Here is a 71888-nt window from a genome sequence, read left to right on the forward strand (position 1 = left end):
CAACAAAAATTATTAGGGGACTGGAACACATGACTTATGAGGAGAGGCTGAGGGAACTGGGATTGTTTAGTCTGCAGAAGAGAAGAATGAGGTGGGAATTGATAGCTGCTCTCAACTACCTGAAAGGGGGTTCCAAAGAGGATGGCTCTAGACTGTTCTCAGTGGTAGCTGATGACAGAACAAGGAGTAATGGTTTCAAGTTGCAGTGGGGGAGGTTTAGGTTGGATATTAGGAAAAACTTTTTCACTAGGAGGGTGGAGAAGCACTGGAATGCGTTACCTAGGGAGGTGGTGGAATCTCCTTCCTTAGAAGTTTTTAAGGTCAGGCTTGACAAAGCCCTGGCTGGGATGATTTAGTTGGGGATTGGTCCTGCTTTGAGCAGGGTTTTGGACTAGATGACCTCCTGAGGTCCCTTCCAACCCTGATATTCTATGATTCTATGAAATCTTGCATCTTGGCAGGAGGTTAGACTAACTGGTCATTGCAGCTCCCTTCTAACCCTGTCACTCTTTGATTCCATGATATAAAATCCTGGTGTCAACCAGGTCTTACTCAAACTCAAGTTATGGAGCTCAATACTGGGGTAATTGGGTGAAATTTAAATCCCTGTGTAATACAGGATGTCAGGCTGGATGATCTGATGGTCCCTTCTGATTTTGAATCCTATGAATTTATTGCTATTGAAAGTAGTTGAGGCTATGGCCAATGGACAATCCATTTGTGAATCCCATTCAGCTAAGCTTTTTCCTTCAGTAATATCTGTGGCAAGGAGTTCCAAAGGCCAAATATGGATTCTATATTCAGTTTTCTTTTATCAATTGTATACGTTCAGACTTTCAATGTAATTGAATGTTTCCTTGTTCCTGTGTTATCCAACAGAATAAATATAAATGCCTGAACTACTTTCTATATCAATAGATTCATAGGCTTCGAAATCAGAAGGGACTATCAGATCATGTGGTCTTTTATATTATGGAAGAGCCTCAAGCACTGCATGTAGTGTCTCATATTCACATTGTCTCTTCATCCAGGTATTTGTACTGCAACCATCACCTTAGACCCTTGGCACATACAGGAAGTCAGGGGAACATATGCTCCAAGCAAGAGATACCTTCTCCCCTACTCCATGTCAGATACCAACACAACCCACTTCACCAACCCCTCCACCTTTATCCTGCTGGGCATTCCTGGCCTGGAGGTGGCCCATGTCTGGATCTCCATCCCCTTCTGCACCATGTACGTCATAGCCATCTTGGGGAACTTTTACATCCTGTTCGTTGTGAAGATGGAGCCTAGCCTTCATGAGCCAATGTACTATTTTCTCTGCATGCTGGCCTTCACCGACCTAGTCCTGTATACTTCCACCATGCCCAAAATCCTGGCAATCTTCTGGTTCAATTCCAGGGAGATCAATTTCAGTGCCTGCCTCACCCAGATGTACTTCATCCTCATCTCATCTCTGTTGGAGTCTGGGATCCTCGTAGCCATGGCTTTGGATCGCTACGTGGCCATCTGCCATCCCCTGAGACATTCCACCATCCTGACAAACCCCCTGGTGGCCAAGATTGGCCTGGCCGCGGTGCTGCGTGGTTGCATAGTTCTACTTCCCTATCCCTTACTGGAAAGACAGTGGTCTTATTGCAGAACAAACGTCATCTCCGAGCCGTACTGCTCACACATAGCTGTGCTGAAGCTGGCCTGTGCTGACACCAGTGTTAGTAGTTACTACGGCCTCTTTGTGTTATTCTTTGTGATGGGTCTGGATGGCATTTTTATTGCCGTGTCCTATATCCAGATCCTCAGGGCCATCTTCAGCCTCCCCACAAAAGATGCGCGGGTCAAGACTTTGGGGACCTGCGGCTCCCACCTTTTTGTCATTTTAGCCTTTTACATCCCAGGTCTCATCATGTCCCTCATGCACAGATTTGCCCAAAATGTGCCCCTGCCTTTCTATGTTCTCATTGGCAATATGTACCTCTTGCTGCCCCCCATGTTAAACCCCGTCATCTATGGGGTGAGGACGAAACAGATCCGGGACAGGCTGCTCCGGCTCTTTACCTATAAAGGGGCTTAAAGTTTTCTCCTGGTGCTCTAGCTAACACCCCGAGCTCTGTGAAGAGGTGGCTGGTGACATGGTTCTGGGGTCCCTTCCCTGAATCCCTGACTGGACAGTCAAAGTGACATTAAATCCTTTCCTGGCCTTAACCGTGCTGTGTCAGTGTGACAAACTGAGTAATCTTTTTCCCATAGGATCGCCACCTTTCTAATTGCTTTTAACTGGATCTCTGAGGCCCCACGCCCAGCCCTGCCGATTCCCCAAGGCCCTGTCCCCTGTCCCAACTATTTCCACAAGGCCCCTTCCCCTGTCCCACCTATTCCCCAAGGCCCCACTCCATTCTCAACATCTTCCCCCAAATCCCAAACCCTGTTACTCGCTCCCCTCCTCTCCAACCCCATCCACTTGCTGGATCATCTCCACCTTCCTCCTCCCCAGCCAGGGCTCCCTCTGCCCCGGGGCTGGGACAGGACCTGCTGCAGCCTGGCAGGAACCCTGCTGGGAGGATGCAGCAGGCAGGCCAGTCCGGAGCAGAGCGGGAAGCCAGGAAACCGTATAAAATCACTGTGGATTGGGAGCAGGGCTGAGAGGCAGGCAGCTGAGGTTGTGCATCGTAGAGCATTTGGGCCCGAAAGCTCAGCTGCAAAGTCCTGACGGCAGAGACCATCATGTGGCTCATTTCCTCAGTTTTCAGTGATAGTGTCAAGTTGCAATGGGGGAGGTCTAGGTTGGATATTAGGAAACACTATTTCACTAGGAGAGTGGTGAAGCACTGGAATGGGTTCCCTAGGCAGGTCGTGGAATCTCCATCCTTAGAAGTATTTAAGGCCTGGCTTGATAAAGCCCTGACTGGGATGATTTAGTTGGGGATAGGTCCTGCTTTGAGCAGGTGGTTTTACTAGGTGACCTCCTGAGGTCTCTTCCAACCCTAATCCTGTATGATTCTATGATTTGTTCCTTCTGGCGGGGGGCCTGTAGCTGTCAGGGTCCCAGCAATAGGGATGGGCTGGGAGCCCTTTGCCCAGAGCCAGGCTTTGGGGGCAGGGCACGGGATCAGCTCTGAAGCTCGGAGGACAACAGCTGAGAGAGGTGGAGGGATCAGCCCCTGAGTTAGCTGGGAAGGTGGGATGCTGAGCAGAGGCCGGGGTGGCTGCAGGAGCGCACACGGAGGGAGATAAATCACACAGCTACCACTAGCCGGCAATTTACACGGCACCTTATCTGGAATGACAGAGCACCCACTGCGCCGGGGCTGAAGCTGAATGGTGAAGCTGAGTCTAACATACATGTCTGAGTCTGTATGACGCTTTTGATCACTGCGTCTGGATGTTCTTTAGCTCGGCTGCTCGGCAGCGTTCTCCCCGTGTCATGGATGGGCCGAACCACACAGAGGTCAAGTGATTTACTCAAGGCCACACAATGAGTCACAGACAGCTGCAGCGGCCCAGGAGCTAGCAAACAGAGCTGTAAACAGGGGAGTTTGTCTTGTGGTGCTTGTTTGGTGTTTTTTTTTTTTTTGCTGTGGGGGATGGGGTTTGGGTGTGGTTTGTGTTTCCCAGATTAGAAGGATTTAGCGGGAAGGCGATGACAGACACAGAGGCAGCAGTGGGAGTGACCCGTGTAGTGGAAGACACAATGAGGATGACTGGATGTGGAAGCTGCCGTATGTACATGATCCTGGAGGGGGCATCTGCTAAGAGTTTTGTCTGTATGAAATGCCGTCTGATAGAGCTGATGAAGGAAAAGATCCGAGGTTTGGAGATGCAGGTGGAAAGTCTGGTAGAGTTTAGGAACGGGTTTGAGCAGATTATGGAGGTATCTGAAGGGAAAAGCTCAGACTTGCAGGTGGAATTAGGGCTGGGGAATTCTGAGGGGAGACTGGGTGAGGAAAGTGGTCAGTGGAAGCATGTGACTAAAAGAACCAGGCAGAGGAAAAGACGGGCTAGTGAAGGAGAAATAGAGCTCAAGAATAGGTTTGCAGAGTTGGAAAATGAAGAAGGGGTTCAGCAGGTAGTCACTGAAGGTGGAAGGGCAAGGAAGAAGAGAAGAGCAGCTAGTCCTATAGGAAAAGGTGAAGAGTTAATGGAGATATGAGCCAAATATCCAAAATATCCAAAATTCCAAAATATCCAAAACCAAATATGAGCCCCAGGAGGATACAGGATGGGTTAAAGAGGATTACAAGGGAGAATAGGAATGGAAAGAACTTGCAGCCAGAGGGAACAAGGGATAGACTGGAGAATAGCACCGTCACTAGGAAAAGGCAGGTCTATGTGATTAGGGACTCTTTACTGAGAAGAATAGATAGGCCTCTAACCAGAGCTGATCCAGAGAATAGAAGGGTGTGCTGTCTTCCAGGTGCTAAGATACAGGATGTAGCCCTGAGGTTGAAAAGGATTCTAAAGGGAGCAGGAAAGAATCCCCTAATTATCCTTCATGTGGGAACAAATGATACAGCTAGATTCTCGCTGGAAAGTATTAAGGGAGACTATGCTAGGCTGGGGAAGAAGCTTAAGGAAATCGAGGCTCAGGTGATCTTTAGTGGGATTCTGCCTGTTCCTAGAGAAGGGCAACAAAGGTGTGTCAAGATTATAACTATCAACAGATGGCTTAGACAGTGGTGCTATAAGGAGGGCTTTGGGATGTATGGCCACTGGGAGGCATTCATGGACAGAGGACAGTTCTCTCAGGAGGGACTTCACCTGAGTAGGGAGGGAAATAGACTTCTAGGATGGAGGCTGGCACAGCTGATTAAGAGAGCTTTAAACTAGGAATTTTGGGGAGATGGTTGTGAGATGTCCAGGTAATCTCCATGCCAGATTTTAGCATTGAGAGGAAAGAAAATGAAGTAAGAAAGGATACAGCTGTGGGTAGGAGGAAAGGCAGTGTGGATACCAGTCCAATAGGTTATACTGGCTGTAGAATGACCGTACCTAATAGGGTACAGAATGTGAAAGAGGCCAAACAGCAAAAATGAAGATGTTTGTACACCAATGCGAGGAGCCTAGGTAACAAAATGGAGGATCTAGAGCTACTGGTGCAGGAAGTGAAACCAGATATTATAGGGATAACAGAAACAGGGTGGAATAGTAGTCATGACTTGACTACAGGTATTGAAGGGTATGTGCTGTTTAGGAAAGACCGAAATAAAGGCAAAGGTGGTGGAGTAGCATTGTATATCAATGATGAGGTAGTATGTAAAGAAATAAGAAGCGATGAAATGGATATGACTGAGTCCGTCTGGGCAAAAATTACATTGGGGAAGAAAACTATTAGAGCCTCCCCTGGGTAGTGCTTGGGGTGTGCTATAGACCGCCGGGATCTAATCTGGATATGGATAGAGCCCTTTTTAATGTTTTTAATCAAGTAAATACTAATGGAAACTGTGTGATCATGGGAGACTTCAACTTCCCAGATATAGACTGGAGGACAAGTGCTAGTAACAATAATAGGGTGTTAGGGGGCTTATTCCTTCACCCACTTACTTCCCTGGTCCTTCTCGCATGAACAGAGAGCAACAATACCTGAAGTCCAAAGGTGCAAACAATTCAATGTTTATTGGGGTGAACTTCCAGCAAGCATGATTCCAGTTTCCTACCTTAGTATCCTCCTTCCCAGCTCTGACACCACAGAGCCTTACACCTGTGTCCCTGTTCCCATTCCTGCCCTTAGCCAAACATGATTCCAACTTCCTTACTCCCATTCCCTGTTCCCATTTCCCCCTTTAGCAAAACATGATTCCAATTTCCTCACTCCCATTCCCTGTTCCCGTCTCCCACACCCACCCCCACGCCCACCCACACCCACTCACTTCCTCATTGACTACACATTATATAGTAAAACTTGAGTTCTGCTTAGCTATACCTTAAACAATCATGTTCCTGAAATTAACTAACCAATCCTGAAGCACTTACATGAGAGGAAAGTGATCAGGAACAGTCAGCATGGATTCACCAAGGGAAGGTCATGCCTGACTAATCTAATCGCCTTTTATGATGAGATTACTGGTTCTGTGGATGAAGGGAAAGCAGTGGATGTATTGTATCTTGACTTTAGCAAAGCTTTTGACACGGTCTCCCACAGTATTCTTGTCAGCAAGTTAAAGAACTACGGGCTGGATGAATGCACTATAATGTGGGTAGAAAGTTGGCTAGATTGTCGGGCTCAACGGGTAGTGATCAATGGCTCCATGTCTAGTTGGCAGCCGGTGTCAAGTGGAGTGCCCCAGGGGTCGGTCCTGGGGCCGGTTTTGTCCAATATCTTCATAAATGATCTGGAGGATGGTGTGGATTGCACTCTCAGCAAATTTGCAGATGATACTAAACTGGGAGGAGTGGTAGATACGCTGGAGGGCAGGGATAGGATTCAGAGGGACCTAGACAAATTGGAGGATTCGGCCAAAAGAAATCTGATGAGGTTCAATAAGGATAAGTGCAGGGTCCTGCACTTAGGACGGAAGAACCCAATGCACAGCTACAGACTAGAGACCAAATGGCTAGGCAGCAGTTCTGTGGAAAAGGACCTAGGTGTTACAATGGACGAGAAGCTGGATATGAGCCAGCAGTGTGCCCTTGTTGCCAAGGCGGCCAATGGCATTTTGGGATGTATAAGTAGGGGCATAGCGAGCAGATCGAGGGACGTGATCGTCCCCCTCTATTCGACATTGCTGAGGCCTCATCTGGAGTACTGTATCCACTTTTGGGCCCCCACTACAAGAAGGATGTGGATAAATTGGAGATAGTCCAGCAAAGGGCAACAAAAATGATTAGGGGTCTGGAACACATGACTTATGAGGAGAGGCTGAGGGAACTGGGATTGTTTAGTCTGTGGAAGAGAAGAATGAGGGGGGATTTGATAGCTGCTTTCAACTACCTGAGAGGTAGTTCCAGAGAGGATGGTTCTAGACTATTCTCAGTGGTGGAAGAGGACAGGACAAGGAGTAATGGTCTCAAGTTGCAGTGGGGGAGGTTTAGGTTGGATATTAGGCAAAACGTTTTCACTAGGAGGGTGGTGAAACACTGGAATGTGTTACCTAGGGAGGTGGTGGAATCTCCTTCCTTGGAAGTTTCTAAGGTCAGGCTTGACAAAGCCCTGGCTGGGATGATTTAATTGGGTATGGGTCCTGCTTTTGAGCAGGGGGTTGGACTAGATGACCTCCTGAGGTCCCTTCCAACCCTGATATTCTATGGTTCTATGATTCTATGAATCCTAACATATTGTAACATGATTATGTAACCAATTATATCCCGTCACCTTCATTAGTTTACACCCAGCAAAATTAATTATACAGCAGACAGAAACAATCACAGAACCAGACAGAGATTGTACAGACAAACAATAGCAAAGTGGGAACTATAATGACAAGACAATACAGAAGTGAGGATTTCACATCCCAGCTACTGATAAGTGAGTTCTTGCCAGACAGGATGCTATCAAACTGTTTCCTTTTACATTTTCTAGGCACTTCCCTTTCTCTGGAGGTGACAGGAATACAATTCTGTCCTGACAGTGCCTAACAGCCCAATAGTCCCTTATTTCTATGTGACTAGTTTGGAATGTGAGGAGGTGTCCGGTCGCTTCCCAGCTTATGGCTGCCTCTGCTGCTTAGCCAAAGGCCTTAGCCTAAGAACAGGGCCTCAGACTGTCACAGTAAGAGAAGGCCCTTACACCAGCAGACAGTGATTTTGATTCTTTCTTTTATACCTCTAGAACTAGCCAAGTGATAAGAATACACCTAAATTCTTAAAGTACAGGCCTTTGCAGACAGGCCTGAATATCTATATCCTAACATAGGGCTCAGATTTTCCTAGATGCAATTGCTGATGGATTCCTTCAGCAAGTAGTTGCTGAACCGACTAGAGGGAATGCCATTTTAGATTTGGTTTTGGTGAGTAGTGAGGACCTCATAGAAGAAATGGTTGTAGGGGATAGTCTTGGCTCAAGTGATCATGAGCTCATTCAGTTCAAACTGAATGGAAGGATTAACAAAAATAAATCTGCAACTAGAGTTTTTGATTTCAAAAGGGCTGACTTTCAAAAATTAAGGAAATTAGTTAGGGAAGTGGATTGGACTGAAGAATTTATAGATCTAAAGTTAGAGGAGGCCTGGGATTATTTTAAATCAAAGCTGCAGAAGCTATCGGAAGCCTGCATCCCGAGAAAGGAGAAAAAATTCATAGGCAGGAGTTGTAGACCAAGCTGGATGAGCAAGCATCTCACAGAGATGATTAAGAAAAAGCAGAAAGCATACAGGGAGTGGAAGAAGGGAGGGATCAGCAAGGAAAGCTACCTTATTGAGGTCAGAACATGTAGGGATAAAGTGAGACAGGCTGAAAGTCAAGTAGAGTTGGACCTTGCAAAGGGAATTAAAAGCAATAGTAAAAGATTCTATAGCCATATAAATAAGAAGAAAACAAAGAAAGAAGAAGTGGGACCGCTAAACACTGAGGATGCAGTGGAGGTCAAGGATAATCTAGGCATGGCCCAATATCTAAACAAATACTTTGCCTCAGTCTTTAATAAAGCTAATGAGGATCTTAGGGATAATGGTAGCGTGACAAATGGGATTGAGGATATGGAGGTAGACATTATCATATTTGAGGTAGAAGCGAAACTCAAACAGCTTAATGGGACTAAATCGGGGGTCTGAGATAAACTTCATCCAAGAATATTAAAGGAATTGGCACATGAAATTGCAAGCCCATTAGCAAGAATTTTTAATGAATCTGTAAAATCAGGGGTTGTACCGTATGATTGGAGAATTGCTAACATAGTTCCTATTTTTAAGAAAGGGAAAAAAAGTGATACGGGTAATTATAGGCCTGTTTAGTTTGACATCTGTAGTATGCAAGGTCTTGGAAAAAAATTTGAAGGAGAAGGTAGTTAAGGACATTGAAGTCAATGGTAAATGGGACAAAATACAACATGGTTTTACAAAAGGTAGATCGTGCCAAACCAACCTGATCTCCTTCTTTGAGAAAGTAACAGATTCTTTAGACAAAGGAAACGCAGTGGATCTAATTTACCTAGATTTTAGTAAGGCATTTGATACTGTGCCACATGGCGAATTATTAGTTAAATTGGATAAGATGGGGATCAATAGGAAAATTGAAAGGTGGATAAGGAATTGGTTAAAGGGGAGACGACAACGGGTCCTACTGAAAGGTGAACTGTCAGGCTGGAGGGAGGTTACAAGTGGAGTTCCTCAAGGATTGGTTTTGGGACCAATCTTATTTAATCTTTCTATTACTGACTTTGGCACAAAAAGTGGGAGTGTGCCAATAAAGTTTGCGGATGGTTCAAAGCTGGGAGGTACTGCCAATTTAGAGAAGGACAGGGATATCCTACAGGAGGATCTGGATGACCTTGTAAACTGGGGTAATAATAATAGGATGAAATTTAATAGTGAGAAGTGTAAGGTCATGCATTTAGGGATTAATAACAAGAATTTTAGTTATAAGCTGGGGACACATCAATTAGAAGTAACGGAGGAGGAAAAGGACCTTGGAGTATTGGTTGATCATAGGATGACTATGAGCTGCCAATGTGATATGGCTGTGAAAAAAGCTAATGTGGTCTTTGTTATACAAGGCACTGGTGAGATCTCACCCGGAATACTGTGTGCAGTTCTGGTCTCCCATGTTGAAGAAGGATGACTTCAAACTGGAACAGGTACAGAGAAGGGCTACTAGGATGATCCGAGGAATGGAAAACTTGTCTTATGAAAGGAGACTCAAGGAGCTTGGCTTGTTTAGCCTAACTAAAAGAAGGTTGAGGGGAGATATGATTGCTCTCTATAAATATATCAGAGGGATAAATACTGGAGAGGGAGAGGAATTATTTAAGCTCAGTACCAATGTGGACACAAGAACAAATGGATATAAACTGGCCACCAAGAAATTTAGACTAGAAATAAGACGAAGGTTTCTAACCATCAGAGGAGTGAAGTTTTGGAATAGCCTTCTGAGGGAAGCAGTGGGGGCAAAAGATCTATCTGGCTTTAAGATTAAACTCAATAAGTTTATGGAGGAGATGGTATGATGGGATAACATGTTTTTGGTAATTAAATATTCACGGTAAATAGGTCCAATGGCCTGTGATGGAATATTAGATGGGGTGGGATCCAAGTTACTCAGGAAACAATTTTCTGTAGTATCTGGCTGATGAATCTTGCCCATATGCTAAGGGTTTAGCTGATCGCCATATTTGGGGTCAGGAAGGAATTTTCTTCCAGGGCAGATTGGAAGAGGCCCTGGAGGTTTTTCACCTTCCTCTGTAGCATGGGGCATGGGTCACTTGCTGGAGCATTCTCTGCTCCTTGAAGTCTTCAAACTATGATTTGAGGACTTCAATAGCACAGATATAGGTGTGAGGTTTTTTGCAGGAGTGGTGGGTGAAATTCTGTGGCCTGCATTGTGCAGGAGGTCAGACTAGATGATCATAATGGTCCCTTCTGACCTAAATATCTATGAATCTATGAGTCGGTGGCAGAGCTGAGAATAGAAACCAGGAGTCCTGACTCACCCCACGCCCCAGCACCACTGCTATGGCCATGAACAGGCATTGCTCCTCTTCATTGTGTTAGACACAGTGAGGTTATTTGTGTGTTGTGATCAATGGAGTTGCCATCCTTCTTAAAGAGGAGGAATTTATTTAAAAAAGTTAAAATCTACAGATGCAAAAAGAGGTTTCCACACAGTTCAGGGTTCAGCCTTGTATTGCTTATTTACCAGGGACCACACACTGCTGGAATTCTACAGAGCGCATAGAGGCCAACAGTGTGCTGAAAAGAGCCACATCAGTGCACTGTTTGACTCTACAGCCCTGAGTAGGGCCTTTTGTTAGCACCACACAAGACACAACAAATAATCATCTCCATTTAATGCAGGGAGAATGTGCCCACGGTCACCCAGCACATCTCGGGAAGAGCTGGGACTCTTCACTCCCAGTTCCCTGGTCTCTGCTGATGCTTTATCTCTACCTGGTGTAAGTGGGAGCCGCCCCACTGAAATAAGGGGAGGTCCCCACACTAGAGAACCCAACGGAGGGACAGCACCATGAATCTGTACTGCTGCAAGGACCACATGAGCCAGGTCTGAGACGCTAACGAAGGGATTGGCAGCTGGGGACTCTGGGCTCGTTTCCTGGCTCCAGACATTTTCCTTCCTGCTGCCCCAGTTTCCCCATCTGTAAAAGGGGGATACCTCCTGGGAGTAGTGAGCAATACTGTGTGTAGAACCCATCAACAGTAAATTCTGTCCATGTGTGACCGTGCTTCAGAGGGACATAGGATACAGAGGGACCTAGACAAATTGGAGGATTGGGCCAAAAGAAATCTGATGAGGTTCAACAAGGCTAAGTGCAGAGTCCTGCACTTAGGAAGGAAGAATCCCATGCACCGCTACAGACTAGGGACCAAATGGCTTGGCAGCAGTTTTGCAGAAAAGGACCTAGGGATTACAGTGGACGAGAAGCTGGATATGAGTCAACAGTGTGCCCTTGTTGCCAAGGCGGCCAATGGCATTTTGGGATGTATAAGTAGGGGCATTGCCAGGAGATCGAGGGACGTGATCGTTCCCCTCTATTCGACACTGTTGAGGCCTCATCTGGAGTAATGTGTCCAGTTTTGGGCTCCACCCTACAAGAAGGATGTGGAAAAATTGCAAAACATCCAGCGGAGGGCAACAAAAATGATTAGGGGACTGGAACACATGACTTATGAGGAGAGGCTGAGAGAACTGTGGATGTTTAGTCTACGGCAGAGAAGAATGAGGGGGGATTTGATAGCTGCTTTCAACTACCTGAAAGGGGGTTCCAAAGAGGATGGTTCTAGACTATTCTCAGTGGTAGCAGATGACAGAACAAGGAGTAATGGTCTCAAGTTGCAGTGGGGGAGATTTAGGTTGGATATTAGGAAAACCTTTTTCACTAGGAGGGTGGTGAAACACTGGAATGCATTACCTAGGGAGGTGGTGGAATCTCCTTCCTCAGAACTTTTTAAGGTCAGGCTTGACAAAGCCCTGGCTGGGATGATTTAGTCAGGGATCGATCCTGCTTTGAGCAGGGGGTTGGACTAGATGACCTCCTGAGGTCCCTTCCAACCCTGATATTCTAAGACTCTATGACATGGCTGAGGATGTCAAACTCGAGGACAAACTGCTGAGAAAGAGGCTGGTGGTTATTCTATGATTACGTTAAACCAAGTGTCATAAATATAAAGGGAAGCATAAACACCTTTGAAGTCCCTCCTGGCCAGAGGAAAAATCCTTTCACCTGTAAAGGGTTAAAAAGCTAGGATAACCTCACTGACACCTGACCAAAATGACCAGTGAGGAGGCAAGATACTTTCAAAAGTGGGGGAGAGGGAAAAACAAAGCTCTCTCTCTCTCTCTCTCTCTCTCTCTGTGTGATGCTTTTGCCAGGGACAGAACAGGAATGGAGTCTTAGAATTTAGTAAGTAATTTAGCTAGATATGCGTTAGATTATAATTCCTTTAAATGGATGAGAAAATAAGCTGTGCTGAATGGAATGGTGTCAAGGTTCCTTCCCCACTCTGAACTCTAGGGTACAGATGTGGGGACCTGCATGAAAACCTCCTAAGCTTACTTTTACCAGCTTAGGTTAAAACTTCCCCAAGGTACAAATTATTTTCCCTTTGCCCTTGGATTTCCACTGCCACCGCCAAACTTTATCTGGGTTCCTGAAAAAAACATAGTTTGGAAACGTCTTTCCCCCCGAAGTCCTCCCAACCCTTGCATCCCACTTCCTGGGGAAGGTTTGGTAAAAATCCTCACCAATTTGCATAGGTGACCACAGACCCAAACCCTTGGATCTTTGAACAATGAAAAAGCATTCAGTTTCCTTACAAGAAGACTTTTAATAGAAGTAAAAAGAAAAGAATCACTTCTGTAAAATCAGGATGGTGAATACTTTACAGGGTAATTAGATTCAAAATCTAGAGAATCCCTCTAGGCAAAACCTTAAGTTACAAAAAAGACACAAAGACAGGAATATTCATTCTATTCAGCACAGTTCTTTTCTCAGCCATTTAAAGAAATCATAATCTAACACAAACCTAGCTAGATTACTTGCTAAATTCTAAGACTCCATTCCTGTTCTGTCTCTGGCAAAAGCATCACACAGACAGACACAGACCCTTTGCTTTTTTCCCTCCTTCCAGCTTTTGAAAGTATCTTGTCTCCTCATTGGTCATTTTGGCCAGGTGCCAGCGAGGTTACCTTTAGCTTCTTAACCCTTTAGAGGTGATAGGATTTTTCCTCTGGCCAGGAGGGATTTTAAAGTGGTTTACCCTTCCCTTTATATTTATGACACGCCCCCCCCAAATCTCAGTTTTGATGATACGCTGGCTGGGATTTGTTCCTGGAGGTCTAGGAAAAACAGAGTTAATAAGACACATGCACCTCTAAATATACTACGAAGTACATAAAGACTAAAAATATTTTCCACATCTCAAGGACGATTTTAACCAGTTGATTCTGGGAAACTTTCATGGGAGAGTGCATCAGCCACTTTGTTAGAAGCTCCTGAGATGTGTTGGATGTTGAAATCAAAATCTTGGAGAGCCGAACTCCACTGAAGAAGTTTTTTGTTATTTCCCATGGTGGTATGAAGCCACAGTAGTGCAGCATGGTCGGTTTGCAGGTGGAAACGCCGTCCCCAAACATATGGGTGTAGCTTTTCCAGGGCATAGACAATGGCATAACATTCTTTTTCAGTGACTGACCAGTTGCTTTCCCTCTCAGACAGTTTTTTGCTGAGAAACATGACAGGGTAGAATTCTTGATCCGGTCCTTTCTGCATTAAAACTGCTCCCACACCACACTCGGACGCATCTGTGGTTACTAGGAGCGGTTTGTCAAAGTCTGGGGCCCTTAGTACAGGGTCAGACATGAGTGTCGCTTGAAGCTGGTTAAAGGCCTTCTGATACTCTTCGGTCCACTGAATGGCATTTGGCTGTTTCTTTTTGGTTAGGTCTGTCAGTGGGGCGGCGATTTGGCTGTATTGTGGTACAAATCGTCTGTAATAACCGGCCAAGCCTAAGAAGGATTTAACCTGTTTCTTTGACTTTGGGACAGGCCACTTTTGGATAGCATCCACTTTGGCCTGTAGGGGGCTGATAGTTCCTTGACCCACCTGGTGTCCAAGGTAAGTCACTCTGTTTAGGACTATTTGACACTTCTTAGCCTTAACAGTTAGACCTGCCTCCCTTATGCGCTCAAAGACTTTTTGTAGATGTTCCAGGTGGTCTGCCGAGGAAAAAAGATGGCCACATCAACAAGGTAGGCAACTGCATATTCTCCTAATCCCACTAGGAGACCATCTACAAATCTTTGGAAGATGGCGGGTGCATTTTGCAGCCCGAAAGGGAGTACATAAGATTCATAGAGCCCGAGATGGGTGGTGAAGGCTGACCTTTCCTTGGAGGATTCATCTAGCGGTACTTGCCAGAACCCCTTGGTTAAGTGCAAGGTAGAGATGAACTGGGCCCATCCCAGTTTCTCTAATAGTTCATCTGTGCATGGCATTGGATAGTTGTCTGGGTGAGTTACAGCATTTAGCTTACGGTAGTCTACGCAAAAACGTATCTCCCCATCTGGTTTGGGAACTAGAACCACGGGAGATGCCCAAGCACTTCCAGAGGGGCAGATTACACCCATCTGTAACATATCCTGGATCTCCCGGTCTATAGCAGTTTTAGCTTGAGGAGACACCCGGTAAGGTTGGGCTCTAATTGGGTGAGCATTACCTGTGTGAATGGAGTGGTATGCCCGTTCAGTCAGTCCTGGGGTGGCTGAGAACGTCGGCGCATAGCTAGTGCACAGCTCCTTGATCTGCTGTCGCTGCATACACCCAAGGGTCATGGAGAGGTTCACCTCTTCCACACCACCAGCACTTTTCCCTTCATAATAGACACCTTCAGGCCACTCAGCGTCGTCTCCTCCCTGGGCTGTAAATTGACAAACCTTTAATTCTCTGGAGTAAAAGGGCTTTAGAGAATTAATATGGTATACCTTAGGCTTTCGGTTGGAGGTGGGGAATGCTATGAGATAATTAACAGCTCCCAGGCGCTCCTGGACTGTGAATGGCCCTTCCCACGATGCTTCCATTTTGTGGGCCTGGAGCGCCTTTAAGACCATGACCTGGTCTCCTAATTTGAAGTAAAGCTCTCTGGCATGTTTATCATACCAGACTTTTTGCTCTTTTTGAGCATCCTGTAAGTTTCCTTTAGCAAGGCCTAAAGAGGTTCAGAGGATGTTTTGTAGGTTGGTTATAAACTCCAGAATTTTAGTTCCTGGAGAAGGTGTAAATCCCTCCCATTGCTGCTTCACCAACTGCAATGGCCCCTTAACCTCACGGCCATATACAAGTTCAAATGGGGAAAATCCTAAACTGGGATGTGGTACAGCTCTGTAGGCAAAGAGCAACTGCTGCAACACTAGGTCCCAATCATTGGAGTGCTCGTTTATGCATTTACGTATTATGGCCCCCAAAGTTCCATTAAACTTCTCCACCTTGCCATTTGTTTGATGGAAGTAAGGAGTGGCAACCAAGTGATTTACCCCATGACCTTCCAGAGGTTTTCCATAGTTCCTGCCATGAAATTAGTTCCTGCATCTGTGAGGATGTGGGAGGGCCAACCTACCCTGGCAAAAATGTCTGCTAGTGCCTGGCACACACTTTTAGCCCTGGGGTTGCTTCGAGCTACTGCTTCCGGCCATCGAGTGGCAAAATCCATGGAAGTCAGTATGTACTGCTTTCCTCTGGGTGTCTTTTTTGGAAAAGGACCCAGAATATCCACAGCTACTCGCTGAAATGGAACTTCAATGATGGGGAGTGTCTGGAGAGGGGCTTTGACCTGGTCTTGGGGTTTTCCTATTCTTTGGCATACTTCACAAGACCGGACATAGGTAGAAACATCCTTGCCCTTTCCCTCCCAGTGGAATGACCCCCCCCCAAACAGTCTTTGGTCCTGTTCACCCCAGCGTGGTCACTAGGGTGATGGTGGGCTAAGCTTTTTCTCTCTTTCTACAACAAATCTCTTTCTACAACAAGTCCTCTTTCTACAAAAGTCCTCTTTCTTCACAAATCTGGATCGATTAGAAGAGCTGAGAGGCGGTGGGTTGCTCCGTGCCATCATCCAAGCTCTTTGGAAGCTTCCATCCGCTTCCTGTTCGGTCTGGAACTGTTCCCTTGCTGCCGGAGACATGAGTTCCTCATTGGATTGTGGACCTATGCTTGGTCCCTCTGGAAGGGATGAAGGGGATGGGGCTGTTTCTGTTGACTGTGAACCGCTCTCCGCTGGGACACTATGTTGGGGTTTAGTCTCTGGCTGAGCCTCTTGTGTAGGGTTCTGGGCTGCTGCCGGTTCAGGTTCGGTGGGGCCCTCTGGTGTTGAGGTTGCAAGTACTGGATTTAGTGCTGGCAATGGGTCTGGTGCTGGTTGATCCGCTGGTTCCGGTTCTGGGACTGGTTCCATCTGGGTCTCTGGGACTGGGTCCACTACTGCTGTTGCAAACATTGGCCTGGGGTCCGGGTCCACCACCTCTGACCGGGTCCTGATAGAAGTTTCCGGAACAGAGCTAGGCCTTACGGCTTGTTTAGCCTGGCTGCGGGTGACCATTCCCACCCTCTTGGCCCGCTTCACATGATTGGCCAAGTCTTCCCCCAACAGCATGGGGATGGGATAATCATCATAGACGGCAAAAGTCCACCTTCCTGACCAGCCCTGGTACTGGACAGGCAACTTGGCTGTAGGCAAATCGAAAGAGTTGGACTTGAAGGGTTGAATTGTCACTTGGATCTCTGGATTGATTAAATTGGGGTCCAGTAAGGAAGCATGGATAGCTGACACTTGTGCTCCGGTGTCCCTCCACGCAGTGACCTTCTTCCCACCCACACTCACAGTTTCCCTCCGCTCCAAGGGATCTGGGAGGTATCTGGGCCTGCGGACCTGTGTTGTGATTTCGGTGCAGTGAACTTTAATCTGTTGGGGTTCTTGGGGCAGTTGGCCTTTACATGCCCCAGCTCGTTACATTTAAAACATCGTCCAGCTGACAGGTCACTGGGGCGAGGCGGGTTGCTGGAGAACGGGGTGGTGGGACGATAAGGGGTCTGGAGGGTTCTTTGGTACGTAGGTGGGGCTTTGGGAGGCCCCCAGTAATAGGGTGTGGTCTGGGGTGGTCCCTTCTGGTCTCCGCTCCAACTGCGACCAGCTTTCTTCTTCTCTGCCACCTCTACCCATCTGGCTCCAATCTCTCCTGCCTCGAGTACAGTTTTGGGCTTCCCATCTAGGATATATCTTTCTATTTCCTCAGGAACACCCTCTAAGAATTGTTCCATTTGCATTAGGAAGGGCAAATTTACTGGAGATTCAACACTTGCTCCTGATATCCAGGCATCCCAATGTTTCACAATGTGGTAGGCATGTCGGGTAAATGACACGTCTGGTTTCCACCTTACCTCTGACGAGAGTGCTCTGCTTTTATCCCCATTCTGACTCTCGCCTTGGATTTAAACAGTTCATACTTGTTCATGTGTTCTTTAGGCATTTCAGCTGCCACCTCAGCTAAGGGTCCACTGACCTGTGGCCTCAGCTCTACCATGTATTGGTCGGTAGAGATGATGTATCCAAGGCAGGCCCTTTTGAAGTTTTCTAAGAAGGCCTCCGTATCATCTCCTGCCTTGTAGGTGGGGAACTTTCTGGGATGGGAAGTGGTACTTGGAGAAGGATTGCTGGGGTTTGTTGGTATATTCTGCTGAGCCTTTACCTTCTCCATCTCCAGTTCATGATTCCTCTCTTTTTCCTTCTCCTCCTCCATGTGCTTCCTTTCCTCCATTTCCCTCCTGTGGGCAGCCTCCTGTACATCCTTCTCCATCCACATGAGTTCTATCTGTCTTTCATGTTCCTTTTGTTTTTCAGCAACCTGAAATCTGGCTAATTCCAGCTTTTCTTGAGCCGTGGAGTCTGTGATCCTAACTTCTCTGTTTTTAACTAACTTTACACCCGAGGTTTAGAAATAAAACAAACAAAACTTGGCTTGTAAAATTTTGTTGTGCTGGAATATTATATCTATTCTCTGATAGTGATTGTCAGCCTACAGAAAAATAAAATTAAAAAAAAAAACACACTTTTTTGTCTTCAGGCAAGTAGGTGGAAATCCCCTCTAGTTGCTTTTAGGTCTTTGAAGACTTGTGAATTTTCCTGCAGGAGGTTAACTACTCTGCCTTCAGGAAGAGAAACTGCAGCTCCCAAAGACAATTCCCTTTTGTCTCTGCTCTGGCCCCAAAGCAAAGCAAAAAAAAAAAAACCTTCCAACTATTGCCAGTTGGAGACCTGCTTTCTAGCAGCACAAAGGATTTAAAAAAAATCCTTTTAAAATCTGTTTTTCTGGTTCAAAAAATCTCAAATTGATCTCAAAATGATTTCAAGTTAATCCCACCACTCTGCCACCATGTCAAGGTTCCTTCCCCACTCTGAACTCTAGGGTACAGATGTGGGGACCTACATGAAAACCTCCTAAGCTTACTTTTACCAGCTTAGGTTAAAACTTCCTTAAGGTGCAAATTATTTTACCCTTTGCCCTTGGATTTCCACTGCCACCACCAAACTTTATCTAAAACTTTATCCTAAAAACCCAAGCTTGGTCTGTGCTCTTCTTGTTTATTCTCAAGCCACCCCAGGAAAGGGGGGGTAGGGCTTGGGGGGATATTAGCAGGGAGATAGGGTTCCAAGTGGCCCTCCCAAAATGTTTGTTTGAATCACTTGGTGGTGGCAGCGTTTACCTAATCCAAAGTACAAGGGGGAATTTGTGCCTTGGGGAGTTTTTAACTTAAGCTGGTAAAAATAAGCTTTCATTTGGGTCCCCACATCTGTACCCTATAGTTCAGAGTGGGGAGTAAAACCTGATATGTGCTGACATAGCACTGGGGAGATAAGGCAGAAGCAGGAAGTATTCCTTTGTTTGATAGATAAGTTGCCATATTTTCCCCTCCCTGTTGCTTGTAAGAATTGATAAGCACTGCAGTTGCATGAGAAATGTAGTCATCTAATGAATACCCTTTGTGTAAAAGAAGTCTTCTCTCCCCCCTTCCTTTCCCAGCTCCACAAGCGAGCCCTGGATCATGGCCCCTTCCTCCCTCCCCTGACAACCACCGATTAGGGAAATTTGGAGCAACAGATTGTTGTAAAGAAATGTATTTTCAAGGTAAAAATGCCTGTGTAACATACATGCATGGGCTTGTAACCAGCTCATGTGACACTGGACTCCATCTTGTGCCTGGACTTTCCCACTATCTATGCTGGTATCTCTGGTTTCCCTCCACATGGAAGAAGCTATTGTACAATTATTGTACCAAATTACTAATCCTAAGAGGGGTGCTGGTATGAGTATTGTGGAATATGTAAATAAAATGAAGGATTTGATGGGGAAGTGGGCAAGGAGTAAAGGTATTATAAGCTTTGAAGGAATGGTTGATGTTTCTGTACAGGAACATTTCTTAAGTGAATGTTAAGATGATGTAAAACAGTGTCTGTGGGACAAAAGGGTGAAAACTGTGGATGAGATGGCTGTTAGGGGGCTTATTCTTTCACCCACTTACTTTCCTGTTCCTTCTCAAATGAACAGAGAGCAATAATACCCGAAGTCCAAAGGTGCAAACAATTTGATGTTTATTGGGGTGAACTTCCAGCAAGCATGATTCCAGTTTCCTTCTTTAGTGTCCCCCTTCCCAGCTCTGACACCACAGAGCCTTACACCTGTGTCCTTGTTCCCATTCCTGCTCTTAGGCAAACATGATTCCAATTTCCCCACCCCCATTCCCTGTTCCCATTTCCCACACACCCACCCACCCACTTCCTGATTGACTGCAGACTACATAGGTAAACTTGAGTTCTGCTTAGGTATACCTTAACCAATCAATTTACTGAAATTTAACTATCCAATCCTAACATATTGTAACATGATTATTTAACCAGTTATATCCCACCACCTTAATTAGTTTACACCCAGCAAAATTAATTATACAGCAGCCAGAAACAATCACAGAACCAGACAGAGATTATACAGACAAACAATAGGGAAAAGAATTTATTTGAGCATAAGCTTTCGTGAGTGACAGCTCACTTCATCGGATGCATACGATGGAGTGAGCTGTCGCTCATGAAAGCTTCTGCTCAAATAAATTTGTTAGGCTCTAAGGTGGCACAAGTCCTCCTTTTCTTTTTGCGGATACAGATTAACACGGCTGCTACTCTGAAATAGGGAAATGGGGACTACAGTGATAGAACAACACAGAAATGAGGATTTCACATCCTAGCTATTGATAAGTGAGTTCTTGCCAGACAGGATGCTATTAAACTAAGTTTCCTTTCACATCTTCTAGGCACTTCCCTTTCTCTGGAGGTGATAGGCACTGTCAGGACAGGATTGTATCCTAACAGTCCCATAGCACCTTCTTTCAATGTGACTAGTTTGCAATGTGAGGAGGTGACCGGTCGCTTCCCAGCTTATGGCTGCCTCTGCTGCTTAGCCAGGGATCTTAGCCTAAGCACAGGGCCTCAGACTGTCACAGTAAGAGAAGGACCCTGAAGACAGTGATTTTGATTCTTTTATACCTCTAAAACTTGCCAAGTGATAAGAATACACCTAAATTCTTAGAGTCTATGCCTTTACAGACAGGCCTAAATATCTATATCCTAACATGCACCAGTATTTCAAATGTGTTTTCTCCTTGGTAACAGCCACAGTGTAGTTTACATCTGATCTAGCCAGGACATTATGAATGAACCATTCAAGGTAATGGTGCATTAAGAAATACTATAGGCCTTGGAAGAAGGACTTCCTATAAATGTTCGGCTTCCTGCGAATCAGCTGTTCGTGCGGGAAGCCGGGGAGGGCTGAGAAGCAGGCGGCGGCTTTGCACTCAGGCTGACGGTGGCAGAGGTGAGCTGGGGTGGGGAGCGGTTCCCCTGCATGCCCCCCGGGTTACCTGTTGTGGCATGAGTGGCCCTCCTCATGCTCTCCCTCCCCTGCTCACCTCCGCCTCCCTGCGCCTGAGTGGGAAGCTGCCACCTGCTTCTCAGCCCCCCGCCCTCCCCCACAGCTTCCCGTGCGAACAGCTGATTCACGGGAATCCAAGGTGCGGGGGCGGGAAAGCAGAGCGGGGCGGCGCGTTCAGGGGAGGAGGTGGAGGCGGAGAGGAGGTGAGCTGGGGCCGGGCAGGGAGCTGCCGGTGGGTGCTCCAGCCCCAGAGTTCACGCCACTTTTGGCCGGCTGTTAAATTTAGAAACCCTTTTACAACCACGAGGGACAACCCCCGCGAGGGACAACCGGTTCTAAAAGGGCTTCTAAATTTAACAACCAGTTGCAGTGAACTGGTGCTAACTGGCTCCAGCTCACCATTGGTTCTGCCTGCCATTCTCTCTTTGACTTTGACCAAGTCATGTCTCCCTCTATCTCAGTTTACCTATGGATATAATGGGGATACGTTCATAGTGACTTCCCTTTGCTACGTCTTTGCATGGTATGATCATAGTTCCTGATGAGAATTATGATCTCTGATCCCGTAGTGAAAATCCCTTGTGCCTCCAGAAAGTATTCGTGTTTCCCTTCAGTCATCTTTCTCCAGATCTGTCTGTCTATTATCTACCCATCCATCCTGGGTACTTAGCATCAGACCCTAAGAGACCTAGGCACTATCCCTAGCTTCCTTAGTAATCAACTATAATTTTTAAATATACACAAATACACAGAGCAACCAATTCCTCTCTGACTTAGCACAGAGCTCAAGAGTTCCCATCTCCCTTTGGGAAGTCCCCTTAATTACTGTTTACTGTTAAAGCTGGATAACAAACACAAAGTGCAGTCATGGAAAGAGGGAGACTGGCTAGAGGGTGTCTGGTCTCCAGCCTGTTTGCATCCAGACACCGCTTCTCCCCGAGGCGCTGAGCGAACTCCACTGGGATTGAACAGAGCTGTATTATAAACAGTGCACATCCCCGTGTCAGCTCTCAGCGTGGGATGCTGCTGCAGATATTGGGGTGAGAGAAGTGTGGGACACGGCTAACATAAGGGGATTCCCGGCGAAGAGGCTTTCATCTCAGAAATCACAGGTACCCATCTCTTTCGGTTCGACAAACCAAGTGCAACGTACTCATGAAGGGACAGAGAGTAGGTCTGAATCTATTTCTGCTCTGCACAGCCACTAAAGATCCCAGGGCCCTTGCCACAGGTGCTGAATTTGCTCTAGTATCATAAACCAAAATGCCCCTCTTTGCTGTGACCCTCGGTGATGGCTCCAGCCCTAAGGTGGCTTCATTTCCGTCACACAGTGGATCCTTCAGGACGAAAGTTGTTAGTCGAGGTCCAGTACAAGGCCAGAATCGGAGGCCGCGGGCCGTAGTTTGCTCAGGTCCCAGTGAAGCGCTGTGGCACCCCGCTGTTGTGTTTTGAGTGTAGACGAGCCTTCAAGCAGATCTTCCAGAAAAAAGATCCAGTCTGGAGTAAGAACTGAGTAAAACCTCAGGAGCCAGCTGTGTGTTAATGCACAGAGACCGCCACCTCCTCCTTTTGCAATTTAGGGCTTGGGCTGTTAACGGGGCGGGGGAAGGAGTGGGGCTCTTATGAGAATTTATCTGCTGAAAAGCATGGATAAATACATGCATAAATACAAAATTTTTTCAATGTCGGCAAGACACCTTCTCCCCGAGCTTCATTCCCAAAGTTGTCTGAACTGTTATGCCATGAAACTTTCAAAATGCAATTCAGCCGGAAGTAGACACCCAACATGGGAAATTTCAGGTTAATGTTTGGCAAACTTATACGCAACTGAAAATGAAGTCTTGTCATTGAAGGTGTCAGACAGACTCAACTCTGGGTGATGCCACCAGCACCACCAACTATGGCCAATCCATTTGTGAATCCCGTTCTGCTAAACTCTTTGCTCCAATAATGTCTGTGGCAAGGAGTTCCACAGGCCAAATATGGATTATGTGACCAGTTTTCTTTTATCAATTTTATATGCTTAGCTTTTCAATATAATTGAATTGAACGTTCCCTTGTTCCTGTGTTATGAGACAGAATAAATATAAATCCCTGAACTACTTTCTGTATTGATAGGTTCATAGGGTTTAAAGTCAGAAGGGACCATTAGATCATCCAGCCTGACCTCCTGTGTAACACAGACCATTAAATTTCTCCCAGTTAAGACAGTACTGAGCTCCACAACTTGTGTTTGAGTAAGACCTGGTCGACACCAGGATTTTATATCATGGAACCAAAGAACGACAGGATTAGAAGGAGCTGCAAGCATCAGCTAGACTAACCTCTGCCGAGATGCAGGATTTGTTGTATCTAAACCATCCAAGACAGATAACTATCCAGCCTCCTGTTGAAAACCTCCAGTGAAGGACTTTCCACAACCTGCCTGGGCATCTGTTCCATTGTCCTGCTGTTCTTACAGTTGGGAAGTTTATCTGAGATTAAATCTAAATCTGAATAGCTGTAGTCTGAACCCATTGCCTCTTCTCTGCCCCATGTGGCAACAGAGAAGAACTTTCCTCCATCTTCTTTATGGCAGCCTTTCAAGTATCTCAAGACCGCTCTCAGGTCCCTCCAAAATCCTCCCTTTTCCAAACTGATCATACCCAGTTTCTTCAGCCTTTGCTCGTATGGCTTGCATTCCACCCTGTGCCTCATCTTCGTCACTTGCCTCTGGATCCTTTCCAGTTGCTCTACATGCTTCCTATATATTGGAGACCCAAACTGGACACAATACTCCAGCTGAGGCCTCAGCAACACCAGGAAAAGGGCTACTCTCCCCTCCCATGACTGGCATGCTATGCCTCTGCTACTGCAAACAAAAATTGCATTTGCTCCTTTTTGCAATATAAAAAAAAAAATCACACCCCTAAGAGATTTAGCTAGAGCAACCTAACCTTGGTTATAGCAACCTTGGTATATGCAGCAAGAAGTCTACTGAAGAATTCTTCATCGAACTATCTCTTTTCCCACAAGCTGCATGAAATCTGCCAGTAGCTATGGCTGGAGCGCAGCTGGGACGGCACAGCCTCCTCTCCCCAAATACGGAGCAGATCCAGCAGATCCACAGTGTCCCAAGCATGGAGCCGCCATGGCCACCTGGGAAGCTGTAATGTGAGCACTCCACACCCAGCAGACAGGAAGGGGAATTTTAAAATTCTTGAACCTTTAAAAGGAGACGGGCAGAAGCTGTTCGCCTCTATGGAGGGGAGAGGCGTTGAAACTGTTCACCACGGCACTCAGGATGGGCAATGCGGGACGCCTTCCGGAGGCCAATTTCAGCGATAAAATAAACAAAAAAATTCCGTAAAAGGCCTTAAACCTCTTGTCAAGGTGGTTACATTCTGTCACTGAAACTGAGGACTTCCGTCGTTCAAAGTGACTTTGCAGTGTGTACACCGCCGCTGTTTCTTCGTCAAAAACTGCTTTTTTGTGAAAAAAAACTTGGTCATGTAGACAAGGCCTAAGGAACAATGATGAATAACCACTATCCACATTTGTGTTTCCTGCTGGGGCCCAGTAAGGTTTCCCACACCATGATGAGTGGGAATTAATGAGGGAGGGAGCACCATAAAATATGGAATTGAGATTAGTAAGGTCATTTGTTCATAGTTCATTTCTCTGAATTATTAAAATATCATTTTTCAGTGTGTGCAGGGCGACCAATCTGCTTCACCCATGAGAACAGCCCCCAGTAGTGCGTGCATTGTCTCACGTTAACATTGTCTCTCCATCCAGGTAGTTTTACTGTGACCATCACTCTGGGCATATACAGGAAGTCACGGAAACACGTGGTACAAGCAGGAGACACCTTCTCTCCTACTCCATGTCAGATTCCAACACAACTGAATTCACCAACCCCTCCACCTTCATCCTGCTGGGCATTCCTGGCCTGGAGGCAGTCCACGTCTGGATCTCCATCCCCTTCTGCACCATGTACACCATGGCTGTCTTGGGGAACTTCACCATCCTGTTCATCGTGAAGATGGAGCCAAGCCTCCATGCGCCCATGTACTATTTCCTCTGCATGCTGGCCATCACCGACCTGGTCCTGTATACTTCCACTATGCCCAAAATCCTGGCAATCTTCTGGTTCAATTCCAGGGAGATCAATTTCAGTGCCTGCCTCACCCAAATGTACTTCATTCATTGCTTCTCGGTGGTGGAGTCTGGGATCCTTGTAGCCATGGCCTTGGATCGCTATGTGGCCATCTGCCATCCCCTGAGACATTCCACCATCCTGACAAACCCTGTGGTGGTCAAGATTGGCCTGGCCGTGGTGCTGCGCAGTGGCATGGTCGTACTGCCCTATCCCTTCTTGGTAAGACAGTGGCCATATTGCACAACCAACCTCATCCCCAACCCGTACTGCGTGCATATAGCTGTGGCGAAGCTGGCCTGTGCCGACACCCACGTCAGTAGTTACTACGGCCTCTTTGTGACATTCTGTGTGATTGGTCTGGATGTGATTTTTATCACTGTGTCCTATACCCAGATCCTCAGGGCCATCTTCAGCCTCCCCACAAAGGACGCCCGGCTCAAGACTTTTGAAACCTGCGGCTCCCACCTCTGTGTCATTTTAGCCTTTTACATCCCACGTCTCTTCATCTCCCTCATGTACAGATTTGCCCGGAATGTGCCCCTGCATTTCCACGTTCTCATTGCCAATGTGTACCTCTTCATGCCCCCCATGCTAAACCCCATCATCTACGGGGTGAGGACGAAACAGATCCGGGACAGGCTGCTCCGGCTCTTTACTCATAAAGGGGCCTAAAGTTTCCTTCATGTGCTCTGATTCTGAGATTGAGCTCTGTGCAGAGCTGGCTGGTGACATAGTGCCGGGCCCCCTTCCCTGAATCCATGACTGGACAGTCAAAGTGACATTAAATCCTTTCCTGGCCTTACTGTGCTGTGTCAGTGTGACAAACTGAGGAATCGGTCTGTGTACAACTCACAGGATTGCTACCATTCTAATTCTTTTTAACTGGACCTCTGAGGCCCAGCATCCTGCCCAGACTATTCTGCAAGGCTATGCCCCCTTCCCCACCTCTTTCTACAAGGCAGCTTCCACTGTCCCATCTCCCTAAAGGCCCCACTCGCTTCTCTGCCTCTTCATCTTATGCCCCGCCCAAGCTCCGCCTTTCCCCCCAAAGCCCCACCCTGTTGCTCGCGCCCCTCCTCTATAACTCCATGTACTTGCTGGATCATCTACACCATCCTGCCCTCCCCCACCCCTATGTGGGTTCCTTCTGCTGCGGGACTGGGACAGAATCTGGAGCAGCCTGGCAAGGAATCTGCAGTGAGTGCAGTGAGGAAGCAGTGCTGGGGCCAACAGGCCAGTCTGGAGAGGAGAGGGGAGCCAGGAAACCCTATAAATTCAGCTGAGCATTGGGAGCAGGACTATGCAGCAGTCAGCTGAGATTGTGCATCATACAGCGTGTGGGCCCGAAAGCTCAGCTGCAGAGTTCTGAGGGTTTGAGACCATTGTGAGGCTTATTTCCTTAGCTTTCAGCAATGGTCTCAAGTTGCAGTGGGGGAGGTCTAGGTTGCATATTAGGAAACACTATTTCACTAGGAGGGTGGTGAAGCACTGGAATGCGTTACCTAGGGAGGTGGTGGAATCTCCATCCTTAGAGGTTTTTAAGGCCCAGCTTGACAAAGCCCTGCCTGGGATGAGTTAGTTGGTGTTGGTCCTGGTCTGAGCAGGGGCTTGGACTAGATGACCTCCTGACGTCTCCTCCAATCCTAATCTTCTATGATTCTGTGATTCCATGAAATTTGGCTTGTGGAACTCCTTGCCACAGTCATTATGGGAGCAAATAGCTTAACTGAATGGGATTCACAAATGGATTGGCCAGTTTTTGTGGCACCACCATTAATTAAGTTTATCTGACAACTTCAATTAGAAGACCTCATTTTCAGTTTTGTATAAGTTCAACAAATCTTTATACATTTGGACTGGAATTTCCCACACTGTGTGTCTGCTTCGGTGTGAATTGTTTTTTGAAAGTTTCAGGCAAAACGGTTTGGCTAACTTTTCAAATGAAGCTAGGACAGAAGATGTCTTGTTCATGTTGAATTTTTTTTATAATTAGCACCTCCTTGCCTTACAGGAGATAAAACTCAGATAGCAACCCTTTTGTTAACAGTCATAGCTGTGAAATGCAAGAAGAGGACATAACAATCTCTGTGATTAACATAACAGTCTCTGTGATCTCTTGGGTGAATACCATCTGGTGCTGGTGACTTATTACTGTTATGTTTATCCATTTATTCCAAAACCTCCCCTTATCACTTCGAGGAAGGTGCTTAGCCAAATGGGATTCAGAAATGGACTGGCCATTGTATGTCGAGATGGGGGCACCACCCTTTGTTCAGGCTCTCTGACTGTGCCACTGAAATGCAGCCATCTTGGGGTGACAGGCCATAAGCCAGGGTCAACAGGGATTCAGAGAAAAGAGAGATATTTTGGCCAGTGATACTGAAGCAAACTCATCACCAGTGGCAAGGGCCCTGGATTTTTAATGGCCATGCAGAGTGGCAAGGACCACAGAGACCTATTCTCTATTCCATCACGCCCAGGTTGCACTGAGTTTGTTGAGCAGGTGAGTTTCTCAATGAGAGATGGGTACCTTTGAATTCTGGGATGGAAGCAACTTCCCTGGGAATCACCATGAAGTCGCCGTGTCCCACACCTCTTTAACGACAGCATCTGCAGCAACATCCGATGCCAAAAGCTGACTCAGGGGGTGCACCATTTGTAATATAGCTCTGTGCAATCCCAGTGGGGTTTATTCAGCCTCTAGTGGTGAATCGATCATCTGAATGGGAATAGGCTGGAGACAAACCTGTCTGCACTTCTGTGTTCTGTATCCACCTTTAGGAGTAAACAGTAATTTTGGGAACTTCCTAAAAGGAGATGGGAACTCTTGGGCTCTGGGCTGAGTCAGAGAGGAATTGGCTGCTCTGTGTATTTGTGTATATTTAATATTAGAGTTGATTATTAAGAAAAATAGAGATAATGCCTTGGCCTCCATAGGGTCTGATAAACAGTAAATGCCTTGGTTGTCTGGGCCGATAGCACACAGATCAAAGATCAGTGTGATAAGTTCAGTCACAGATATCCCCTTGGGACTGTCACCTGATGTGTTGAAATTACCTCTGAGCCAGTTTTCCATGTCAGCTTGGGATTTCCAGAACCCTGCCTTGTTGAGCCAGACATGCTAGCCTGCTGCAACACAGACCCAGGGTCTGGGCAACACCTCCAAAGCTGCAGGCTTTAGATGAAAACAGCTCAGCAGGTTACCTGTCTCCAGCACCCAGACACCCAGTTTCCAATGAGATCCAAACCCCAAATAAAGTCGTTTTACTCTGTATAAAGCTTATACAGGGTAAACTCATAAATTGTCAGCCCTCTTTTCATTGAAGGATCTTGAAAACACCTAGCAAAGGAAAGTCTCTATGAATATATCCCCATAATACTGATAGGTAAACTGAGGCATAGGGAGAGATGACCTTGGCTAAGGACTCGCAGACAATGACAGACAGAACTGATGGGTCCTGTCTTCCCCGGTGTTATCACGGTCTCTCCGTGAGTAGCTGAACAGATGACAAGAAGGAAATGGACTCTGCTCTCGCAGGGCCTGTTCGCTGGGTGGTGATGGCAGAGTTCTCCTGGATGCATCCTGGAACTGGGGTACTACTGAGCCCTCTGGCACACCAATCTGGGCCCCCCCTCAGACACTGAGGCTGTGACAAGATGCAATCTTCTCCAGGTCTTGCACTTACAAAGCCATACACCTGCAGGTATACACCAAGCTGCAGTTACATGAATACTTTCACGAGCTACTGCTCACCCCTCCCTCAGAGTGTACATGACAATGAACCACCCCATGTTCCGGAGCAGATTTCCCTTTTACATTTCAAAGAACATAAAGATTGAGGTAGAAAAATATAAACAAATTTATTAACTACAGAAGGATAGATTTTAAGTGATTATAAGTAATATTGTACACATCAAAGTTGGTTATATAGGATATAAACAAAATCACTATCTACGTTCTCTACACGAGACAAGATTCAAATCCAATAGTGTCTCACCCTGATGATAGAAACGGTCAACCAATCCTCCATGCACAGGCTAGTAATTCCCTTGAGCCTGGAACCACATCCCCAGTTCAGTCCTTGTTGCTAAGTTTTTTTGCAGGTGTTGGATTGTGTGGAAATGAGGCCAAGTGATGTTGTCTCTTCCACCGTTTATAGTTTCTGCTATGTGGAGGGAATTTCATTTTCCCTAGCAAATGTCCCCAGCACAGTTAGTGGGAAAATACAGGCACAGGATGGAGCCCAGTGTTACATGAGCTGGTCACAAATCCTTGTATGCTTCAGTGATTTATAGCAGGGACAATTACCCGTATCCTACATAGAATATTCACAGGAAAGTCCATCAGGTCGGGATAAGCTTCTTCCAAGTTCTATTGTGTTTCTTAATGGTCCATAGCCTTGAATCGTTCATCCACAATGTGATGGGTAGACTGGATGTAGTCTACCGCCTGGTGTTACCCAGCAGCAAACAAGTTTGAAATACATGTATAGTCAATAATCATAATTTTAGATACAAAATGACCTATGAACACAAATAGCGTAATCATGTTCAGCAAATCATAACTTTTCCATTAATACTTTATATGAGACACTTTTTATAAAATACATCACAATCATATTACCTTAGTAAATTTGGGGGTGCCAGGATGTTGTTTTGGTGCACAGAATGTTACACCTCACCCCTTAATTTACTGCAGAAGTGTTAGTCATTGACTAATTCAGAGGCAATGTGCCCATGGCCCTCTTACTGCCAAACTCTTTCTTATAAAATTTCACATTAGCAGCAATCTTTGTATCATGAGACTGAACAATAAAACCAAAGCTTTTATCACTGGTAGATGTTTCCAAGTATTGGTATTACACCATCTCTTTTGCTTGGACAGTTTGGTTTCTTCAATACTCACTGTGCCTTTCAGCTCCTCCCTGGACCTTAACATGTGTTTAGTTAAAAAAAGGAGGACTTGTGGCACCTTAGAGACTAAAAAATTTATTAGAACATAAGCTTTTGTGAGCTACAGCTCACTTCATCAGATGCATTCAGTGGAAAATATAGTGGGGAGATTTTAGATACACAGAGAACATGAAACCATGGGTGTTACCATACACACTGTAACAAGAGTGATCAGGAAAGGTGAGCTATTACCAGCAGGAGAGTGTGGGGGGGGGCATTTTGTAGTGATAGTCAAGCTGGGCCATTTCCAGCACTTTACAAGACGAGTGGGAGGGGAAATAAACTAGGGGAAATCATTTTACTTTGTGGAATGACACATCCACTTCCAGTCTTTATTCAAGCCTAAGTTAATTGTATCCAGTTTGCAAATTAATTCCAATTCAGTAGTCTCTCGTTGGAGTCTGTTTCTGAAGATTTTTGTTGAAGAATTGCCACTTTTAGGTCTTTAATCGAGTGACCAAAGAGATTGAGGTGTTTTCCGACTGGTTTTTGAATGTTATAATTCTTGATGTCTGATTTCTGTCCATTTATTCTTTTCCATAGAGACTGTTGTGTTTGGCCAATGTACATGGCAGAGGGGCATTGCTGGCACATGATGGCATATATCACATTGGTAGATGTGCAGGTGAATGAGCCTCTGATAGTGTGGCTGATTTGATTAGCTCCTATGATGATGTCCCCTGAATAGATATGGGGACACAGTTGGCAACGGGCTTTGTTGCAAGGATAAGTCCCTGTGTTAGGGGTTTTGTTGTGTGGTGAGTGGTTGCTGCTGAGTATTTGCTTCAGGTTGGGGGGCTGTCTGTAAGCAAGGACTGGTCTGTCTCCCAAGATCTGTCAGAGTGACGGGACATCCTTGATGATGCGTTGGAGAGGTTGTAGTTGGGAGCTGAAGGTGATGGCTTGTGGCGTTCTGTTATTTTCTTTGTTGGGCCTGTCCTGTAGTAGGTGACTTCTGGGTACTCTTCTGGCTCTGTCAATCTGTTTCTTCACTTCAGCAGGTGGGTATTATAGTTGTAAGAATGCTTGATAGAGATCTTGTAGGTGTTTGTCTCCGTCTAAGGGGTTGGAGCAAATGCGGTTGTACCGTCGAGCTTGGCTGTAGACAATGGATCATGTGGTGTGGTCTGGGTGAAAGCTGGAGGCATGTAGGTAGGAATAGCAGTCAGTAGGTTTCCAGTATAGGATGGTGTTTATGTGACCGTCACATATTAGCACTGTATTGTCAAGGAAGTGGATTTCTTGTGTGGACTGGTCCAGGCTGAGGTTGATGGTGGGATGGAAATTGTAGAAATCATGGTAGAATTCCTCAGGGGCTTCTTTTCCATGGGTCCAGAGGATGAAGATGTCATCAACGTAGCGCAAGTAGAGTAGGGCCATTAGGGGACAAGAGCTGAGGAAGCGTTGTTCTAAGTCAGCCATAAAAATGTTGGCATACTGTGGGGCCATGCGGGTACCCATAGCAGTGCCACTGATTTGAAGGTATACATTGTCCCCAAATGTAAAATAGTTATGGGTGAGGACAAAGTCACAAAGTTCAGCCACCAGGTTTTCCGTGACATTATCAGGGATAGTGTTCCTGGCGGTTTGTAGTCCATCTCTGTGTGGAATGTTGGTGCAGAGGGCTTCTGCATCCATAGTGACCAGGATGGTGTTATCAGGAAGATCACTGATGGATTGTAGTTTCCTCAGGAAGTCAGTGGCGTCTTGAAGATAGCTGGGACTGCTGGTAGCGTAAGGCCTGAAGAGGGAGTCTACATAGCCAGACAATCCTGCTGTCAGGATGCCAATGCCTGAGATGATGGGGTGTCCAGGTTTTCCAGGTTTATGGATCTTGGGTAGCAGATAGAATATCCCAGGACGGGGTTCTAGGGGTGTGTCTGTGCGGATTTGTTCTTGTGCTTTTTCAGGGAGTTTCTTGAGCAGATGGTGTAGTTTATTCTGGTAACCCTCAGTGGGTTCAGAGGGTAATGGCTTGTAGAAAGTGGTGTTGGAGAGCTGTCTAGCAACCTCTTGTTCACATTCCGACCTATTCATGTTGATGACAGCACCTCCTTTGTCAGTCTTTTTCGTTTTGATGTCAGAGTTGTTTCTGAGGCTGTGCATGGAATTGTATTCTGCATGGCTGAGGTTATGGGGCAAATGATGCTGCTTTTTCACAATTTCAGCCCCTGCACATCAGCGGAAGCATTCTATGTAGAAGTCCAGTCTGTTATTTTGACCTTCAGGAGGAGTCCACCCAGAATCCTTCTTTTTGTAGTCTTGGTAGGAAGGTCTCTGTGGGTTAGTATGTTGTTCAGAGGTGTGCTGGAAATATTCCTTGAGTTGTAGACATCGAAAATAGGATTCTAGGTCACCACAGAACTGTATCATGTTCATGGGGGTTGTGGGGCAGAAGGAGAGGCCCCGAGATAGGACAGATTCTTCTGCTGGGCTAAGAGTATAGTTGGATAGATTAACAATATTTCTGGGTGGGTTAAGGGAACCACTGTTGTGGCCCCTTGTGGCATGTAGTAGTTTTGATAGTTTAGTGTCCTTTTTCTTTTGTAGAGAAGCAAAGTGTGAGTGTAAATGGCTTGTCTAATTTTTGTGAAGTCCAGCCACGAGGAAGATTGTGTGGAAGGTTGGTTTTTTATGAGAGTATCCAGTTTTGAGAGCTCATTCTTAATCTTTCCCTGTTTGCTGTAGGGGATGTTGATCAGGTGGTTCCGCAGTTTCTTTGAGAGCGTGTGGCACAAGCTGTCAGCATAGTCTGTGTGGCATGTCGATGGTAATGGATTTTTTACCTTCAGTCCTTTTGGTACGATGTCCATCTGTTTGCATTTGGAAAGGAAGATGATGTCTGTCTGTGTCTGTATGAGTTTTTTCATGAAGTTGATAGATTTCCTCTCCACAGGGCTAAATTCAGTGCCTTGCATAATGACAGGTTTCAGAGTAGCAGCCATGTGAGTGTGTATCCGTAAAAAGAAAAGGAGTACTTGTGGCACCTTAGTTAAGGTTTTTCTTTACCCCAGTGTCCCTTTCATTAGGGATCTCAGGCTAAGGTTATCTTTGGGGTCTTGATATGCCAGGGTGATATCTTGATATCTGGTGATACCTTCTCGTTGGTGGACTTGGGCATGCTCTTGGCCCTGGCCTTGTATCGCTACATGTCCATCTGCTGCCCACTCCGGCACTCCAGCATCCTGTCCGTCCCAGCCATAGTGACAAGGGGGAGCCTGGTGCTGGCACGTGGGGTCCTTCTGGTGAGCCCCTTCTCCCTCCTTGTCCTCAGGCTGCCCTTCTGCCGCGCTGCCTCATCTCCCACTCATACTGGGAGCACATGGCCGTGGTGAAGCTGATGTGTGGGGACGCTACAATCAGTGTCAACTATGGCCTGTTTGTGGCTTTTACAGTGGTGGGATTTGATGTGCTTATCATCTCTGTGTCCTATGCTACGATCCTCCAGGCCGTGCTGAGGCTGCTGCCGTCTCAAGGCCTTCAGCACCTCCGCGTTTCTCTTCTGTGTTGTCCTGTTGTAGTACATCCCTGGTCTCTTCATCTTCCTCACCCACCCCTTTGGCCTTAATGTCCCCCACCATCTCCACATCCTGGTGTCCAATCTCTGTGGGTGCTCCCCCATGTGAAACCCTATTGTGTATGGGGTGAAAACCAAAGAGATCTGCGAGAACATGCTCCATATCTTCTAGCAGAAAGGAATCTGAGCAGTTTGTGACTGTCTAATTTAATTGAGGGATATAAAACATTCATCACCATGGCCTCTGGCTCCTTCATGATCTGACATCACTCACAGTGGTATGTGATCACAGAACTGTTGCCATGGACTCCGAGTGGGCTCTTTATTTGCACTAGCCCTTTTGCATATGGGTGCCCATGTCTGGGTGATGCAGGCACCCAGAAACAGCAACCAAAAACCCGACTGTCCAGGTAAAACCATGATGGGTGGAAACCACATGAAGTCTCATTTGATGCTCTGAACCTTTGTTATCCTGAAGTCTTTGGGCTTTTCCTGTACTCTTCACTCACTCACCTTGTGCTCAGGGGCAGGAGGCTGGGGCGGAGGCATCTGTCTATAAATAGGTTGGTAATTTAAGACTCTCAGCACCAAAGCAGATCTCACTGGGACAGAAGAAGGGAGGAACTGCATTCTAGATAAAAAACAGTTTCTACAGCTTCTCTGCAGAGGGTTGGGCATGGAAGGAATGGAACCTCCCCAGAAAAGGGAACAGAGAGAGGAGGGGTTGGTCCAGCCCTTTAAAAACACAGAGACTGGATGAACCGGAAGAAGCTGGAGAAGGAGAGAGGCACAAGGGCGGCAGAGGGGACTCTTTGGTTGCAGGGCTCTGGCTATAGTAGAGAGAAAGTTTCAAGCTGGAGGAGAGGCCAGGAGTTCCAGGAGGTGGCCCCTGGACACCCCAAAGGGCTCTGAACAAATCCCAAAGTTTCCTCCAGGGTGATGTGGACAAAGTAATGCATGTTGGAAAACATCATTCCAAATATGCATATAAAATGATAGGGTCTAAATGAGTTCTTACCACTCAGGAAAGCGATCTTGGAGTCAGTCTATAGTTCTCTGAAAACATCCATTCAATTGGCAGAAACAGTCAAAAAAGGGAACAGAATGTTGGTAAAAATTAAGAAAGGGATAGATAATAAGATAGAGAATATCATAAAATCATGACTCGTGTGGAGAAAGTGTATACAGAAGTGTTCTTTACGCCTTCTCATAACACAAGAACAAAGGGTCACCAAATGAAATGAATAGGGAGCACGTTTAAAACAAAAAAAAAGGGAGCATTCCAACACATAATGCACAGTCAACCTGTGGAACTCCTTGCCAGAGGATGTGGGAAAGGTCACAACTATAACAGGTTTAAAAAAAGAGCTAGATAAAATCATAGAGGATAGCCCCATCAATGGCTATTAACCAGGATGGGCAGGGATGGTGTCCCTATCCTTTGTTTGCCAGAAGCTAGGAATGGATTCCCTCTGGAGTACTTGGCATTGGTCACTGTCGGAAGACAGGATACGGGGCTACATGGAGCTATGGTCTGGCCCAGTATGGCCGTTCTTATGATCTTATGTTCACTGAGGCAGGGAATGGTGTGCAGGTATTGTATTGTGTGTATTCGGTATCTCTTGTGCTGTCAAAAGAAAAGGAAATCTTTTAGAAACTCCCTTTGCAAGGCCTTAGGTCTGTTGCTTTAACAATCCTGTGCCTGGAAAAAGAGAAACTGGAAACAGAGTGAGCCCAAGAGGGAGCTCTGGCAAGGGTGTGCTGAAGCAATGGGAGAGTCTGGGAGAGCTGAACCATGTTAGGGTGAAGAGAACAGCTTGTGGACCTCTTCACACAGGTTTGGGATCACCCAGCCCCACTCCTCTTCCACTCACAGTCCCCTAGCATCCATGGAGCAGCTCTAGGTTTGCTGTCACAGACCTGCTCAAGCGCCCGTGGCTGAACACCCACCAGAAGGGTGCGTTTGGGTCCCACATACTGGACCCATGTGATTTTGAGTCAGAGCAGCATTCAGGTCCTGCCTTGAGCTCTGGGTTTCTAGCTCTGGGTCTCTAGGCCCAGTCTCGGGATGCAGCTTCCATTCTGGTGCCTCCCTCCGGGAGCGGGGAGCTGCACACCAAGCGCCAAGGCCCTGAGGCTAGTTTCCTTTGCTCTGTAGCTCGGCATGCTTTTCTCCTACGGTACAGAGGAGAATGCAGTCTTTTTCAGGACATGGATGTCTGTCTTATATAAAAATACAAATTAGGATTCAGAGAGCTCCAGTTCTATAGGTACATTGCTATGACACTCTGTATCCCCAAAGCAAAACCCTGGCACCCCACTTTCACCACTGTTATATAGTTGTCAAAATCTTGTACAAAATATGTCATGTGAGGAATCTATGGAAATGCTGTGGTTTGCTGCATGTGATTATCCTATTTGTGTCTGTATCATTTTTGCTGCTGAAGTAACAAATGCTGATGAGCTACCTGTATTTCAAATGTGTTTGCTCCTGTGGTAACTCCCACAAAGTAGTTTAAATCCAGTTTAGCCAGAACATTGCAAATGGATATTTGACTGGGTGGCTCATCGATGAACACAATGGGCCATGGTAGAAGCCTGTCCCCATCTGTAGCCGAAATATGGGTAATGGCCTCTGCTGTGACTCATCAAAGCATGGAAGGACATGTGGCCAGCTCATGTGACACGGGACTCCATCTTGTGCCTGTACTTTTCCACTAACTGTGCTGGTATCTCTGTTTGGGACAATAAAGTTCCCTCCACATGGCAGAAGCTAGAAAAGGGGGAAGTGTTATCACCACCTGTTCTCACTCCCCCCACAACTCAACACTTTAGAACACAGCTAGAAGAAAAAAAACTTTGACTGGAGAGGTGGTCAGTGGTTGGAAAGGAGAAAAGCAGGAACCCCTTCAAAAGTCCACCAGTCAGAACCATTGTGTCCTGCATACAACGAGGCAGGTGATATTGCTGAATACTTCACTAGCTTTGAGACACTATGTGATTCCTATGATTCCTGATACCCACTTTAGTTGCAAAGTTAATTGGTGAAGATCTGGATATAGTCAATAAAATGCTAATTGAGAATCTTTTAGATTTTTCTAATTTCAAAGAAATGGATTTGAAACAATTTCAGATTACAATGTTTTTTATAAAAAAAATTGTCATGTAATGTATCATTGGAAAAGTTATCATTTGCAGAACATGATTATCCTACTTGTATGCATGTATTCTTTTTGTACCTAAAGTTATGAATATTGACGATGTACCAGTATTTCAAATGTGTTTGCTCTTTGGTAACAGCCACAATGTAGTTCACATCCCATCTAGACAGCATTTGATGAATGAACCATTCAAGGTAATGATGCATTAAGAAACATGATAGGCCCTAGAAGAAGATTATCCCCACCTCATGGATTTCCCTGCAAATGTTCGAGCCAGGATATGGATAATGGCTCCGCTATGAATTATCGAAGCATGCAAGGGCATGTGACCAGCTCATGTGACACTGGACTCCATCTTGTGCCTGAAGATTCCCATTAACTCACTGGGGGCTTTTGCTTGGAAAAATGAAGTTCCCTCCACATGGCAGAAGCTGTAATGGGGGAAAGGGACATTGTCACTTGGACTCACTCCCCCCACAACTCAACACCCGGAACCACCTTAGGAATAAGGGCCGAACTGGGGATGTTACCCCAAACTGAAGGGATTTCTAGCCTGTGTATGAAAGATGGGTGGGCTGTTTGTCCCATCAGGGTGAGGCACTACATGATTCAACTCCTGTCTAGCGTATAGAACTTAGATTGATTTTGTTTATTTCTTAAGTAACCAACTTTGATGTGTTTTCTGTAACTTATGTAACTTTGGCACCCTCGTGGCCAAGACGGAGCCTGGTCTGCAGGCAGCTCTGGCCAAGAGATGGCGCGAGCAGGAATGCAGCAGGGAAAATCCTTCTACACCAAGGGCACCTGTTCCAAACTCCCCAAAGTGAACACACCCACCCACCGGAAAAGTACAGGAGATATAACAAAGGGAGATATTTATTTACAGAGGGATGAGAGGAGAAAAACAACCAGCGGACGTATAGGGGGAGCAGTAGAAAAAGGGTTGCATCCAAAGCAAGGCCCTATAGGCCCAGTGGGAGCACAGGCTGCCAGGGCAGACGCCCAGCAATGCGTCTGCACACAGAGTTCAGAAGTCCCGAGCAATGTTCCAGTCCAGTGGGGAGTCTTGGGTGCTCCTGGTCATCTTCGGCGCCAGTGAACTTTCCCCAACAAACCCCTCCGGTGCCCTCTTCTGCCGCTCTCTGCAAAGCTACCCAGAGCGACCACCTCCCCACTTAACTAGCTACAGCCTCCCTCCTTAGTCCCAATGCAGAGTCACCAGCCCCAGGTCTCACAGCTCCATGCAGCTCTGGGCAGCAGTGATACTGGGTGAGCTCCGGCCTGTCCTTCTCGGGCGATTCCTCCCTGGCACAGTGCTCCTCAGGCTCCTGTCCTGGGGTGTCCCTGATCGGCCGCCCTGTCCTTCCCAGGCTTCAGGCAGGTTCTCTCTCCTCCCCTTTGTCTGGGGCCTCCCGGCTGCACCCCTTCTCTCCCCAGACTCCAGAGCCACCCCCCGCAAGTTTCCCTCCTTTCTCTCACTGCTTCCCCTCCCCAATCGGAAAAAGATTTAAAGGGGCCATGCTCTCTAAACCCCAAGGGTTACACTTATAACAATTTAAAATCCATCTTTCTGAATTTAGTACATCTGCTTTCTATTTATTTACCTAAAACAGTGTGTTATTTGAAGTATAAAGGGAAATCTGCTCAGCAACAGGGGCTGGTGAATTGTCCTCTCCACATTGAGGGAAGGGGGCAGGGCAATAAACTTACACTGGTCAGTCTTCTGACAAGGGCAAGACAGTACAGCTCTGAGGACCTAGGCTGGGGAGCTGGGGGAACTGGCTGGAGCCTCTCTCTTGTTGGTTCACGAGTGGCTAGTGAAAGTTTTCATGTAAGTTCAGGTGTGTCTGTCTGTGTATGACTGTGTAAGTGCAAGACCTGGAGGGGCTTGCTGCTTTTCACAACCTCACAGGCTGTTTCAGGTTGCACCCTACAGAAGTCCGTCGAGCCTCTTAGGATATAGATATTCAGGCCTGCCTGGAAAGGCCTGTACTTTAAGAATTTAGGTGTATTCTTATCACTTGGCTAGTTAGAGGTATAAAAGAAAGAATCAAAATCACTGTCTGCCAATGTAAGGTCCTTCTCTTACTGTGACATTCTGGGGCCCTGTTCTTAGGCTAAGGCCTTTGGCTAAGCAGCAGAGGCAGCCATAAGCTGGGAAGCGACCGGTCACCTCCTCGCATTCCAACCTAGTCGCATTGAAAAAAGGTGCTATTGGGCTGTTAGGCACTATCAGGACAGGATTGTATTCCTATCCCCTCCAGAGAAAGGGAAGTGCCTAGAAAATGTAAAAGGAAACTTAGTTTGATAGCATCCTGTCTGGCAAGAACTCACTTATCAATAGCTGGGATGTGAAATCCTCACTTCTGTACTGTCTTGCCATTATAGTTCCCACTTTGCTATTGTTTGTCTGTATAATCTCTGTCTGGTTCTGTGATTGTTCCTGTCTGCTGTATAATTAATTTTGCTGGGTGTAAACTAATTAAGATGGTGGGATATAATTGGTTACATAATCATGTTACAATATGTTAGGATTGGTTAGTTAAATTTTAGTAGAATGATTGGTTAAGGTATAGCTAAGAATATTACTATATAAATTAGGGGCAAACAGGAAGTAAGTTGGGATTCAGAAATAAGGAAAAGGAACTTGTATTTAAGCTTGCTGGAAGTTCACCCCAATAAACATCGAATTGTTTGCACCTTCGGACTTTGGGTATTGTTGCTCTCTGTTCATGTGAGAAGGACCAGGGAAGTGGGAGAGTGAAGGAATAAGCTCTCTAACAGAGCCTACCCAATGAACAGGCCCTACGACAGTATGAGTCCATTTCCCACTTATCATGGCCTCAGTTACTGATGGAGAAACCATTTTTATGGCAGAGATCTCAGAACTCCTGGGTCTGTCATTCTCTGTTTGATTTTGGCCAAGTCATGTCTCCCTGTACCTCAGTTTACCTATGGATATAATGCGGATGTGTACATAGTGATTTTTGTTTGCTAGCTCTTTTGAAGATCCTTCAATGACAGGTTTCAGAGTAGCAGCCGTGTTAGTCTGTATCCACAAAAAGGAAAGGAGGAGCTGTAGCGCATTAAAGCTTATGCTCAAATAAATGTGTTACTCTCTAAGATGCCACAAGTCCTCCTGTTCAAAGAAAGGTTCTACGTGGTGTGATAATAGTAACTGATGAGAATTACTGATCTCTGATCCTGTAGCGAAAATCCCTTGTGCCTCCAGAAAGTGTTCGTGTCTCCCCTCAGTCATCTTTCTCCAGGTCCGTCTGTTGACTATCTACCCATCCCTCCTGGACATTTCGACAACATCAGACCCTACGAGACCGAGTCACTTTCCCTAGGTTTCTTAGTAATCAACTATAATTTTTAATTATACACAAATACACAGAGCAGCCAATTCCCCTCTGACTCAGTGGAGAGCCCAAGAGTTCTCATCTCCCTTTGGGAAGTTCCCACAATTATTGGTTGTTGTTGAAGCTGAATAACAAACACAGAAGTATAGACATGGAAACAGAGACATGAGCTAGAGAGTGTCTGGTCTCCAGCCTGTTTACATCCAGATGCTGCTTCTCCCCTAGAGGCCGAGCAAACCCCCCTGGGACTGCACAGAGCTATAGAATAAACAATGCACAGTGCTGTCAGCTCTCCGTGTGGGATGTTGCTGCAGATGCTGGGATGAGAGAAGTGTGGGACATGGATACATGAGGAGGATCCCCAGCAAAGACAATTCCATCTCAGAAATCACAGGTACCATCTCTTTCAGTTCGACAGACCAAGTGCAATGTATGCATGATGGGATAGAGAATAGGTCTGAATTCATTTCTGCTCTGCACAGCCGCTATACATCCCAGGCCCCTTGCCACAGGTGCTGAATTTCCACTAGTACCATGAGCCAAAATGCCCCTCTTTGCTGTGACCCTCGGTGATGGCTCCAGCCCTAAGGTGGCTTCATTTCCGTCACACAGTGGATCCTTCAGGATGAAAGTTGTTAGTCGAGGTCCAGTACAAGGCCAGATTCAGAGGCCGCAGGCAGTAGTTTGCTCAGGTCCCAGTGAAGCGTTGTGGCATCCCCGCTGTTGTGTTTTAAGTGTAGATGAGCCCTCAAGCAGATCATCCAGGAAAACATCCAGTCTGGAGTAAGAACTGAGAAAAAACCTCAGGGGCCAGCTGTGTGTTAATGCACAGATGCCGCCACCTCCTCCCCTTGCAATTTAGGGCTTTGGCTGTTAACTGGGTGGTGTGGGGGGTGGGTGTTACCAGACTTTATCTGCTGAAAAGCATGGAGGTGCTACGGCTCCTCACGCGCTTAAATATGACAATTGTTCAACATGGGCAAGACATCTTCTCCCTTAGCTTCATGCTAGAAGTGGGCTGAACTCTTATGCCTGATACTTTCAAAATTAAATTCAGCCGGAAGTAGACACCCTGCTTTGTAAATTTCAGGTACATGGCTGGTAAAGGTATATGCAATTGAAAATGAAATCTTGTAAGTCAAGATGTCTGACAGACTTAACTATGCCATTAAAACTATGGAGGAACATTGCCATGTAGATCAAGAGGCAATGGGTTTGAACTACAGCATGGCAGATTTAGATTTAATCTCAGATAAACTTCCCAACTGTAAGAACAGGAGGACAATGGAATATAAAATCCTAGTGTCAACCAGGTCTTACTCAAGCAAAAGTTATGGGGCTCAGTACTGGGGTAACTGGGTGAAATTTAAATCCCTGTTGTCAAGGTTCCTCCCCCACTCTGAACTCTAGGGTACAGATGTGGGGACTTGCATGAAAACCTCCTAAGCTTACTTTTACCAGCTTAGGTTAAAACTTCCCCAAGGTACAAATTAATTTTATCCTTTGTCCTTGGAATATCCACTGCCACCACCAAACTCTAACTGGGTTTACTGGGAAACGTAGTTTGGACAGGTCTTTCCCCCCAAAATCCTCCCAACCCTTGCACCCCACTTCCTGGGAAAGATTTGGTAAAAATCCTCACCAATTTGCATAGGTGACCACAGACCCAAACCCTTGGATCTGAGAACAATGAAAAAGCATGACGTTTTCTTACAAGAAGAATTTTAATAGAAATAGAAGTAAATAGAAGTAAAGGAATCACCCTTGTAAAATCAGGATGGTAGATACCTTACAGGGTAGATACAGGGGAATTAGATTCAAAACATAAAGAATCCCTCTAGGCAAAACCTTAAGTTACAAAAAAGACACACAGACAGAAATAGTCGTTCTATTCAGCACAATTCTTTTCTCAGCCATTTAAAGAAATCATAATCTAACACATACCTAGCTAGATTACTTCCTAAAAGTTCTTAGACTCCATTCCTGTTCTATCCCCGGCAAAAGCAGCATACCGATAGACACAGACCCTTTGTTTCTCTCCCTCCTCCCAGCTTTTGAAAGTATCTTGTCTCCTCATTGGTCATTCTGGTCAGGTGCCAGCGAGGTTACCTTTAGCTTCTTAACCCTTTACAGGTGAGAGGATTTTTCCTCTGGCCATGAGGGATTTTAAAGGGGTTTACCCTTCCCTTTATATTTATGACACCTGTGTAATCCAGGAGGTCAGACTGGATGATCTGATGGTCCCTTCTGATTTTGAAGCCTATGAATTTATTGATATATAAAATAGTTCAGACAATGGCCAATGGCCAATCCATTTGTGAATCCCATTCAGCTAAGCTTTTTGCTCCAATAATATCTGTGGCAAGTAGTTCCACAGGCCAAATATGGGTTGTATATACAGTTTTCCTTTATGAATTGTCTATGTTCAGACTTTCAATGTAATTGAATGTTCCCTTGTTCGTGTGTTGTCCGACAGAATACATATAAATGCATGAACTACTTTCTATATCAATAGTTTCATAGGCGTCAAAATCAGAAGGGACCGTCAGATCATGTGGTCTTTTATATCATGGAATCAAAGAGTGATAGGATTACAAGGGGGCTACAATGATCAGCTAGTCTAACCCCCTGCCAAGATGCATGATTTGTTGTGACTAAACCATCCAAGACAGATAACTATCCAGCCTCCTGTTGAAAACCTCTAGTGAAGGACTTTCCACTACCTGCCTGGGCGTCAGTTCCATTGGCCTCTTGTTCTCACAGTTGGGAAGTTTATCAGAGATTAAATCTAAATCTGCCATGCTGTAGTTTGAACCCATTGCCTCTTGATCTATGTGGCTACGTTCCTCCGCATCTTTAATGGCAGCCTTTCAAGTATCTCAAGACTGTTGTCATATCCCCCCTTAATTCTCCCTTTTCCATACTAAACATACCCTTTTCCTTTGGCCTTTGCTCATATGGCTTGCATTCCATCCTGTGGATCATCTTTCTCACTCTCCTTTGGATCCTTCTCAGTTTCTCTACATCCCTCCTATATATTGGAAACCCAAACTGGACACAATACTCCAGCTGAGGCCTCACCATGACCAAGAAAAGGGCTACTCTCCCCTCCCGTGACTGGCAAGCTATGCCTCTACTAATGCAAATGAAAATTGCATTTGTTCTTTTTTGCAATCGAAAAAAAAAACAAAACCCACACCCCTGAGAGATGTAGCTAGAGCAACCTAACCCTGGTATATACAGCATGAGGTCTACCAAAGAATTCTTCATCGACCTAGCTACCACCTCTCGGAGAGGTGGATTAACTTCGCTGACAGGAGTACCCCCACTGAAGTACCCACAGGGCTCTTGGTGGTGGAAATGGGTCACTGTTGAGGATAACATCCACCTTCCTAGAAAAACAGCAGGTCTGTGGCACATCACCACAGATACTGTTTGCCTCCCTTGCCTTCTGGTATGCGTGCCTCAGCTCCTTCCCCTTTGCTGTGTCCTGATCATAGCTCTTTTCCCACAAGCTGCACAAAATCTGCCCCATAGGTATTGACGTTCCTACAGCTGGAGTGCATCTGGGAACGCACAGCCTCCTCTCCCCAAATACTGAGCAGATCCAGCAGATCCACAGTAGCCCAAGCTCTGAGCCGCCATGGCCACCTAGGAAAGTGTGATGTGAGCACTCCACACCCAGCAAACAGGAAGGGGAATTTCAAATTTTCCGAGACTTTAAACAGGGACGGGCGGAAGCTGTTCACCTGGATTGGTGAGGCCTCATCTGGAGTACTGTGTCCAGTTTTGGGCCCCACACTACCAGAAGGATGTGGATAAATTGGAGAGAGTCCAGCAAAGGGCAACAAAAATGATTAGGGGTCTGGAACACATGACTTATGAGGAGAGGCTGAGGGAACTGGGATTGTTTAGTCTGCAGAAGAGAAGAATGAGGGGGGATTTGATCGCTGCTTTCAACTACCTGAAAGGGGGTTCCAAAGAGGATGGCTCTAGACTGTTCTCAATGGTAGCAGATGACAGAACGAGGAGTAATGGTCTCAAGTTGCAGTGGGGGAGGTTTAGATTGGATATTAGGAAAAACTTTTTCACTATGAGGGTGGTGAAACACTGGAATGCGTTACCTAGGGAGGTGGTGGAATCTCCTTCCTTAGAACTTGGTCCTGCTTCGAGCAGGGGGTTGGACTAGATGACCTTCTGGGGTCCCTTCCAACCCTGATATTCTATGATTCTATGATTCTGTGGAGGGGAGAGGAGTTGAAACTGTTCACCAGAGCACTCAGGATGGGCAATGTGGGATGCCTTGTGGAGTCCAGTTACAGGGATAAAAACAAGCAAAAGTGTCTACACTGGCAATTTGCCAACAAAACTTTTGCATAAAACTCTTCCCAAGGTGGTTATTTTCTGACACTGAAACTGAGGACTTCTACCACTGAAAGTGGCTTTGCAGTGTGTACACCCCCACTGTTTCCTTGGCTAAATCTACTTATTTCCGAAAAAAAACATGGTAGTGTAGACAAGGCCTAAGGAACACTGATGGATAACCAGTATCCACACTTCTATTTCCTTCTGGTGCTTAGTAAGATTTCCCACACCATGGAGTGTAGGAATTATTGAGCAGGGAGCACCATAAAATATGGAATTGGCATTAGTAGGGTAAGTTCTTCATAATTCATTTCTCTGAATAATGAAAATGTCATTTTTCAGTGTGTCAAGAACGACCAATCTGCTTCCCCCATGAGAACAGCCTCCATGCAGTGTCTCATATTCACATTGTCTCTTCATCCAGGTATATGTGCTGTGACCGTCACCCTAGACCCTGGGCACATACAGGAAGTCAGGGGAACATATGCTACATGCAAGAGACACCGTTCTGCCTCAGAGTTGGACACCTTCTCCCCTACTCCATGTCAGATTCCAACACAACCGACTTCACCAACCCCTCCACCTTCATCCTGCTGGGCATTCCTGGGCTGGAGGCGGCCCATATCTGGATCTCCATCCCCTTCTGCACCATGTATGTCATAGCCATCTTTGGGAACTTCACCATCCTGTTCATTGTGAAGGTGGAACCAAGCCTCCATGGGCCCATGTACTATTTCCTCTGCATGCTGGCCGTCACTGACCTGGTCCTGTCCACATCCACCCTGCCTAAAATGCTAAGCATCTTCTGGTTCAATTCCAGGGAGATCGATTTCAGTGCCTGCCTCACCCAGATGTACTTCATTCTCATCTCATCTGTGTTGGAGTCTGGGATCCTCATAGCCATGGCTCTGGATCGCTATGTGGCCATCTGCCATCCCCTGAGACATTCCACCACCCTGACAAACGCCATGGTGGCCAAAATCGGCCTGGCCGTGCTGCTCCGTGGCATCATAGTCATACTGCCCTTTCCCATCCTAGCGAGGCTGTGGCCATATTGCAGAACCAACGTCATCCCCCAGCCCTACTGTGCCCACATAGCCGTGGTGAACCTGGCCTGCGCCGACACCCATGTTAGTAGTTACTACGGCCTCTTTGTGTTATTGTTTGTGATGGGTCTGGATGGGATTTTTATTGCCGTATCCTATACCCAGATCCTCAGGGTCATCTTCATCCTCCCCACAAAAGATGCATGGGACAAGACTTTGGGGACCTGCGGCTCTCACCTTTTTGTCATTTTAGCCTTTTACATCCCAAGTCTCATCATGTCCCTCATGCACAGATTTGCCCAAAATGTGCCCCTGCATTTCCACGTTCTCATTGGCAATGTGTACCTCTTCATGCCCCCCATGTTAAACCCCATAATCTATGGGGTGAGGACGAAACAGATCCGGGACAGGCTGCTCCGGCTCTTTACTCATACAGGGGCCTGAAGTTTTCTCCTGGTGCTCTGGCTCTCAGACCAAGATCTGGACAGACCTGGCTGGTGAAATGGTGCTAGGACCCCTTCTCTGAATCACTGACTGGACAGTCAAAGTGACATTAAACCCTTTCCTGGCCTTTCCATGCTGTGTCAGTGTGACAAACTGAGTAATCTTTTTTTGTGTACAACTCATTCTCCCTTAGGATCACCACCTTTCTAATTGCTTTTAACTGGACCTCTGAGGCCCCACACCCAGCCCTGCCTATTCCTCAAGGCCCTGCTCCCTGCCCCACCTCTTTCCACAAGGCCGCTTCCCCTCTCCCACCTATTCCCCAAGGCCCCGCTCCGATCTCAACATCTTCTCCCAGAGCCCCACCCCTGTTACTCACTCCCCTCCTCTCCAACCCCATCCACTTACTGGATCATCTGCATCTTCCTCCTCCCCAGCCTGGGCTCCCTCTGCCCCGGGGCTGGGACGGGACCTGCTGCAGGCTGGCAAGGACCCTGCAGGGAGGATGCAGCAGGCAGGCCAGTCCGAAGCAGAGGGGGAAGCTAGGAAACCATATAAAATCAGCTGTGGGTTAGGAGCAGGGCTGAGAGGCAGGCAGCCGAGATTGTGCATCATTCAGCATGTGGGCCCGAAAGCTCAGCTGCAAAGTCCTGAGGGCAGAGACCATCCTGTGGCTCATTTCTTTAGCTTTCAGCGAAAGTCTCAAGTTGCAGTGGGGGAGGTCTAAGTTGGATATTAGGAAACACTATTTCACTGGGAGGGTGGTGAAGCACTGGAATGGATTCCTTAGGGAGGTGGTTAAATCTCCTTATTTAGAAGTATTTAAGGCCTGGCTTGATAACGCCCTGGCTGTGATGATTTAGTTGGGGATCGGTCCTGCTTTGAGCAGGGGGTTGGACTAGATGACCTCCTGAGGTCCCTTCCAACCCTGATATTCTATGATTCTATGATTTGTTCCTTCTGGCCGGGGGCCTGTGTTGGGGGCTTATTCCTTCACCCACTTACTTCCCTGGTCCTTCTCGCATGAACAGAGAGCAACAATACCCGAAGTCCAAAGGTGCAAACAATTCGATGTTTATTGGGCTGAACTTCCAGCAAGCATGATTCCAGTTTCCTTCCTTAGTGTCCCCCTTCCCAGCTCTGACACCACAGAGCCTTACACCTGTGTCCCTGTTCCCATTCCTACCCTTAGCCAAACATGATTCCAACTTTCTTACTCCCATTCCCTGTTCCCATTTCCCCCTTTAGCAAAACATGATTCCAATTTTCTTACCCCCATTCCCTGCTCCCATTTCCCACACCCACATGCCCACACCCACCTCCACCCACACCCACATGCCCAGTCACTGCCTCATTGACTACAGATTATATAGTAAAACTTGAGTTCTGCTAAGCTATACCTTAACCAATCATTTTCCTGAAATTTAACTAACCAATCCTAACATATTGTAACATGATTATGTAACCAATTATATCCCACCACCTTATTTAGTTTTCACCCAGCAAAATTAATTATACAGCAGACAGAAACAATCACAGAACCAGACAGAGATTATACAGACAAACAATAGCAAAGTGGGAACTACAATGACAAGACAACACAGAAGTGAGGATTTCACATCCCAGCTAGGGATAAGTGAGTTCTTGCCAGACAGGATGCTATCAAACTAAGTTTCCTTTTACATTTTCTAGGCACTTCCCTTTCTCTGGAGGTGATAGGAACTATCAGGACAGGATTGTATCCTAACAGCCGAATAGCACCTTACTTCAGTGTGACTAGTTTGGAATGTGAGGAGGTGACCGGTCGCTTCCCAGCTAATGGCTGCCTCTGCTGCTTAGCCAAAGGCCTTAGCCTAAGAACAGGGCCTCAGACTGTCACAGTGAGAGAAGGCCCTTACACCAGCAGACAGTGATTTTGATTCTTTCTTTTATACCTCTATCACTAGCCAAGTGATAAGAATACACCTAAATTCTTAGAGTATAGGCCTTTACAGACAGGCCTGAATATCTATATCCTAACACTCCACCCCTTTTTTTTTCTTTTTCTTTTGGGATCCTCCTGCCCAGGTATCCCTGGAAAAGCATAGGACATATGGCGACATTTCCTGATAGGGCCAGTCATCAAGGTGGAAGGTGTCGATATTCTATTTGTTCCACTGCCCCTTGTGTAGTCTACTGCCCTGCACCTCTCTCGTACGGGCATACCACACCTATTCCAATTAGTGTCACAGACTTCCCATTAGAGTGGGCCCGAGAAGGTTGGGTCCGGGTTGTCTAGTACACTGCAGGGTGCAGAGGGCTTATTCCATTACTTATAGGTTATCTCCCTGTGCAACGTAACACAAGTACAGTTAACAATACAAAATTCACAGCAACACCGAGTCCTGGCCACTGCAGTATGGTCCAACATCCGAGACACCCCCAAAACACTGCCTCTCCTCCTTCGACGGGGTCACGATCTTATGTGTCCAGTTGCTGGCAGTTGCAACAAGCTGCCCCTGCAGGTTTTGCTTGCTTTTGTCCATATCATAAGTCCATTGAATGTTCACAGAGAAATGGGATATTGTCCAAACCAGCTTGACCACTTGGTATGGAATCAGGCAGTAAGCCCTGGTTTGATTATTCACAGCAATAAGATTCACAGATCCATCTGTGCACCAAAGTTCAGATAGCAGCATGTAAATGTGTGTAGTTTGGTTATGGGCTGGTGTAATTGCGCCCCCAGTAATATGTACATTCCCAGCAAAACATCTTATACACAGTACACCCAATTGTCCACCCCTTGCATAGGCCATTGATCCTGCTCCTCTATAGTCATAGGAGAGGGGCACATCCAAACATCTTCTATTGATTTACACTATTTTACACACCTCTCCATTAATTCCCAGTGAGCTCCTCCCCTTCTCATTATTTCCATAGGGCTTGTGGGGACCACCTTAGTTGCCATTCCATTTCCAGGTACCACAGTAGCTATTACACAGGTGCTGGCCTCCTAGCTGAGAATTTGCATTCCCATACACATCTTCCCCCAGGGTCAGCCTTTTGAAGCCATCCGCCACCCACATCATGAGGTTTTCTGTTCATTAAAACACAACAATGCTAGCAACAAGACAAACACCACAGACAAACAACACAAAACATAGATCCATGGTATTCTGGGTTATTCTTCCGCTGGCGCCAGCTTGCTTGTAGAGTGTCTGAAAAACAAAAGAAACAATTTCCACCCCCTTGGTGGGGACAGATTATTGCTTAATAATAATACCACTTTCTTTTACAAATTTCCTTGCTACTTGCAGGAAAAACAGAAGAATTACCTCCAGGCTCTCCTTATTTTGTTCTATAGTCAGGCTAGTGAATTACCTCACTCACTGGTCATTTATGAAATTCATGATGTGGTGTACCTCAGTTTCCCCTCTTGTACAACAGACCAAGTTTGCAATAGTTTCTCTGCTGTACCAAGCTTTAAGTTTATTCTCAGGTAATAGCTGAGACACAGCTTCAGATTTTAGCACTGTACACACACACACACACACATACACACACACACACACCCCTTAAGGTTAACCTGTCCCCCTTATTTTCAGGCTTGACTTGTTTTTTTCACCTCCCTTTCCTGAAGGGCCATAATCTGAGTCTTCTAGTAGCTTGTTTGCTGACTGGATGTATTCATTATTTGCAGCTCCTTTGTGCCCATCAGCTTGGTAATTTGCATTTACACACAGAGGCTTACTAGCTTGCTTCTGGATCCAAAGCTGTTAACAGCTCAGACACTGTCTTAAAAGGGAAACATTTTACTTCCACCAGAGTTCTGATTACTTCCACTTTCATCTCCTGCTCCAAAACACACACAGATCTGAAAAAGAAAGCACAACCTATTGTGGTCCCTTTTGGAGCCCTATTAGGATTTTAATGAAGTACCGTTTTTATTTGCATTTCTTTTACCCCTTCTCCAATATACACCGCACACGTCCTGGGAAAATGCACATTCCTTCCATATAGTTTAACCTCCATAACATCATATTAGCCAAATTAATTTTACACAAGGTATAACTGCCTCCCCCATGCCCACAGAGTTTTCATGCAGAACTCACCAAAGCAACAATCTAATCCCCCAGAGCCATCCCAAGGCTCAGTGTTCCCATCATTCCTCCCCTTTTCCTTTTCTTTTACCTGTGCACACACACACAAAATTCTGTTTTGCCTAACATCCCTTGCACTGTGATTACTCTTTTACACAACTGTACCCCAAATACACTTCCATCTTGTACAACTAGACACAACCAAAAGCAGCCAAGTTAAGTTCCAATAGAAACCCCTTCCATCCTTTAGTGATTTTGATTACATTACCCAATAGGCAAATAATTTTGATCAGATTATTTCTCTGCCTGCTGCCTGCAGCAGCCCCTTATAGACCATTTCTGTGGGAAAAGGGCCCATTTACCCTCAGAATAGCTGTAAAGGCTTCTGGGGACAGAAGCGTAGTGGTGGTAGAAGCCACTCTACCTGACCCCCTTGGATAATTTAATTACCAAGCTTCCATCCAATGTGACTGCACAGAGTTGCACATACAGTTACATGTATATAACTGGGTTTTATCATTAAACAAAAACTTCCTTCTTGACATCTCACATAAGTATCCAAAGTACCCTCCATTAAAACTTCAGAAAAAACAAAAGAGTGTGGAAAGGCAGGTTGCATTTTGAAACTTTTTTTTTCTCCACTCCCCCAGGACCAAGTCCCAGATCCAGTCTCTAAAGGTGGTCTGTTAACTCTGCTTTTGACTTTAAACCCTTTTGTGCCAAATCATCTTTCACTACCCCTAACTAATTTACAACCCTTCAGCAGCCCTTGCTGAAGCAGCACCAAACTTGAAAGATTACTGGCAGCTTCCCATAATGCTGCCCTTACTTCAAACCTCTCACAAGCAGACTGAAGTGTCTCCTTTCCCTAGAAGGCATTCAGTCCCCATGGGCAGGGACCTTCTTCCACTACCCATATAACAAGGAGGGTGGGCTCCTCAGCCACCCCCCATACCTCTGGGTCCCCTAACACTTCCTCCATTTCCTTTTTAATCTCATCCCAGGTTGACCCCTGTAACTGGTATGGGCCCTGGTTCTCCCTTATCCATTTATCCAAAAATCCTTTACCCTGGCTTGCCAGAACCCGCAACTACCATCACGAGAGTTCGTGATACCCCCTCCAAGCAGCTGCGCGGACTGTTGGGGAGGGGGACTTACAGGCTGCCACTCACCTATCCAATGCGATGCATCCGAGTCACGGCACCAAGATGTTAGGGGGCTTATTCCTTCACCCACTTACTTCCATGATCCTTCTCGCATGAACAGAGAGCAACAATACCCGAAATCCAAAGGTGCAAACAATTCGATGTTTATTGGGGTGAACTTCCAGCAAGCATGACTCCAGTTTCCTTCCTTAGTATCCTCCTTCCCAGCTCTGACACCACAGAGCCTTACACCTGTGTCCCTGTTCCCATTCCTGCCCTTAGCCAAACATGATTCCAACTTCCTTACTCCCATTCCCTGTTCCCATTTCCCCCTTTAGCAAAACATGATTCCAATTTTCTTACCCCCATTCCCTGCTCCCATTTCCCACCCCCACATGCCCACCCCCACCCCCACCCACATGCCCAGTCACTTCCTCATTGACTACAGATTATATAGTAAAACTTGAGTTCTGCTTAGCTATACCTTAACCAATCATTTTCCTGAAATTTAACTAACCAATCCTAACATATTGTAACATGATTATGTAACCAATTATATCCCACCACCTTCATTAGTTCACACCCAGCAAAATTAATTATACAGCAGACAGGAACAATCACAGAACCAGACAGAGATTATACAGACAAACAATAGCAAAGTGGGAACTATAATGACAAAACAATACAGAAATGAGGAGTTCACATCCCAGCTATTGATAAGTGAGTTCTTGCCAGACAGGATGCTATCAAACTAAGTTTCCTTTTACATTTTCTAGGCACTTCCCTTTCTCTGGAGGTGATAGGAACTATCAGGACAGGATTGTATCCTAACAGCCGAATAGCACCTTATTTCAGTGTGACTAGTTTGGGATGTGAGGAGGTGACTGTTCGCTTCCCAGCTTATGGCTGACTCTGCTGCTCAGCCAAAGGCCTTAGCCTAAGCACAGGGCCTCAGACTGTCACAGTGAGAGGAGGCCCTTACACCGGCAGACAGTGATTTTGATTCTTTCTTTTATACCTCTATCACCAGCCAAGTGATAAGAATACACCTAAATTCTTAGAGTCTAGGCCTTTACAGACAGACCTGAATATCTATATCCTAACAGCCTATAGCTGGCAGAGTCCCAACAGTAGGCATGGCTGGGAGCCCTTTGCCCTGAGCCAGGCCTCGGGGTCAGGGCAAGGGATCAGCTTTGAAGCTAGGAAGACAACAGCTGAGAGAGGTGGAGGGATCAGCCCCTGAGTTAGCTGGGAAGGCAGGATGCTGGGCAGAGGCCGGGGTGGCCGCGGTAGCTCACACGGAGGGAGATGAATGGCACAGGTACCACTATCCATCCTTTTCCACGGCACCTTATCTGGAACGACAGAGCACCCACTGAAGCTGAACGGTGAAGCTGAGTCTAAGTTATGCTCTGCATGATGCTTTTGATCACTACATCTGGAAGTTCTTTAATTAGGCTGCTCGGCAGCATTATCCCCAGGGATAAGTCAGTGGCAGAGCTGGGAATAGAAACCAGGAGTGCTGACTCCCCCCACCACCCAGCACCACTGCTCTGGCCATGAACCGGCATTGCTCCTCCGTGTTCTGTTAGAAACAGTGAGGCTATTTGTGTGTTGTGATCAGTGGAGTTTTCATCCTTCTTAAAGGGGATAATTTATTAAAGGAAGAGCTAAAAACTACAGACACAAAACCAGGTTTCTCCACAGTTCAGGGTTCTGCCTCGTCTTGCTCGTTTACCAGGGACCACACGCTGCTGGAACTCTACAGAGCGCATACAGGCCAACGACGTGCTGAAAGGAGCCACATCAGGGCAGTGTGTGACTCTGCAGCCCTGAGTAGGGCCTTTCGTTAGCAGCACACTAGACATAACAAATGATCATCTCCATTCAATGCAGAGAGAATGTGCCCAAGGTCACCAGCGCATCTGGGGAAGAGCTGGGACGCTTCACTCCCAGCTCCCTGGTCTCTGCAGATGCTTTATCTCTAGTTAAATGTCTTGGGCCAAATCCTCAGCTGGTGTCAGTGGGAGCAGCCCCACTGAAATCAGGGGAGGTCCCCGCACTAGAGAACCCAACGGAGGGACAGCACAATGAATCTGTGCTGATGCATGGACCACACGAGCCAGGTCTGAGACGCTAAACAAAGGATTGGCAGCTGGGGACTCTGGGCTCGTTTCCTGGCTCCAGACATTTTCCTTCCTGCTGCCTCAGTTTCCCCATCTGAGCAACACTGTGTGTAGAACCCATCAACAATAAATTCTGTCCATGTGTGACCGTGCTTCAGTGGGACATGGCTGAGGATGCCAAACTCAGGACAAACTGCTGAGAAAGAGGCTGGTGGTTATTCTATGATTACATTAAACCAATATAGTAAGAGACATAAACTTCTGTCTCACCGCACTGGTTAACTACACACATCCCAGCCCTTGGCTCACCACCCAGACACTGGACTCCATGAGGAGCAGTCAGTGAAAACCAATTTCCATCATATAGCGAGTCCTTCTCATCCAAAGAGACCAGCCACTTTTGCAGGTCAATCTATAACGCAGATCTTACCCAATAAGATCACTTCTGCCATCCCTGTAGCAATTGAAAACTAAAGGTTTGATAATAAAAGAAAATAAGAAGAGTTATAAATGGTTATTAGATCAGATCCATCCCACGGGTTTTTCAGGGTTCAGAGATCAGCATCATAGCAGTGATGGAATAAACTGCTAGCTTACAAAAGTCTCTCTAGAAGGAACCATAGCAGTCTGGGGGTTATTAGTCCTTGTTCAGAGCTTCCTTGTTAGAAATCCAGTGCAGAGAAATGAAGACAATACAGATATGTTTCGGGGGTCCTTTTATATTCTCTGCCCTGTGCTTGGAATATTACTGTCCCAAACAAAGCCCAATATGAACAACATCGGACACAAGGATGATACATTCAGATACACAGGAGAATCATACTTAGCAAATCATAACTTTCCCATTGACACCTGACAGGACATAATTTGTAAAACCTTTGTTGCAATTATATAACCCTGGTAGCAACAGTGAAAAAAATGGTCATATTCAATCATACAGCATGACACCATGTGCACACCCCCTCACGGTGCAACAGCTGCTAGCCACCTAAGCAAGGCACATTGCCTGGGTTCGAGCAGAGCAAGCAGCTTGAACACTAGAGCCACTTGAGAATGGGAAGAGCAGATCAAAATCTGTTTTGCCACCGGGAGTCTGCTCCCTGTATAAAGAAAGGAGGAAAGAGTTCTTTAAAAGTGAGATGTGAACGTTTGAGAACTTGGTTGTTTTCTACAAGCCATCACCAGCCAGTCCACTTGGCTTCGAACAACCTGCCCATACAGAGGTTCTTTTGAATGTCCCTGTGTTTTCTGGGACTAGCCCAAGGACAGAACTCCTGGGATGGGATCCCTGGGGTGCAAGAAGGACTGTGGGACAGCTGAGCCCTCCGTCCCAGCAACCTGGGGTATCCCTCTCTCACTGGGAGGGAATGGGCAAGGACGTTTCTCCCTATGTCCATTCTTGTGAGGTTGCCAAAGAGTGGGAAAATAATCAAGATGAGGTCAAAGCCCCTCTCCAGCCACTCCCCATCATTGAGGTTCCATTTCAGCGAGTAGCTCTAAGCAACACCAGGGATAAAAGTGTGTGCCAGGCATTAACAGACATTTTGGCCAGGGTAGGTTCGCCCTCTGACATCCTTACAGATGCAGGAATTAATTTCATGGCAGGAACTATGGAAAGCCTTTGGGAAGCTCATGGGGTAAATCACTTGGTTGCCACCCCTTACCACCATCAAACCAATGGCCTGGTGGAGAAGTTTAATGGAACTTTGGGGGCCATGATATGTAAATTCATAAACGAGCACTCCAATGATTGGGACCTAGTGTTGCAGAAGTTGCACTTTGCCTACAGAGCTGTACCATATCCCAGTTTAGGGTTTTCACCTTTTGAACTTGTGTATGGGTGCAAGGTTAAGGGGCCATTACAGATGGTGAAGCAGCAATGGGAGGGGTTTACGCCTTCTCCAGGAACTAATATTCTGGAGTTTGTAACCAACCTTCAAAACACCCTCCAAACCTTTTTAGCCCTTGCTAAAGAAAACCTAAAAGAGGCTCAGGAAGAGCAAAAAGGCTGGTATGATAAACATGCCAGAGAGCCTTCCTTCAAGGTAGCAGACCAGGTCATGGTCTTAAAGGCACTCCAGACCCATAAAATGGACGCACCGTGGAAAGGGCCATTCACGGTCCAAAAGCGCCTGGGAGCTGTTAATTATCTCCTAGCATCCCCCACCTCAAACCGAAAGCATAAGGTGTACCATATTAATTCTCTAAAGCCCTTTTATTCCAGAGAATTAAAGGTTTGTCAGCCCAGAGAAGAGATGACACTGAGTGGCCTGAAGGTGTCTACTACGAAGGGAACAGTGCTGGTGGCTTGGAAGAGGTGAACCTCTCCATGACCCTTGGGCGTATGCAGCGACAGCAGATCCAGGAGCTGTGCACTACCTACGCGCCAACGTTCTCAGCCACCCCAGGACTGACTGAACGGGCATACCACTCCATTGACACAGGTAATGCTCACCCAATTAGAGTCCAACCTTACCGGGTGTCTCCTCAAGCTAAAACTGCTATAGACCGGGAGATCCAGGATATGCTCCAGATGGGGGTAATCCTCCCCTCCGGCAGTGCATGGGCGTCTCCAGTGGTTCTAGTTCCCAAACCAGATGGGGAGATATGTTTTTGTGTGGACTACCATAATCTAAATGCTGTAACTAGCCCAGACAACTAATCCAATGCCATGCACAGACGAGGTATTGGAGAAACTGGGACGGGCCCAGTTCATCTCTACCTTAGAGTTAACCAAAGGGGTACTGGAAAGTACAGCTAGATGAATCCGCCAAGGAAAGGTCAGCCTTCATCAGACATGTCGGGAAGTATGAATTTAATGTGTTCCCTTTCGGGCTGCGGAATACATCCGCCACCTTCCAAAAACTTGTAGGTGGTCTCCTAGCAGGATTGGGAGAATCTGCAGTCGCCTACCTTGAAGATGTGGCCATCTTTTTGGATTCCTGGGCAGAACACCTGGAACATTTACAAAAAGTCTTTGAGTGCAGAAGGGAGGCAGGACTAACTGTTAAGGCTAAGAAGTACCATCTTGATTGAAACGTGGCCAGTGAAGGAGACATACCACAATTCTTGCTAAACTCTTCCAATGGTCAGTTACCCCCCAGTGTTAAAAATTTCCACTTTGTCTCTAATCTCAATTTCTCTGCCTTTAACGCCCAGCCACTGACACTTGTTAGATCTTTGCCTGCTAGCTTTAAGAGCCCACTGTTATCAAGTTTCTGTTCCCAATTATAAGTGCTGATAGAATGCAATCACATCACTCCATAACCTTCTCCTTGTTAAGAGACTGAGCTCATTGAGTTCCTGGGGCAGCCTTGCACTGCTGGATTTCCCTGTCTGGAGGCTTGGTGACCCCCTCAAAGAATTCTAGTGAGGCATGATTTTCCTTTTACAAAAACCATGATGACTCCTCCCCCTACAAAATATGTTCGTCTATGTGTCTGACAATTTTGTTCTTTATTAAAGTTTCAGCCAGTTTACTCGGTACAGACGTCAGGCTTACTGGCTTGTAATTGAGGGGATTACCTCTGGAGCCCTTTTTAAAAATGTGCATCACATTAGCTATCCTCCAGTCATTTGGTACAGAAGCTGATTTAAATGATAGTTTATAAACCACAGTTAGTAGTTCTGCAATGTCACATTTGTGTTCCTTCAGAACCCTTGGGTGAGTTACTGTTTTCTAAGTAAGACTATGCTATTTACATACATATATCACCTTTGTGTCTGATGCTCTGATTATTGGCACTGTACTGATATCTTACACATGGGTTGTGCTCATGGGTAACACCTACCAGGTAGAATTTAAATTAAGGCCACACAACTACATGTTGATGGCCCATGAAGGACAGTTATCTCTCACAATGGGCCATAGAAGAAATACACTCAGCAAAAATACAGGCAACGGCTGCCCCTGTGAGTCATCAAAGCAAGTGAGGACATGTGACATGCTCATGTGACCATGGACTCCATCTTGGGCCAATAACTTTCCACAAACAGAGGCAGTGGGCTTTTTTCGGGACAGTAAAATTCCACACACAGGGCAGAGGAGGATTGGGAGCAGCGTGACCATTAGGTAAGATCTGAGTTATACATGGCCTGGCTATGTGGCTGAGCTCTTGGGATTGGAAGGACCCGATATGTGGTGAAATTGGTTTTCACTAAATGCTCATCATGGAGTCCGGTGTCCAGGTGGTGAGCCAAAGGCTGGGATGCCTCAGGAGGCTGCATTTTTGGCTTGTAGTTAACCAGTGCAGTTCCCTGTGAGCTGCACAATGGCTATGCAGCAGCCTTCTTAGCACCACTCAGGTGCTCAGCGAACCCTCCTGGGGGACCTGCCAGGGTGGCCTGGCCTGGACCCTTCTGCGGCCAAGGTGCCCTTCCCCTGTCCTGAACTCAGCCCCGGCCTGGACCTGCTGGGGGAGGGGTGCCTATCCTCTGGCCCCAGGCCCAGAGCTGCTGTAGTGGGGAAAGACCATCTTCTTTCCCCCAGCCCAGGTGCTGCTGTGGGGAGGGAGAACTGGGGGGGAGTCCTCTGTCCCTGACATAGCCCCAGAGCACCTTCCTGAACCCCAAATGCCTCATCCCCACTCTGACCCCAGAGCCTGCACCCACAGCCCGAGCCATCACCCCATACACCCAACCATCTGCCCCAGCCGTGTGCTCCTCATCTCTGGCCCTACCTCAGGACTCACCCCCCCAGCCAAAGCCCTCACACCTCTGCACCCCAACCCTCTGCCCTAGCCATGAGCCCCTCATCCATGGCCCAACCCCAGAGCCTGCACCCCCCGTCAGTGCCCACCCCCCTCCACATCCCAACCCTCGGCCCCACCCCCACCATATGAATTTTGTTAAGTGCACACATCACCTTCATATTGCTGCACATAACAAAACTCATTCTGCACTTGGGTGGGAAAAAAATTAGAGGGAACACTGGACTGGTGAGACAGAAATTTACATTTGTTGCTGGCTTGGTATAATCTAATGATAGAATAACCACCAGTCTGGGGTGCATGTGCCCTGTTTCTCAGCAGTTTGTCCTGAAATTGGCATCCTCAGCTGTGTCCCATTGAGACATGGTGACATATGGAAACCACTGACACTCACTACTTGCAGGGGGTATCCACCTTTTACAGATGGAGAAACTGAGGCAGCAGGAAGGGGAGTGTCCTGAGCCGGGAACATAATCCACAAGTCCCTAGCTGCCAAACCCTTGCTTAGTCGCTCTCAGATCTGGCTCGTATGGTCCATGCAGCAGCACAGAGGCCTGGTGCTCTCTGTCCACTGGATTCTCGAGTGAGGGGATCTCCCCTGATTTCAGTGGGGCTGCACCACTTCCACCAGCTCCTCAGTTGGTGGAAGTCACATGGTGCACTGATTTAGTCCCTTGCAGCACATTGGAAGGGATGGAGTCGTTAGCCTCTGTTTGCCAGAGGCTGGGAATGGGTGACAAGGGATGGATCACTTGCTGATGACCTGCTCTGTTCATTCTCTCTGGGGCACCTGGCATTGGCCACTGTCGGTAGACAGGATACTGGGTTGGATGGACCTTTGGTCTGACCCAGTACAGTCGTTCTTATGTTCTTATCATTGGCCTCTATGCACTGCCTAGCAGCCTAGCTAATGAGCTTCTAAATTCAGTGATAAAAAGCATCATGCAGAGAATATGTTAGGCTCACCTTCACCGTTCAGCTTCAAGCCCTAGGAAATGGGTGCCCCGTAGTTCTTGATAGGGTGCCATGTACGTGTACAAGTAGCCAGCTTATTTCCCTCCATGACAGCTACCAAAGCCACCCTGGCCTCTGCCGAGCATCCCACTCCCCAGCTAACACAGGGGCTTGTCCTTCTGCCTCTCTCATCTGTTGTCTTCCAAGCTTCAAAGCTCATTCCTTGCCCTGCCCCCGAGTCCTGGCTCAGGGCAAAGGGCTCCCAGCCCATCCCCATTGCAGGGACCCTGCCTGCTACAGGTCCCCAACTAGGAGGAGAAAAAGGGAACTAAAAGCTAAAGAAATAAGCCACACAATGGTCTCTGCCCTCAAGACTATGTAGCCCACAAGCTGTATGATGCACAATCTTGCCCACCTGCCACACAGCCCTGCTCCGAACCCTCAGTTGCTTTTATACAGCTTCCTGGCTTCCCTCTTTGCTCCAGACTGGCCTATCAGGCCCAAACCTGTGTCCACACTGCCCTTACTGCAGGCTCCTTGTCAGGCTGTAGCAGCCCCCCTTCCAACCCCAGAGCACAGGGAGCCCAGCTGGGGAGGACTAGGGAGGAGGAAGTTAGAGCTGATCCACCAAGTGATGAGGGAGGGGTGGAGAGGAGAGAGTGACAGGCAGAGCTTTGGAGAAAAAGAGGCAAAACTGGGTGGGGCTTTGAGGGAATATTTGGGGCCTCCAGGATCCAGTTACGAGCAACTAGAAAGGTGGCAACACAGTGAGTTCTACGTACACTGATTCCCCAGTTTGTCACACTGACTCAGCATAGTAAGGCCAGAAAAGGCTTTAATGTCACTTTGACTGTCCAGTCAGTACTTCAGGGAAGGGGGCCCAGCACCATGTCACCAGCGAGCTCTGCACAGACCTCGGTCTGAGCAACAGGAGAAAATTTTAGGTCCCTTTATGAGCAAAGAGCCGGAGCACCCTGCTTCTGATCTGTTTGGTCCTTACCCCGTAAATGATGGGGTTTAGCATGGGGGGCACCAGGAGGTACCCGCTGGAAATCAGCACGTGGAAATGCAGGGAAACATTGTGGCCAAACCGGTGCATGAGAGAGGAGAAGAGAGCTGAGACATAAAAGATTAAGATGACACAGAGGTGGGAGCCGCAGGTCCCAAAAGCCTTGAGCCGGGCATCCTTTGTGGGGAGGCTGAAGATGGCCCTGAGGATCTGGGTATAGGACATAGCAATAAGAAACACATCCACACAGATCACAGAGAATACCACAGAGAGGCCGTAGTATGTATTGACGTGGATGTCGGCGCAGGCCAGCTTCACCACGGCCATGTGCTCGCAGTGCGTGTGGGGGATGATGTTGGTTCTGCAATATGGCCACCGCCTCGCCAGGAGGAGATAGGGCAGTACGATTATGCCACCACGTAGCATCACAGCCAGGCCAATCTTGGCCACCATGAGGTTTGTCAGGATGGTGGAATGTCTCAGTGGATGGCAGATGGCCACGAAACGATCCAAAGCCATGGCCACTAGGATCCCAGACTCTATGACTAAGAAAGAGTGAATGAAGTACAGCTGGGTGAGGCAGGCACTGAAATCGATCTCCCTGGAATTGAACCAGAAGATGCTCAGTGTTTTGGGCAGGATCGATGTGGACAGAACCAAGTCAGTGACAGCCAGCATGCAGAGGAAATAGTACATGGGCCCATGGAGGCTCGGCTCCCTCTTTACAATGAACAGAATAACGAAGTTCCCCAAGATGGCTATGGCGTATACGGTGGAGAAGGGGATGGAGATCCAGACGTGGACCATCTCCAGGCCAGGAATGCCCAGCAGGATGAAGGTGGAGGGGTTGGTGAAGTCGGTTGTGTTGGAATCTGACATGGAGTAGGGGAGAAGATGTTCAACTCTGAGGCAGAACAGTGTCTCCTGCATGTACTATATGTTCCTCTCACTTCCTTTATGTGCCCAAGCTCTAGGATGATGGTCGCAGTACAAATTCCTGGATGGGGAGATAATGTTAATATGAGACACTACATGCACTACTGGGGGCTGTTCTCATGGGGGAAGCAGATTGGTCGCTCTTCACACACTGAAAAATGACATTTTCATTATTCAGAGAAATAAATTATGAAGAACTGACCCTACTAATGCCAATTCCATATGCTCTGGTGCACCACGTGTCAATAATTCCTACACATCTTGATATGGGAAACCTTAATAGGCACCAGCAGGAAACACGAGTGTGAATACTGGTTATCCATAATTGTTCCTTAATGCAATGAAACCCAGGCTAGAGAGTCCATGCTGTAGGGAGTTCCCCATTCACTCAGTTGCTCCACATCTGAGAGTGGGAAAAAATACCCCAAATCTTTGCCAAGACATGTGGTGGGGAAAACATCCCAACTAAAGCACAGCTCAGGGAAAAGACCCGGGTGTCATTCCCAAAGATTCCCAAACCTGAGCCATCTTTTCTAGGTGACAAATCTGAGGAATTGTCACAGATTGAAGCGTCACTACAGGAGGTTTTGGAATTAATTGAGAAGTGTAATAATAACAAGTCATCGGGACCAGATGGCATCACCCAAGAGTTCTGAAAGAACTCAAATGTGAAATTAGTGTACTTAGATTTCCAGAAAGCCTTTGACAAGGTCCCTCACCAAAGGCTCTTATGGATGGGTAAGGAATTTTGTACCTACCCTCTGTTTGTCAGAGGATGCAGCTGGATGGCAGGAGAGAGATCAGTTGATCATTACCTGTTAGGTTCACTCCCTCTGGGGCACCTGGCATTGGCTACTGTTGGTAGACAGGATACTGGGCTGGATAGATCTTTGGTCTGACCCAGTATGGCCATTCTTATATTTTTGTTGATAGAAGCTCCAAGGAAACACCTGCTCATTCACAATAGTGCCTAAAACAAAGACAATGTCTGGATGCCTGGAGGTATGGGATGGAGAATAACCTGCTCTGGACATGTGCTCAGTTTTGGTCATTTATTCCCTATAAATTGTTTGACTGAAAAATCTGCGAATGTTTAGTTTAAAGAAGAGACTTAGAACAGGGCATATGATAGAGGAGAGCAAAATAAAGAATGCAACTGATTACATTCAAATGGACAAAAAGAGAACAATTCCCAGCCACTAACATCTATATATACTTAATGTTTTTAAAAGGCTAATTCCTCGGAGCACAGGGAAATTATCAGCAAAACTGATTTGGAGCAAAAATTTAGACAGAAAAATTGAATGAAAAATTGAGAGTCCTTTAAGAAGAGTTTATTAGATAGTTAAAAAGTCACATGTCCACAGTCAAGAAAGTGCTAAAAGCCCGTTTCAGGGGCAAAGTGAAGGCAGCAATTTTTGGGGTGGGTGCGTGGGAAGCAATATATAACAAATGGAAAAAAGGGAAAATAGCAAGCAATACAAATTGGAAGTTATGAAATTGATAATGGATGTTAAAGACATCAAGGAAAATCCATACCTGGTAGGGCTAAGAATCACAAAAAGGAGGTTATTACGTATATAAAGAACAAAAGAAATCCTAGAAAAGGTTTAGGCCAATTATTAGAGGATGAAAGGAAACTTGTTAACGTAGATACTTATAGGCAGTGATGAAATACTTTTCAGTATGGTAGCAGTCAAGGAGAAGGTTAAACAGCATCTACAGTAGAAACTCAGAGTTATGAACACCAGAATTAGGAACTGACAGATCCACCACACATCTCATTTGGAACCAGAAGTACACAGTCAGGCAGCAGCAAAGCACCCTACCCTCCACCCCCAGGCACAGAACAGTACTGTGTTCAACATAAAGTATTTAAAAAAGGATTTTTTTTTTTTAAGATTTGACGAGGTTAGGAAACTATGAAAAAACTGGTTAAAAAAAAAGTCTAGGAATATAATTAATGACATTCAACAACAAAAACAATAACAGAAAATGTGGAAATGGCAGAGGTGCATAATGACTTCTTTGTTTCGGTTTTCACCAAGAAGCTTGGTGGCGTTTGGGCGCCGAACATAGAGAATGTCAGTGAAAATGGGGTAGGTTCAGTTGCCAATAGTTATTATATTTGCAAAGTCATGGAAGACGGGAGAGATTCCAGAAGACTTGAAAGGAGCACATATATTGCCTATCTATAAAAAGGGAAATAAAGGCAACACAGGGAATTACAGACCAGTCAGCTTAACTTCTGTACCAGGTAAGATAATGGAGCAAATAATTAAGCAATCAATTTGCAAACATCTAGAAGATAATAAGGTGATAAGTGATAGTTGGCATGGATTTGTCAAGAAAAAATCATGTCAACCCAACCTGATAGCTTTTTCTGAGAGGGTAACAAGCCTTGTGGATAGGAGGAAAGTGGTAGATGTGGTATATCTAGACTTTAGTAAGGCTTTTGATACTGTCTCACATATACTATATGGGCTACTATAAGCTGGGTGCATAACTGGTTGGAAAACCACTCCCAGAGAGTAGTTATCAATGTTTCACAGTCAGGCTTCAAGGGCATGAGTGGGGTTCCGCAGGGATCAATTCTGGGTCCAGTTCTTTTCAATGTCTTAATAAACTATTTAGATCTTGGCATGGGGAGTATGCTTATTAACTTAATCAGACGTCAAGAATTATAACATTCAAAAACCAGTCGGAGAACACTTCAGTCTCTTTGGTCACTCGATTACAGACCTAAAAGTGGCAATTCTTCAACAAAAAAACTTCAAAAACAGACTCCAACGAAAGACTGCTGAATTGGAACTAATTTGTAAACTGGATACAATTAACTAAGGCTTGAACAGAGACTGGGAGTGGATGGGTCATTACACAAAGTAAAACTATTTCCCCATGTTTATTCCACCCCCCCATCCCCAATGTTCCTCAGACATTCTTGTCAACTGCTGGAGATGGCCCACCTTGATTATCACTACAAAAGTCCCCCCCCCACTCTCCTGCTGGTAAATCTCACCTTAAGTGATCACTATTGTTACAGTGTGTATGGTAACACCTATTGTTTCATGTTCTCTAGGTATATAAATATCCCCTCTGTATTTTACACAGAATGCATCCGATGAAGTGAGCTGTAGCTCACAAAAGCTTATGCTCAAATAAAAGTGTTAGTCTCTAAGGTGCCACAATTACTCCTTTTCTTCTTATTAACTTTGCAGATGGAACACAGGGATCCCGAAAAGGATTTACAGGACATTGTGGGAAACCAGCGCATCATGAGCTCCCAGTGTGATGCTGTGGCCAAAAGGGCTGATAGAAAAGGAGTACTTGTGGCACCTTAGAGACTAACCAATTTATTTGAGCATGAGCTTTCGTGAGCTACAGCTCACTTCATCGGATGTATACTGTGGAAACTGCAGAAGACATTATATACACAGAGACCATGAAACAATACCTCCTCGCATAAACCAGGGAATGGTGTGTTGGAGCAGGGGAAGGATTTTACCTCTGCACATGGGGTCCACATTTCAAAAAGGATGTTGAAAATTGGAGAAGATGCAGAAAAGGCCCACAAAAATGATTACAGGCTGGAGAATATGCCTGACATAGAGAGACTTTAACTCATCAACAAGACACTCAAGAAAAGACTTTCATGGGGAGAAAGCCTTGGGTAAGAATGGGCTGTATAATCTAGCAGAGAAAGGCGGAGCAAGAACCAATGGTTGGAAGCTCAAGACAGACAAATTCCAGCTGGAAATAAAGGCCAAACGTTTAGCACTGAGGGTGATTAACCATTGGAATAAACTATGATGGGAAGGGGTGGATTCTCCACCTCCACATGTCTGCAGATCCAGACTGGATGCTTTTCTGGAAGATCTGCTTAACGGTTTATCTGCACTTAAAATCTCACAGTGGCGCTGCCATAGCATTTTAGTGTAGACACTACTTTCCCTGATGGCACAGTTCTCCCATCAGTGTAGGTAATCCATCTTCCAAAAGGATGGTACCTAGATTGATGGAAGAATTTTTCCATTGACCTCCTGGAAAAAAAACTAAATCCAATACTAGGTTGCATTAGCAGAGGTATACCATACAAGTCCCGGGACATGATTGCACTGCTTTACTTGGCTCTGGTTAGGCCTCAGCTGGAGTATTGTGTGCAGTGTTGGTCACCAATGTATAGGAAGGATGTAGAGTAGCTGGAAAGGATCCAGAGATGAGAGACAAAGATGACCAAAGGGATGTAAAACAAGCCATATGGGCAAAGACTGAAGGAACTGGGTATATTTAGTTTGGAAACAAGGAAATTAAGGGGAGACATCATGACAGCAGTCTTCAAATACTTGAAAGATTGCCATAAAAAGAAGTTGGAAAGTTGTTCTCTCTTACTACAGAGGGCAGGAGAAGAGACAATGAGTTCATACTACAGCAGAACAGATTTAGATTAAATCTCAGGATAAACTTCCTAACTGTAAGAACAGTAGGACATTGGAACAGATGTGCAGGGAAGTCACGGAAGCTCCTTCACTGGAGATTTTCCAAAGGAGTGTGGATAGCCATTAGTCTTGGATGACACAACAAATCCTGCATCTTTGCATGGGGTTTGAGTAACTGACCTTGCAGTCCCTTCTCTTTGGGCTCAATACTGGGCTAAGTGGGTGAAGTTTAATGGATTGTATTATACAGGAGGTCTGACTGGATGTTCTAATGGTCCCTTCTAACATTAAACCCTATGAATCTATTGATATAGAAAGTAGATCCGGCATTTATATTTACTGTGTCTCACAACACATGAACAAGGGAACATTCAATTACATTGCAAGTCCGAACATATAACATTCATTAAATGAAATTGTTTATATAATCCATATTTGGCCTGTGGAACTCCTTGTCACAGACTTTGTTGGAGCAAAGAGTTTAGAATGAAGTTTCCCTCACTGGGTGTCTGCTTTCAGCTAAACTGTATTTTGAATGTTTCAGGCATAACAATTCAGCTGACTTTCCAAATGAAACTAGGACAATAGTTGCGTTGCTCATGTTAAAAAAATATTATCATTGTTCCAGTTAGGAGCCCTTGAACCTCCATGCTGTCCAGCAGATAAAAGCCAGGTAACAGCCCCCACCCCCCATTAACAGCCAGAACCCTGAGATGCAAGAGGAGGAGGTGACAGTCTCTGTACATTAACATACAGCTGCCTCCTCAGGTCTTTACTCAGTTCTTACTCCAAGGGGAGTTTTGCCATAGTGGGGCCTGAGCAAACTACTGTCCAGGGCCTCATAATTTTGCCTTGCATTAGAATAATAGAATATCAGGGTTGGAAGGGACCTCAGGAGGTCATCTAGTCCAACCCCCTGCTCAAAGCAGAACCAATCCCCAATCAAATCATCCCAGCCAGGGCTTTCTCAAGCCTGACCTTAAAAACTTCTAAGGAACGAGATTCCACCATCTTCCTAGGTAACGCATTCCAGTGTTTCACCACCCTCCTAGTGAAAAAGTTTTTCCCAATATCCAACCTAAACCTCCCACACTGCAACTTGAGACCATTACTCTGCTACCGCTGGGAACAGTCTAGGCCCATCCTCCTTGGAACTCCCTTTCAGGTAGTTGAAAGCAGCTATCAAATCCCACCTCATTCTTCTCTTCTGCAGACTAAACAATCCCAGTTCCCTCAGCCTCTCCTCATAAGTCATGTGTTCCAGTCCCCTAATCATTTTTGTTGCCCTCCGCTGGACCCTTTCCAATTTTTCCACATCCTTCTTGTAGTGTGGGGCCCAAAAGTGGACACAGGACTCCAGATGAGGCCTCACCAATGTCGAATAGAGGGGAATGATCATGTCCCTCGATCTGCTGGCAATGCCCCTACTTATACATCCCAAAATGCCATTGGCCTTCTTGGCAACAAGGGCACACTGTTGACTCATATCCAGATTCTCGTCCACTGTAATCCCTAGGTACTTTTCTACATGTACTAACATCTTTAATTTTAGTGATCAACCATACCACTGAAATGCAGCGGCCTTGGGTTCAAGGCCATCAGTTGTGGGCAGGGGCACAGGAAAGAGGGACATTTTGGCCCATGATACTGGCCCTGGGATGTTTAATAGGAAAGGACCACAAACTATTCCCTATTACATCACACGCATGTTGCCCTGGGTTTGTTGAGCAGGTGAGCTCCTCAGCAAGAGATGGGTACCTGTGAATTCTGAGACAGAAGCATCTTTCCTGATAATCCCCCTCAGGTGGCCATGTCCGACACCTCTCTCACCCCAGCATCCCCAGCAGCATCCCACTCTGAGAGCTGACACAGGGATGTGCACTGTTTATAATATAGCTCTGTGGAATCCCAGGTGGGTTCACTCAGACTCTAGGGGAGAAGTGGCACATGGATGTAAACAGGCTGGAGACAAGCCTGTCTACGCTTCTGTGTTATTTATCCAGCTTCAGGAGTAATTAAGGGACATTCCCAAAGGGAGATGAGAACTCTTGGGCTCTGGGCTGAGTCAGAGAGGAATTAGCTGCTCTGTGTATTTGCATATATTTAAAAATTATAGTTGATTACTAAGAAAACTAGCGAGAATGCCTAGGTCTCCATCGGGTCCGATACACTGTAAATGCCCAGGATGGATGGATAGATAGTAAACAAACAGATCTGGAAGAATATGACTGAGGGAAGACACGAACACTGTCAGGAAGCACATGGGGCTGTCGCTAAAGCATCAGAGATCAGTAATTCTCATCAGTAACTATCATCATACTGCATAGCACATTTCATTGAGGGATCTTTAAAACACCTAACAAAGGAAATTCACAGCGAACTTATCCCCATTATACAGATAGATGAACTGAGGCACAGGGAGACATGAATTGTCCAAGGTCACAAAGAGATTGAGTAGCAGGATGACAGATAGAACCCAGGAGTCCTGACTTCCCTGCTGTAACCGTGGTCTCTTCATCACACCAAGAGGGAGCTTTAATGATCCTGACAGGAGAACTCTCTCCTATCGGCATAGAACAGCTCCATGGAGGTCCTTACCATGGCTCAGCTGCATCAGTACAGCTGTATCAGAGAATCAGAGACTCATAGAAGATCAGGGTTGGAAGGGACCTCAGGAGGTCATCTAGTCCAACCCCCTGCTCAGAGCAGGACCAACCCCAACTAAATCATCCCAGCCAGGGCTTTGTCAAGCTGGGCCTTAAAAACCCATAAGGTCTGACTTGTAGATATATCCTCAGTTAAACAGAGAGAGCCTGTACCGGGGCAGTCCCTCCACTCCAGCCAGAAAGAGGTTAAAAGCAGATGAGGGAGGCTGGTGGGGTAGTCAGCCACAGGTGTGGTTGCACCCAGTTAGGACACAGCTGGCCCTGATAAAAGGGCAGGCTGGGCGAGTAGGAGGAGAGTCTCTTGCTCCAGCTTGAGGGTGGAGAGGACCAGGCTGCCTGAGAGAACAAGCAGGGTACCTGAGACAGAGCAGGGCTGGGGAAGGGCAGGCAGAGCTGAGGAGCTCTGGCCTGGTGAGTCCCCAGGCTGAGGCCTTGCTAAAGGCCAGGGGAGGTACTAGGGCTGCAGGGCGGCAGCTGGGGCTAGAAAGGCAGCAGGTCCAACCCCTTTACGAGTGATAAGCAGCCATTACAGACTGCAGTTTTCCCCTGAGAGAAGGGGATAGATGACACCTGGCAGTAGCCACTAAGGCAAGGTGGCTATAGTGGTAAGGGGCACCAGGGCCCGGGAGGGACATGGGGCCAGAGGTGGTGGAGACAACATGGTGGGTAACAGAGGATGGGACACCAGCCCATAGAGCTTATCCAGAGCTGTGAGAGCTAATTCTATGTACCTTTTAACACATTGTAGATCAGCCTATTGATATTACAAGTCAGTAAATGTGCCTTCTCTGGATCGCTAGGAAACCTCTCTTTGTATCTGTCATAAATATAAAGGGACGGGTAGCCACCTTTCTGTACACAGTGCTATAAAATCCCTCCCAGCCAGAGGCAAAACCCTTTCACCTGTAAAGGGTTCAGAAGCTAAGGGAACCCTGCTGGCTCCTAACCCAAAATGACCAATGAGGGGACAAGATACTTTCAAATCTGGAGGGGGGGAGGGACAAAGGGTTTGTCTGTCTGTGTGACACTTTTGCAGGAAACAGATCAGGAATGCAGCCTTCCAAGTCCTGTAAAGTTAGTAAGTAATCTAGCTAGAAATGCGTTAGATTTCCTTTTGTTTAATGGCTGGTAAAATAAGCTGTGCTGGATGGAATGTATATTCCTGTTTTTGTGTCTTTTTGTAACTTAAGGTTTTGCCTAGATGGATTCTGTGTTTTGAATCTGATTACCCTGTAAAGTATTTATCATCCTGATTTTACAGAGGTGATTCTTTTACTTTTTCTTTAATTAAAATTGTTCTTTTAAGATCCTGATTGCTTTTTCCTTGTTCTTAAGATCCAAGGGTTTGGGTCTGTGTTCACCTGTACAAATTGGTGAAGATTCTTATCAAGCCTTCCCCAGGAAAGGGGGGTTAGGGCTTGGGGGGGTATTTTGGTGGGAAGACATCTCCAAGTGGGCTCTCTCTCCCTGTTCTTTGTTTAACACGCTTGGTGGTGGCAGCACTGGGTTCAAGGACAAGGCAAAGTTCGTATCTTGGGGAAGTTCTTAACCTAATCTGGTAAGAATAAGCTTAGCGGGTCTTTCATGCAGGTCCCCACATCTGTACCCTAGAGTTCAGAGTGGGGAAGGAGACTTGACACTTAGGTTCAGCTTCAGCCAGCTGTTCCATCCAAGAATTGGGCCATCTTGGTGATAGTGGTGTGGACGGACCACAGCTGCATACTGCTGGCATTTGAGTCTATATTGTATGGCCAGTTCCCATAGAGGCTGCATGGAGATGTTGAAAAGCCCGGAAACAGGGAACTGATCCTTCTGGGACTCCACCAGGGACAGGTCTAGTGCTGGAGATGCAATTCCCCATCACCACTAATTGTGTGTGTCCCTCGAAGACCATTTTAGTGCATTCCTCTGGACTCCTGCTGCCTCTCAGGTGATACAGCAGTATTTCATTGTCAATAGTGTCAAATAATACAAAGAGGTCCAGGAGGACAAGCATGGATGTCTGACCCCTGTCCATTGATAGAAGATCATCCATCCGTGCCTCTAAAGCAGAGGAAGTGGATAGCCATTGATAGAAATGAGAAGTTATGAAGTATAGAAAATGGCAAAGGGAAGCAAAAGACACAAAAGACAAATCCATGGCTAGCAGGGCTAAGGAAAATAATAAGCCTATTTTAGTATATTAGAAACAATGGAAATATAAAGAGTGGTATAGTTCTTTACTAGCTGGAGATGGTAACACTGTTAATAACTATGCAGAAAGGGCAAAAATGTTCAATAAACCTTTCTGTGCTGTATTTGGAAAGAAGCAGGATGATGCACTAAGAACTTCTTTCATATGAACTTCATATGAACTTCATATGAACTTCTTTTCATATGAACTTCTTTTCATATGAACTTCTTTCCAGTCCACTGGTAACTATGGGGAATGGTAAACACAACCTAATAAGGATCAGTATTTTTAAATCAGCAGCCCCAGATATTTCACAACCAAAAAGTCCTAAAGGAGTTGCCTGAGGAGATCTCTCTCCCACCAATGTTAAATTTTAATAAATATTGGAAGACCAGAGATCCTGCATTATGCCAGTATTCAAAAAAGTGTGTCAAGGGTATTAAATGCTGGGTAGCTTGACATCAGTTCTGGGCATAATAATGGAAAAGCTGAAAGGGAATTTAGTGAATAAAGAATTGAAGGGTGCCTCTTTTAGTTGACAACAAATTTGGGTGATAAAGGGAACTGGGGGGATCTAATAGATTTAGACCATTGCAAGCTTGACCTAGTACCACATGACACTCAGATTAACTAACTAGCGCTAGACAGAATCACTAGAGCATTCATTAAATGGAGTGAGAACTGGCTAATGGATAGATCTCAGAAAGGAGATGTCCATGGGGAATCATCATTCGATGGGATTCTTTCTAGTGGTTCACAAAGGTCCTTCAGCACCTAACACCAACTGATGTATGCCTCTAGGGTGCTGGTTCATTGCCAACAGAGAACTGCCTATTTCCATGTGGGACTGTTAGCTGTGAGCCGCTGCTGGAGTGAGATACAAAGGAAAGGTCAGCACTTCCTTATGAGACATAAGAACAGCCAGACTGGGTCAGATCAAAGGTCCATCTAGCCCAGTATCCTGTCTTCTGATAGTGCTCAATGCCAAGTGCTCCAGAGGGAGGGAACAGAACAGGTAATCAGCAAGTGATCCATCCCCTGAAGCTCATTCCCATCTTCTTGCAAACAGAGGTGCGGAACTCCATCCCTGCTCATTCTGGATAATAACCATTGATGGACCTATCCTCCATGAATTTATCTAGTTCTTTTTTGAATCCTGTTATACTCTTGGCCTTCACAGCATCCTCTGGCAAGGATTTCCACAAGTTGACTGTGCGCTGTGTGAAGAAATATTTCTTTTTGTTTGTTTTTTAAACCTGCTGCCTATTAATTTCATTGAGTGACCCCTAGTTGTTGTGCTATGGGAAGGAGTAAATAACACTTCCTTATTTACTTTCTCCACACCAGTCTTGGATTTATAGAGCTCTAACATATCTCTCTTTAGTCACCCTTTTTTCCAAACTGAAAAGTCCCAGTCTTTTAAATCTCTCCTCATTCAGAAACTGATCCATACCCCTATTCAATTTTGTTGCCATTTTCCAATTCCAATATATCATTTTTTGAGATGGGGTGACCACGTCTGCATGTATTGTTCAACATGTGGGTATACCATGGATATAGATAGAGCCAATATGATATTTTCTGTCTTATT

At 46.2% G+C, this 71888-nt stretch overlaps 4 protein-coding genes across 4 annotated transcripts; 3 read left to right on the forward strand and 1 right to left on the reverse strand.

Moving 5' to 3' along the window:
- The first annotated feature begins 1126 nt into the window (after nucleotides 1-1126).
- Nucleotides 1127-2074, forward strand: LOC144277691 (olfactory receptor 51E2-like). Its single transcript, XM_077838641.1, has one exon. It carries the CDS (start codon nucleotides 1127-1129, stop codon nucleotides 2072-2074), a length of 948 nt encoding a protein of 315 aa, XP_077694767.1.
- Nucleotides 2075-24940: 22866 nt separating this feature from the next.
- Nucleotides 24941-25888, forward strand: LOC144277701 (olfactory receptor 52R1-like). The gene has a single exon (XM_077838652.1). The coding sequence runs from the start codon at nucleotides 24941-24943 to the stop codon at nucleotides 25886-25888; it is 948 nt and encodes a 315-aa protein (XP_077694778.1).
- A 19177-nt stretch (nucleotides 25889-45065) lies between these two features.
- LOC144277710 (olfactory receptor 52K2-like) lies at nucleotides 45066-46064 on the forward strand. Its single transcript, XM_077838664.1, has one exon. It carries the CDS (start codon nucleotides 45066-45068, stop codon nucleotides 46062-46064), a length of 999 nt encoding a protein of 332 aa, XP_077694790.1.
- Nucleotides 46065-60017: 13953 nt separating this feature from the next.
- LOC144277716 (olfactory receptor 52H1-like) lies at nucleotides 60018-60965 on the reverse strand. The gene has a single exon (XM_077838677.1). The coding sequence runs from the start codon at nucleotides 60963-60965 to the stop codon at nucleotides 60018-60020; it is 948 nt and encodes a 315-aa protein (XP_077694803.1).
- Between the last annotated feature and the right edge of the window lie 10923 nt (nucleotides 60966-71888).

The sequence above is a fragment of the Eretmochelys imbricata genome, chromosome 1, assembly GCF_965152235.1.
Source record: "Eretmochelys imbricata isolate rEreImb1 chromosome 1, rEreImb1.hap1, whole genome shotgun sequence".
NCBI classification, from domain to species: domain Eukaryota; kingdom Metazoa; phylum Chordata; order Testudines; family Cheloniidae; genus Eretmochelys; species Eretmochelys imbricata.

Excerpts from the sequence above, each read along its gene's own strand:
- LOC144277691 (XM_077838641.1), top strand. The coding sequence starts at position 1,127 with ATGTCAGATACCAACACAACCCACTTCACCAACCCCTCCACCTTTATC.
- LOC144277701 (XM_077838652.1), top strand. The coding sequence starts at position 24,941 with ATGTCAGATTCCAACACAACTGAATTCACCAACCCCTCCACCTTCATC.
- LOC144277710 (XM_077838664.1), top strand. The coding sequence starts at position 45,066 with ATGCAAGAGACACCGTTCTGCCTCAGAGTTGGACACCTTCTCCCCTAC.
- LOC144277716 (XM_077838677.1), bottom strand. The coding sequence starts at position 60,965 with ATGTCAGATTCCAACACAACCGACTTCACCAACCCCTCCACCTTCATC.